Here is a 72,089-nt window from a genome sequence, read left to right as displayed (position 1 = left end):
GTGGAGGGCCACCGGGAGGACTTCCTGCCAGCGGGAGACTGGGAGATTCCTGGACCGTAGGGCCAGTCTTCCAGACCGTTCCATTCTCCCTCTCCTCCTGTCCGTTTCCCCGGGGGTTGTAACTGGTCGTCCTGCTCGAGGCGATGCCCTTGCTGAGCAGGAATTGATGCAGTTTGTCGCTCATAAAGGAGGACCCCCTATCACTGTGTACGTACGCGGGGAAACCGAACAGTGTAAAGATACCCTGGAGGGCCTTGGTGACAGTGGTTGCGGTCATGTCTGTGCAGGGGATGGCGAATGGGAACCGGGAGTACTCGTCAATCACGTTCAGGAAATACGTGTTGTCGTCGGTGGAGGGGAGGGGGCCTTTGAAATCCATGCTGAGGCGTTCAAAGGGACGGGAAGCCTTTATCTGGCCGGTAGAAGTGCGGTTTGCACTCCGCGCAGATTTGGCAGTCCCTGGTGACTGTCCTGACCTCCTCGATAGAGTAGGGCAGGTTGCGGGTCTTGATGAAGTGGAAGAAGCGAGTGACCCCCGGGTGGCAGAGGTCCTCGTGGAGGGCTCGGAGGCGGTCCACTTGTGCAGTGGCACAAGTGCCGCGGGACAGGGCATCAGGAGGCTCATTTAGCTTCCCAGGACGGTACAAGATATCGTAGTTGTAGGTGGAGAGTTCTATCCTCCACCGCAAGACCTTGTCGTTTTTAATCTTGCCCCGCTGTGCATTATCGAACATGAAAGCAACCGACCGTTGGTCCGTGAGGAGAGTGAATCTCCTGCCGGCCAGGTAATGCCTCCAATGTCTCACAGCTTCCACTATGGCTTGTGGCTCTTTTTAAACCGAGGAATGGCGAATTTCGGAAGCATGGAGGGTACAGGAGAAGAAGGCAACGGGCCTGCCCGCTTGGTTGAGGGTGGCCGCCAGAGCTACGTTGGACGCATCGCTCTCGACCTGGAAGGGGAGGGACTCGTCGATGGTGCGCATCGTGGCCTTTGCGATGTCTGCTTTGATGCGACTGAAGGCCTGGCGGGCCTCCGTCGGCAGGGGGAAGGTTGTGGTTGTCGACTGGATTAGGGCTTTGTCTGCGTAGTTGGGGACCCACTGTGCGTAATAACTGAAAAACCCGAGGCAGCGCTTCAGGGCCTTGGGGCAGTGAGGGAGGGGGAACCCCATAAGGGGGCGCATGCGCTCAGGGTCGGGGCCTATAACTCCATTTCGCACTACGTAGCCTAGTATGGCTAGATGGTCGGTGCTAAACACGCATTTATCCTTATTGTACGTTAAGTTAAGGATTTTCATGGTCTGGAGGCATTTGCGGAGGTTGGTGTCGTGATCCTGCTGGTCATGGCCGCAGATGGTGACGTTATCCAGATACGGGAACGTTGCGCGTAAGCCGTACTGGTCAGCCTTTCGGTCCATCTCTCGCTGGAAGACCGAGACCCCATTAGTGACACCAAAGGGAACTCTTTAAAACTGATAGAGTCGCCCATCTGCTTCGAAGGCAGTGTACTTGCGGTCACTATTACGGAGGGGTAGCTGGTGGTAGGCGGACTTGAGATCCACCGTGGAGAAGACCTTGTATTGTGCAATCCTGTTTACCAGGTCGGCTATAGGGGGGAGAGGGTACGCGTCCAGTTGCGTAAACCTGTTGATAGTCTGACTGTAGTCAATGACCATCCTATGTTTCTCCCCGGTCTTTACCACCACTACTTGAGTTCTCCAGGGACTGTTGCTAGCTTCAATGACCTCTTCCCTCAGCAGCCTTTGGACCTCTGACCTGATGAAGGTCTGGTCCTGGGCACTCTACCGGCTGCTCCTGGTGGCGACGGGTTTGCAATCCGGGGTGAGGTTCGCAAACAGGGAAGGCGGGTCGACCTTAAGGGTCGCGAGGCCGCAGTCAGTAAGGGGGGGTATAGGGCCGCCAAATTTAAAGGTCAGGCTTTGCAAGTTACATTGGAAGTCCAACCCCAGGAGGGTAGCCGTGCAGAGGTGCGGCAGGACATACAGGCGGAAATTGTCGAATTTCCTGCCTTGGACAGCGAGGTTCGCGAGGCAAAACCCCTTTATCTCCACCGAGTGTGACCCGGAGGCCAGGAAGACCCTTTGGTTTACAGGGTGAGTAACAAGTGAACAGCACCTTACCGTGTCAGGGGAAACAAAGCTTTCCGTGCTCCCAGAGTCAATCAGGCAAGACGTCTCGTGGCCGTTGATGAAGACCGTCGTTGTTGCTGTTGCGAGTGTCCGAGGTTGACTTTGGTCCAGTGTCACTGAGGCCAGATGAAGCAGTTGCGAGTTCTGATCGGGCAGCGTGTAGTCGGCCGTGCTGGGGGCCTGGGGCCCCATCCAAGATGGCGTCTCCCATGGGTTGCACATGGTGGCCGGGGATGGACAAGATGGCGGCGGGGATGGACAAAATGGCGGCGCCCACCCGTCCAGCGTGGTGTCCGGGGGGCAAGATGGCCACGCCCGTGGGTCGCACGTGGCCCTAGAATAGGAGGGTGGCGATGAGCGTTGGCCGGTCGGGGCCTAAAAAGGGGGGGTTGCCGCGGCGGTCCGGAGTCGCTGGAATCCACGGCCACGGCGCGGACCTGGCAGACCCCCACAAAGTGGCCCTTCATGCCGCACCCTTTGCAGGTGGCGGTGCGGGCCGGGCAGCGCGGGCGTGGTTGATTCGCCTGCCCGCAGAAGAAACAGCGGGGCCCGGCGGCGTTAGCGGGCTGTCTCGCAGCGCAGGCCTGTGGGGTCAGGGGGAAGGTCTGTGGGGCTGCCGCTGCGGAGTGCCACGCAGCCCAGGGGGCCGCCGCACGGTCGGGCGCATAGGACTGCGCATTTTGGTAGGCTACGTCCATGGACCCTGCCAGGGCCCGTGCCTCTCTAAGTCCCAGGGTGTCCTTTTCTAAGAGTCTTCAGCGGATATCTGAGGAGCTCATACCTGCTACAAAGACATCCCTGATTAAAAGTTCCATGTGCTCGCTCCCCGAAACTTGCGGGCAGCCACAGTTTCGGCCCAGCACCAGTAGTGCCCGGTAGAAATCCTCCAACAATTCCTCGGGGCTTTGCCATCTAGTTGTAAGCAGGTGATGTGCGTAGACCTAATTAACAGGGCGGATATAATGTCCTTTTAACAGTTCAATCGCGGCATCATAGTTCTCCGCCTCCTCGATAAGGGTGTAGATCCCAGGGCTGACCCTTGAGCTCAGGAGATGCATTTTCTGTCCTTCTGAGGGGGTGCCTCTGGCCGTCTCGAGGTAGCCTTTAAAGCACGCCAGCCAGTGTTTAAATATCGCAGCCAAGTTCTCTGCGTGGGGGCTGAGTTGTAGGCACTCCGGTTTGATTCGGAGATCCATCCTTCCAGCTTAAATCTAGTCGATTACACTCAAGATGTAGTGATTTCATAACTGAAGGCTTTAATCGACTAGAACTTGTTCCCCAGCAGCTTCGGTACAGAAAGTGAAGGCTGCTGGGACGGCACCATTTCTTATACTCCGCCTGTCAGGGCGGAGCTACGTAACAACAGCCAATGGTAAACTCCTAGGTTTAACCAATGGTCATCAGCCTCTTAGGTACCGCAATACCTGATACTACCACAGTGTGTGAGGGTTAGTTTTGGTGTGTGTGAGGTTAGTGTAGGTGTGTGTGTGAGGGTTAGTGTAGGTGTGTGAGAGGGTTAGTGTAGGTGTGTGTGAGAGGGTTAGTGTAGGTGTGTGAGAGGGTTAGTGTAGGTGTGTGAGAGGGTTAGTGTAGGTGTGTGTGAGAGCGTTAGTGTAGGTGTGTGAGAGGGTTAGTGTAGGTGTGTGAGAGGGTAAGTGTAGGTGTTTTTGAGAGGGTTAGTGTAGGTGTGTGAGAGGGTTAGTGTAGGTGTGTGAGAGGGTAAGTGTAGGTGTTTTTGAGAGGGTTAGTGTAGGTGTGTGAGAGGGTAAATGTAGGTGTGTGAGAGGGTAAGTGTAGGTGTGTGTGAGGGTTAGTGTAAGTGTGTGTGAGAGTTAGTGTAGGTGTGTGTGAGAGGGTTAGTGTAGGTGTGTGAGAGGGTTAGTGTAGGTGTGTGAGAGGGTAAGTGTAAGTGTGTGTGAGAGGGTTAGTGCAGGTGTGTGAGAGTGTTAGTGTGGGTGTGTGTGAGAGGGTTAGTGTAGGTGTGTGAGAGGGTAAGTGTAGGTGTTTTTGAGAGGGTTAGTGTAGGTGTGTGAGAGGGTAAGTGTAGGTGTGTGTGAGGGTTAGTGGTGTGTGAGAGGGTTAGTGCTGGTGTGTGAGAGGGTTTGTGTAGGTGTGTGTGAGGGTTAGTGTAAGTGTGTGTGAGAGTTAGTGTAGGTGTGTGAGGGGGTTAGTGTAGGTGTGTGTGAGGGTTAGTGTAAGTGTGTGTGAGAGTTAGTGTAGGTGTGTGTGAGGGCTAGTGTAAGTGTGTGTGAGAGTTAGTGTAGGTGTGTGTGAGGGTTAGTGTAAGTGTGTGAGAGGGTTAGTGTAGGTGTGTGCGTGAATGTTACATAGATACGTAGAAGATAGGAGCCGGAAGAGGCCTTTTGGCCCTTCGAGCCTGCTCTGCCATTCATCACGATCATGGCTGATCATCCAACTCAATAGCCTAATCCTGGTTTCTCCCCATAGCCTTTGATCCCATTCTCCCCAAGTGCTATATCCAGCCACCTCTTGGATATATTCAAAGTTTTCACATCAACTACTTCCTGTGGTAACGAAATCCACAGGCTCACCACTCTTTGTGTGACAAAGTGTCTCCTTATCTCTGTCCGAAATGGTTTACCCTGAATCCTCAGGGTGTGACCCCTGGTTCTGGATGTCATAATATGCACTCATGCACATCCTGAGGTAAAGATAGGCAGTGACAGACACCCAGGTTAGCCAATCAACATACAGGACAGAACACAACCAATCACCAGACAGAACACTAGAGGGGGGCTTCCCACTATAAAACACACGAGGCATCAGCACTCCGCCTCTTTCCACTGATGACAACTGTAGTGACAGTCAGGGTGTATATATCAGTTAGCACCTTCTACACGTGACTCAGAGCTAGTCTGGTCTAGTTAGCTGGAGTTATCACACTTAGAGTAGTAGAATGTCAACCCACAGCAAGCTGTATGCATTGTTACAGAAGTTCAATAAATCGTATTGAACCAACGTCTAAGTTTGGTGTCTGCTTTCCAGTACAACTGCATCCAGTTGCAGTCCGTGCTACCCCAGGGTGAATAACACGACATGATACCAGGAGTCTACTTCATCTAAGTAATTTACCTTGAATCATTCAGTGACGACCAACAAGTGCCTTCCAGCGGCATGGAGAAGATCCAGGCCCCTCCACAGCTACGGATCTCCGGCAATCTCGGCGCCAACTAGCGGGTCTTCAAGCAGAAGTTCAGTCTCTACATTGAGGCCTCGGGCCTCGAGGATGTGTCCGATGCCAAAAAAATTGCGCTGCTCCTATCGACTGCGGGGACCAAGCCATCCAAATCTTCAATTCACTCACTTTTGCCGACGACGAGGACAAGATCAAATTCAAGACCGTTTTAGCCAAATTCGACAGTCACTGTGAAGTCCAAACGAACGAGAGCTTTGAGCGCTATGTCTTCCAGCAACGCCTTCAGGGTAAGGATGAACTTTCCAATCCTTTCTAACTCATCTCCGTATATTAGCGCAGTCCTGCAACTATGGTGACACCGCTGATTCCCTCATCGGGGATCAGATCGTGTTTGGGGTCCACTCCGACGCCCTGTGGGAGCAGCTCCTAAAAATAAAAAACATGACCCTGCCAGTCGCCATCGAGACGTGTAAAGTGCATGAACAGATGAAAAGTCGCTACTCCCGCCTTAAATCGACAGAACAGGACCAACTTGCCTCCCACGAGGCAGAGAGTGTACAGGCCATCGCCTGGATACGGCGCCTTAGTATCGATGAAGGCGGCCATTTTGCACGCTTTTCCCAGGGTCCCACGCATGCGTACCACGGACGGGAGAACCAAGAGGCAGAGGACCACACTGCGCAGGTGCGAACGACGGCAGACCGCACTGCGCATGTGCGATGATGTCAATGTCATGACGTGCCAAACTGCGGCACCTCCCACTTAAAGCGGCAATGCCCTGCAAGAGGCAGGCGATGTTTAAATTGTGGGAAGGCTGGACACTATGCAGCCTTGTGCAGGTCTGCACCACCGGTCGTGGGCCAGCGATCCCATTTCCAATGAAAACGCATTCAATCTGTGCAGCAAGAGCTGCTGGATTCTGATCCTGGTAGCACCAAGGATCCAGAGGATGACTGCCTGGAGTCCCCATAATGATGTGGGCATCATTACTACGTGTGACAAGGCCTCCTCAAATTCAGCAACATGCCTATCTATCCTCAATGTGGGTTATGCGGGCGAATGGCGTGCTGTCGTACACGTTAACCAATGCAGCATCAGGTTCAAGCTGGACTCTGGTGCTTCAGCCAATCTCATATCTCAAGCAGATCTTGATCGCACCAAAAGGCGACCAAAAATTCTTCCGCCGGCCTGCCAGCTTCTTGATTATAATGGCAATGCCATTACTGCGTTAGGGTCTTGTCATCTGCATGTCTAAAACAAGACCATCAATGCCACACTGCGATTCGAAATCGTCAAGCCTGACAAGGTTTCCCTGCTTGGTGCCCATGCATGCAAGCTACTCAACCTCATGCCAATGTGAATCTTCAGGCTGACATTGACGAACTCCTGTCACAATACCCGGATATGTTCAGTGGGATGGGTGCGTTGCCGTATTGCTACAAAATCCTACGCAGGCCTGATGCCATGCCTGTGATCCATGCTCCACGCCGGGTGCTGGCTCCTCTGAAGGAACGTTTAAAGGCGCAGCTGCAGGAGCTCCAAGACCAGGGTCTAATCTCTAAAGTGATGGAACCGACTGACTGGGCCAGCTCGATGGTCTGAACATAGAACATAGAACATAGAAAATACAGCACAGAACAGGCCCTTCGGCCCACGATGTTGTGCCGAAACTTTGTCCTAGATTAATCATAGATTATCATTGGATCTACAGTGCAGAAGGAGGCCACTCGGCCCCCCGAGTCTGCACCGGCCCTCGGAAAGAGCACCCCACCCAAACTCAACACCTCCACCCTCTGTGTGAAGAAGCGCTCAGGAGAGTTGCGCATATGTATAGATCCAAAAAATCTTAACCAGAACATAATGTGGGAATACTACCCGATCCCGAAGCGGGATGAGCTAACCAGTGAGATGCCACATGCCAAATTCTTCACGAAGCTCGATGCGTCGCGTGGTTTCTGGCAGATACAACTGGACGAGTCCAGCAGGAAGTTCTGCACGTTTAATACACCTTTCGGAAGGTACTGTTACAACGGCATGCCGTTCAGTACTGTTTCAGCCTCTGAAATCTTCCACAGGATCATGGAACAGATGCTGGAGGGCATTGCGTGTCTCCGTGGATGATTTAATCATATGGTCCACGACCCCAGAGGAACACATATCCCATCACAAACAAGTCTTTCAACGCATCCATGCAAACGGCCTCAAGTTGAACAAGGCCATGTGTTCCTTTGGCATGTCATCAATCAAGTTTTTGGGTGATCAGATATCCCAGCAGGGTGTGCAGCCAGACTCGGACAAAGTCAAGGCCATCAACACCATGAAGACCCCAGAAAACAAAAAGGTGGTACTCCGCTTCCTCGGTATGGTTAACTTCTTGGGAAAGTTCATTCCCAGCCTCGCATCACACACCACGGCTCTCAGGCATCTGGTGAAGAGGTCCACTGCATTCCAGTGGCTACCCACACATCAAGCAGAGTGGCTCAAGTTAAAGGCAAAGCTCACCACTGCTCCGGTACTAGCGTTTTTTGACCCGGACAGGGAGACAAAAATCTCCACGGATGCCAGACACGGACGGCATTGGTGCAGTGCTCCTCCAGAAGGATGACTTCTCGCCATGGGCTCCAGTGGCCTATGGGTCAAGGGCCACTGAGCAGAGGTATGCTCAGATAGAAAAAGAGTGCCTGGGCCTCCTAACCGGCATTGTAAAGTTCCAAGACTACGTCTATGATCTACCAACCTTCACAGTTTAGAGACTGGCCCTTAGTCCATATCATTCATAAGGACTTGAATGACATGACGACCAGGCTTCAGCGCATTCTCCTTCGACTCCGCAGGTATGATTTCGAATTGTTTACACACCGGGCAAGGAGCTAATCATTGCGGATGCCCTGTCTCGCGCCATCACCTTACCCTGTGAACAAATCGACTTCATTCGCCAAATTGAGGCACAGGTGCAACTGTGTGCCAGCAACCTCCCGGCCTCAGATGAAAGAGTGGTCAACATTCGAGAAGAGACTGCCAAGGACCCTCTTTTGCAACGGGTCATGCATCACCGTGCAAATGGTTGGCAGAAAGGGCAATGCCCTCAGTTCTTTAATGTTAAGGACGACCTGACAGTCGTCGAGGGGATCCTCCTCAAGGTCGATTGTATTGTTGTTCCTCGCAGCCTCCAGAGCTTAGTGCTCAAACAAATCCATGAGGGACACCTCGGTGTCGAGAAATGCAGGCGCAGGGGCCTGGCAGGCTGTCTAATGGCCTGGAATCAACCAGGACATATCCAACATGGCCCTCAATTGTGCAACCTGCCAGCGTTTCCTGCTCTCACCCACTCAACCCACTCACTCAACCCACTGCTCTCACCCACTCAACACTACCCTCTCACACACACCTACACTTACCCTCTCACACACTTACACTAACCCTCACACACACCTACACTTACCCTCTCACACACTACACTAACCCTCACACACACCTACACTAACACACTCACACACCTACATTAACCCTCTCACACACATCTACATTAACCCTCTCACACACAACTACATTAACCCTCTCACACACACCTACATTAACCCTCTCACACACACCTACACTGCCCCTCTCACACACAGCTACACTAACCCTCTTGTCATGATATGCAAACTTGCAACCAATGAACACTCAGAATAAGACACAACCAATGGGCAGTCAGGACACTCAGAGGTGGCATCACCACAAGGGGGCATGACATAAACACTATTAAAGGGATGAGGCACTCACACCCTGCCTCTTTCCACAGACAGACATCTAGAGAGTTAGACAGGGTTGGTCAGCAGCATCACACCCCAGCACGTGGCTTAGAGCAAGCTGGTACAGTTAGACTGAGTTACTACAGTTAGATTAGCAGCGAGTCGAACTCATCTAAGAACTGTTAATAGTTCAATAAACACGTTGAACTCATTTCAGAGTCTGGAGGGTTAGTGTCGGTGTGTGAGAAGGTTAGTGTAGGTGTGTGTGAGAGGGTTAGTGTAGGTGTGTGTGAGGGTTAGTGTAAGTATGTGTGAGAGTTAGTGTAGGTGTGTGTGTGGGTTAGTGTAGGTGTGTGAGAGGGTTAGTGTAGATGTGTGTGTGGGTTAGTGTAGGTGTGTGAGAGGGTTAGTGTCGGTGTGTGAGTGGGTTAGTGTCGGTGTGTGAGTGGGTTAGTGTAGGTGTGTGAGTGGGTTCATGTAGGTGTGTGAGGGGGTTAGTGCAGGTGTGTCCTTGCATTCATTCACTCACTCATTCTCAGCCACACTCACTCACTCACACACTCACTCACACACACTCACTCACACACACTCACTCATGCACTCACTCACACTCACTCACATCCACCCACCCACACACGTACATTCACTCTCACCCACTCATTCCCAGCCACGCACACTCACTCACCCACACACTCACAGCCACACACTCACTCACTCACACTGCCACACACTCACCCCCTCAGCCACACATTCACTCACAGCCACACACTCACTCACTCACTCACACAGCCACACACTCACTCACTCACAGCCACTAACTCACTCACTCACTCACTCACTCATAGCCACACACTCACTCACTCACACAGCCACACATTCACTCACAGCCACACACTCACTCACTCACTCACTCACTCACAGCCACACAATCACTCACTGCCACACGCTCACTCACTCACAGCCACACACTCACTCACAGCCACACGCTCACTCACTCACACACACTCACTCCCACCCCCACACACACACTCACTGCCTCACACACACTCACTCACTCACTCAGCCACACGCTCACTCACTCACACACACTCACTCACTCCCACCCCCACACACACTCACTGCCTCACACACACTCACTCACTCCCACCCCCCCCCCACACATTCACTGCCTCACACACACTCACTCATTCACTCACTCACACATCCACACACTCACTCACAGCCACACACTCACTCACTCACAGCCACTCACTCACACACTCACTCACAGCCACTCACTCACTCACTCATAGCCACACACTCACTCACTCACACAGCCACACACTCACTCACAGCCACACACTCACTCACTCACAGCCACTCACTCACACACTCACTCACAGCCACTCATTCACTCACTCATAGCCACACACTCACTCACTCACACAGCCCCACACTCACTCACTCACTCACAGCCACACACTCACTCACTCACAGCCACACTCTCACTCCCAGGCACACACTCACTCATTCACTCCCACGCCCACACACACACTCACTGCCTCACACACACTCACTCACTCACTCACAGCCACACACTCACTCTCACCCACACACACACTCACTCACTCCCACCCCCACACACACACTCACAGCCACACACTCACTCACAGCCACACACTCACTCACTCACTCATTGCCACACACTCACTCTCACCCACACACACACTCACTCACTCCCATCCCCAAACACACATTCACTGCCACACACACACTCAGTCACTCACACACTCACTGCCACACACACACTCAGTCACTCACACACTCACTGCCTCACACACACTCACTCACACACTCACTGCCACACACTCACTCACACACTCACTGCCACACACTCACTCACACACTCACTGCCACACACACTCACTGCCACACACTCACTCACACACTCACTGCCACACACACTCACTGCCACACACTCACTCACTCACTCACAGCCACACACTCACTCACACACTCACTGCCACACACGCTCACTTCCACACACATTCACTGCCACACACTCACTCACTCACTCCCACCCACACACCCACTCACTCACTGCCTCACACACTCACAGCCACACACTCACTCACAGCCACACACTCACTCACTCACAGCCACTCACACACACTCACTCATGCACTCACTCACACTCACTCACATCCACCCACCCACACACGTACACTCACTCTCACCCACTCATTCCCAGTCACGCCCACTCACTCACCCACACACTCACAGCCACACACTCACTCACTCACACTGCCACACACTCACTCCCTCAGCCACACATTCACTCACAGCCACACACTCACTCACACAGCCACACACTTACTCACAGCCACTCACTCACTCATTCATAGCCACACACTCACTCACTCACACAGCCACACACTCACTCACAGCCACACACTCACTCACTCACAGCCACTCACTCACACACTCACTCACAGCCACTCACTCACTCACTCATAGCCACACACTCACTCACTCACACAGCCACACACTCACTCACAGCCACACACTCACTCACTCACAGCCACACACTCACTCACAGCCACACACTCACTCACTCCCAGCCACACACTCACTCTCACCCACACACTCAGTCACTCCCACGCCCACACACACACTCACTGCCTGACACACACTCACTCACTCACTCACAGCCACACACTCACTCTCACCCACACACACACTCACTCACTCCCACCCACACACACACTTACACCCACACACTCACTCACTCCCTCACCCACACACACACTCACTGCCTCACACACACTCACTCACTCACTCATAGCCACACACTCACTCTCACCCACACACACACTCACTCACTCCCATCCCCACACACACATTCACTGCCACACACACACTCAGTCACTCACACACTCACTGCCACACACACACTCAGTCACTCACACACTCACTGCCTCACACACACTCACTCACACACTCACTGCCTCACACACTCACTGCCACACACTCACTCACACACTCACACTCACTGCCACACACTCACTCACACACTCACTGCCACACACACTCACTGCCACACACTCACTCACTCACAGCCACACACTCACTCACACACTCACTGCCACACACGATCACTTCCACACATTCACTGCCACACACTCACTCACTCACTCCCACCCACACACTCACACACTCACTGCCTCACACACTCACAGCCACACACACTCACAGCCACACACTCACTCCCACCCACACACTCACTCACTCACTGCCTCACACACTCACAGCCACACACTCACTCACAGCCACACACTCACTCACTCACAGCCACTCACACACACTCACTCATGCACTCACTCACACTCACTCACATCCACCCACCCACACACGTACACTCACTCTCACCCACTCATTCCCAGTCACGCCCACTCACTCACCCACACACTCACAGCCACACACTCACTCACTCACACTGCCACACACTCACTCCCTCAGCCACACATTCACTCACAGCCACACACTCACTCACTCACACAGCCACACACTCACTCACTCACTCACACAGCCACATACTTACTCACAGCCACTCACACATTCACTCACAGCCACACACTCACTCACTCACTCACACAGCCACACATTTACTCACAGCCACTCACTCACACACTCACTCACAGCCACTCACTCACTCACTCATAGCCACACACTCACTCACTCACACAGCCACACACTCACTCACAGCCACACACTCACTCACTCACAGCCACACACTCACTCACAGCCACACACTCACTCACTCCCAGCCACACACTCACTCTCACCCACACACTCACTCACTCACTCCCACGCCCACACACACTCACTGCCTCACACACACTCACTCACTCATTCCCAGCCACACTCACTCACTCACACACTCACTCACACACACTCACTCACACACACTCACTCACACTCACTCACTCACTCACAGCCACTCACACACACTCACTCATGCACTCACTCACACTCACTCACATCCACCCACCCACACACGTACACTCACTCTCACCCACTCATTCCCAGCCACGCACACTCACTCACCCACACACTCACAGCCACACACTGACTCACTCACACTGCCACACACTCACTCCCTCAGCCACACATTCACTCACAGCCACACACTCACTCACTCACTCACACAGCCACACACTCACTCACTCACAGCAACTAACTCACTCACTCACTCACTCACTCATAGCCACACACTCACTCACTCACTCACTCACAGCCACACAATCACTCACAGCCACACACTCACTCATTCACAGCCACACACTCACTCACAGCCACACGCTAACACACTCACACACACTCACTCTCACCCCCACACACACACTCACTGCCTCACACACACTCACTCACTCACTCAGCCACACGCTCACACACTCACTCACACACACTCACTCACTCCCACCCCCACACACACTCACTGCCACACACACACTCACTCACTCACTCCCACCCCCCCACACACACTCACTGCCACACACACACTCACTCACTCACTCCCACCCTCCACACACACTCACTGCCTCACACACACTCACTCATTCACTCACTCACACAGCCACACACTCACTCACTCACAGCCACTCACTCACACACTCACTCACAGCCACTCACTCACTCACTCATAGCCACACACTCACTCACTCACACAGCCACACACTCACTCACAGCCACACACTCACTCACTCACAGCCACACACTCACTCACAGCCACCCACTCACTCACTCCCAGCCACACACTCACTCTCACCCACACACTCACTCACTCACTCCCACGCCCACACACACACTCACTGCCTCACACACACTTACTCACTCACAGCCACACACTCACTCTCACCCACACATACACTCACTCACTCCCACCCCCACACACACACTCATAGCCACACACACACTCATAGCCACACACTCACTCACTCACACAGCCATACACTCACTCACAGCCACACACTCACTCACTCACAGCCACACACTCACACACTCACTCACAGCCACACACTCACTCACTCACACAGCCACACACTCACTCACAGCCACTCACACACTCACTCACAGCCACTCACTCACTCACTCATAGCCAGACATTCACTCATTCACACAGCCACACACTCACTCACAACCACACACTCACTCTCACCCACACACTCACTCACTCCCTCGCCCACACACACACTCACTGCCTCACACACATTCACTCACTCACTCACAGCCACACACTCACTCTCACCCACACACACACTCACTCACTCCCACCCCCACACACACACTCACACCCACACACTCACTCAATCACTCCCTCGCCCACACACACGCTCACTGCCACACACACTCACTCACTCACTCACGGCCACACACTCACTCACGGCCACACACTCACTCACAGCAACACACTCACTCACTCACTCACAGCCACACACTCACTCACAGCCACACACTCACTCACTCTTAGCCACACACACATTCTCACCCACACACACACACTCACTCCCATCCCCACACACACATTGACTGCCACACACACACTCAGTCACTCACACACTCACTGCCACACACACACTCAGTCACTCACACACTCACTGCCACACACACACTCAGTCACTCACACTCACTGCCTCACACACACTCACTCACACACTCACTGCCACACACTCACTCACACACTCACTGCCACACACACTCACTGCCACACACTCACTCACACACTCACTGCCACACACACTCACTGCCAAACACTCACTCACACAATCACAGCCACACACTCACTCACACACTCACTGCCTCACACACACTCACTCACACACTCACTGCCACACACTCACTCACACACTCACTGCCACACACACTCACTGCCACACACTCGCTCACACACTCACTGCCACACACACTCACTGCCACACACTCACTCACTCACTCACAGCCACACACTCACTCACACACTCACTGCCACACACACTCACTTCCACACACATTCACTGCCACACACTCACTCCCACCCACACACTCACTCACTCACTGCCTCACACACTCACAGCCACACACTCACTCAGAGCCACACACACTCACTCACAGCCACACACTCACTCACTCACAGCCACACACTCACTCACATCCACCCACCCACACACGTACACTCACTCTCACCCACTCATTCCCAGTCACGCCCACTCACTCACCCACACACTCACAGCCACACACTCACTCACTCACACTGCCACACACTCACTCCCTCAGCCACACATTCACTCACAGCCACACACTCACTCACTCACAGCCACTCACTCACACACTCACTCACAGCCACTCACTCACTCACTCACAGCCACACACTCACTCACTCACAGCCACACACTCACTCACAGCCACACACTCACTCACAGCCACACACTCACTCACTCACAGCCACTCACTCACACACTCACTCACAGCCACTCACTCACTCACTCACAGCCACACACTCACACACTCACAGCCACACACTCACTCACAGCCACACACTCACTCACTCACAGCCACACACTCACTCACAGCCACACACTCACTCACTCCCAACCACACACTCACTCACTCACTCCCACGCCCACACACACACTCACTGCCTCACACACACTCACTCACTCACTCACAGCCACACACTCACTCTCACCCACACACACACTCACTCACTCCCACCCCCACACACACACTCACAGCCACACACTCACTCACTCACAGCCACACACTCACTCACAGCCACACACTCACTCACTCACAGCCACACACTCACTCACAGCCACACACTCACTCACAGCCACACACTCTCACTCACTCCCACCCCCACACACACACTCTCACCCACACACACACTCACTCACATCCCCACACACACATTCACTGCCACACACACACTCAGTCACTCACACACTCACTGCCACACACACACTCAGTCACTCACACACTCACTGCCTCACACACACTCACTCACACACTCACTGCCACCCACTCACTCACACACTCACTGCCACACACACTCACTGCCACACACTCATTCACACACTCACTGCCACACACACTCACTGCCACACACTCACTCACACACTCACTGCCACACACACTCACTGCCACACACTCACTCACTCACTCACAGCCACACACTCACTCACACACTCACTGCCACACACGCTCACTTCCACACACATTCACTGCCACACACTCACTCACAGCCACACACTCACTCATTCACTCATAGCCACACACTCACTCTCACCCACACACACACTCACTCACTCCCACCCCCACACACACACTCTCACCCACATACACACTCACTCACTCCCACCCCCACACACACACACTCTCACCCACACACTCACTCACTCACTCCCTCGCCCACACACACACTCACTGCCTCACACACACTCACTCACTCACTCATAGCCACACACTCACTCTCACCCACACACACACTCACTCACTACCATCCCCACACACACATTCACTGCCACACACACACTCAGTCACTCACACACTCACTGCCACACACACACTCAGTCACTCACACACTCACTGCCTCACACACACTCACTCACACACTCACTGCCACACACTCACTCACACACTCACTGCCACACACACTCACTGCCACACACTCACTCACACACTCACTGCCACACACACTCACTGCCACACACTCACTCACACACTCACTGCCACACACACTCACTGCCACACACTCACTCACTCACTCACAGCCACACACTCACTCACACACTCACTGCCACACACGCTCACTTCCACACACTCACTCACAGCCACACACTCACTCACTCACAGCCACTCACACACACTCACTCATGCACTCACTCACACTCACTCACATCCACCCACCCACACACATACACTCACTCTCACCCACTCATTCCCAGTCACGCCCGCTCACTCACCCACACACTCACAGCCACACACTCACTCACTCACACTGCCACACACTCACTCCCTCAGCCACACATTCACTCACAGCCACACACTCACTCACACAGCCACACACTCACTCACTCACACAGCCACACACTTACTCACAGCCACTCACACATTCACTCACAGCCACACACTCACTCACTCACTCACACAGCCACACACTCACTCACTCACAGCCACTCACTCACTCACTCATAGCCACACACTCACTCACTCACACAGCCACACACTCACTCACAGCCACACACTCACTCACTCACAGCCACACACTCACTCACAGCCACACACTCACTCACTCCCAGCCACACACTCACTCTCACCCACACACTCACTCCCACGCCCACACACACTCACTGCCTCACACATACTCACTCACTCATTCCCAGCCACACTCACTCACTCACACACACTCACTCACACACACTCACTCATGCACTCACTCACACTCACTCACATCCACCCACCCACACACGTACACTGACTCTCACCCACTCATTCCCAGCCACGCACACTCACTCACCCACATACTCACAGCCACACACTCACTCACTCACACTGCCACACACTCACTCCCTCAGCCACACATTCACTCACAGCCACACACTCACTCACTCATTCACTCACACAGCCACACACTCACTCACTCACAGCCATTAACGCACTCACTCACTCACTCACTCATAGCCACACACTCACTCACTCACTCACTCACTCACAGCCACACAATCACTCACAGCCACACACTCACTCATTCACAGCCACACACTCACTCACAGCCACACGCTCACTCACTCACACACACTCACTCTCACCCCCACACACACACTCACTGCCTCACACACACTCACTCACTCACTCAGCCACACGCTCACTCACTCACACACACACACTCACTCACTCCCACCCCCACACACACTCACTGCCACACACACACTCACTCACTCACTCCCACCCCCACACACACTCACTGCCACACACACACTCATTCACTCACTCCCACCCCCCCACACTCACTCACAGCCACACACTCACTCACTCACAGCCACGCACTCACTCTCACCCACACACACTCACTCACTCGCACCCCCCCACACACACTCACTGCCTCACACACACTCACTCACTCACACAGCCACACACTCACTCACTCACACAGCCACACACTTACTGCCTCACACACACTCACTCACTCACAGCCACTCACTCACTCACTCATAGCCACACACTCACTCACTCACACAGCCACACACTCACTCACAGCCACTAACTCACTCACTCACTCACAGCCACTCACTCACTCACTCATAGCCACACACTCACTCACTCACAGCCACTCACTCACTCACTCATAGCCACACACTCACTCACTCACACAGCCACACACTCACTCACAGCCACACACTCACTCACTCACAGCCACACACTCACTCACTCACTCACAGCCGCACGCTCACTCACTCACTCACACACACTCACTCACTCCCACGCCCACACACACACTCATTGCCACACATACACTCACTCACACACTCACTGCCACACACACGCTCAGTCACTCACACACTCACTGCCTCACACACACTCACTCACTCACAGCCACACACTCACTCACACACTCACTGCCACACACACTCACAAACACACACACGCTCAGTCACTCACACACTCACTGCCTCACACACATTCACTCACTCACTGCCACACACACACTCACTCACACACTCACTGCCACACACTCACTCAGAGCCACACACTCACTCTCACCCACACACACTCATTCACTCACCCCCCCCCACACACACTCACTGCCTCACACACACTCACTCACTCACTCAGAGCCACACACTCACTCTCACCCACACACACTCACTCACTCACAACCCCCCACACACACTCACTGCCTCACACACACTCACTCACTCACACAGCCACACACTCACTCTCACCCACACACACTCACTCACTCACAACCCCCCACACACACTCACTCACTCACACAGCCACACACTCACTCACAGCCACTAACTCACTCACTCACAGCCACTCACTCACTCACAGCCACACACTCACTCACTCACACAGCCACACACTCACTCACAGCCACTAACTCACTCACTCACAGCCACTCACTCACTCACAGCCACACACTCACTCACTCACACAGCCACACACTCAATCACAGCCACTAACTCACTCACTCACAGCCACTCACTCACTCACAGCCACACACTCACTCACTCCCAGCCACACACTCACTCTCACCCACACACTCACTCACAGCCACTCACTCACTCACTCACTCACAGCCACTCACTCACTCACTCACAGCCACACACTCACTCACTCACACAGCCACACACTCAGTCACAGCCACACACTCACTCACTCACTCACTGACACAGCCACACACTCACTCACAGCCACTAACTCACTCACTCACAGCCACTCACTCATAGCCACCTACTCACTCACAGCCACTCACACACTCACTCATAGCCACACACTCATTCACTCATAGCCACACACTCACTCTCACCCACACACACACTCACTCACTCACTGCCACACACACACATTCACTGCCACACACACACTCAGTCTCTCACACACTCACTGCCACACACACACTCAGTCACTCACACTCACTGCCTCACACACACTCACTCACACACTCACTGCCACACACTCACTCACACACTCACTGCCACACACACTCACTGCCACACACTCACTCACACACTCACTGCCACACACACTCACTGCCACACACTCACTCACACACTCACTGCCACACACACACTCAGTCACTCACACACTCACTGCCTCACACACACTCACTCACACACTCACTGCCACACACTCACTCACACACTCACTGCCTCACACACACTCACTAACACACTCACTGCCACACACTCACTCACACACTCTCTGCCACACACACTCACTGCCACACACTCACTCACACACTCACTGCCACACACACTCACTGCCACACACTCACTCACACACTCACTGCCTCACACACTCACAGCCACACACTCACTCACAGCCACACACTCACTCACTCACAGCCACTCACACACACTCACTCACACTCACTCACATCCACCCACCCACACACGTACAATCACTCTCACCCACTCATTCCCAGTCACGCCCACTCACTCACCCACACACTCACAGCCACACACTCACTCACTCACACTGCCACACACTCACTCCCTCAGCCACACATTCACTCACAGCCACACACTCACTCACTCACTCACACAGCCACACACTCATTCACTCACAGCCACTCACTCATAGCCACACACTCACTCACTCACACAGCCACACATTCACTCACAGCCACACACTCACTCACTCACAGCCACTCACTCACACACTCACTCACAGCCACTCACTCACACACTCATAGCCACACACTCACTCACTCACACAGCCACACACTCACTCACTCACAGCCACTCACACACACTCACTCACACTCACTCACATCCACCCACCCACACACGTACACTCACTCTCACCCACTCATTCCCAGTCACGCCCACTCACTCACACTCACAGCCACACACTCACTCACTCACACTGCCACACACTCACTCCCTCAGCCACACATTCACTCACAGCCACACACTCACTCACTCACTCACACAGCCACACACTCACTCACTCACAGCCACTCACTCACTCACTCATAGCCACACACTCACTCACTCACACAGCCACACATTCACTCACAGCCACACACTCACTCACTCACAGCCACTCACTCACTCACTCACAGCCACACGCTCACTCACTCACAGCCACACACTCACTCACAGCCACACACTCACTCACTCACAGCCACACACTCACTCACAGCCACACACTCACTCACTCACAGCCACACACTCACTCACAGCCACACACTCACTCACTCCCAGCCACACACTCACTCTCACCCACACACTCACTCACTCCCACACCCACACACACACTCACTGCCTCACACACACTCACTCACTCACTCACAGCCACACACTCACTCTCACCCACACACACACTCACTCACTCCCACCCCCACACACACACTCACAGCCACACACTCACACACTCACAGCCACACACTCACTCACAGCCACACACTCACTCACTCACAGCCACACACTCACTCACAGCCACACACTCACTCACAGCCACACACTCTCACTCACTCCCACCCCCACACACGCATTCACTGCCACACACACACTCAGTCACTCACACACTCACTGCCACACACACACTCTCTCACACACTCACTGCCACACACTCACTCACACACTCACTGCCACACACACTCACTGCCACACACTCACTCACACACTCACTGCCACACACACTCACTGCCACACACTCACTCACACACTCACTGCCACACACACTCACTGCCACACACTCACTCACTCACTCACAGCCACACACTCACTCACATACTCACTGCCACACACGCTCACTTCCACACACATTCACTGCCACACACTCACTCACAGCCACACACTCACTCACTCACTCATAGCCACACACTCACTCTCACCCACACACACACTCACTCACTCCCACCCCCACACACACACTCTCACCCACACACTCACTCACTCACTCCCTCGCCCACACACACACTCACTGCCTCACACACACACACTCACTCACAGCCACACACTCACTCTCACCCACACACACACTCACTCACTCCCACCCCCACACACACACTCTCACCCACACACTCACTCACTCACTCCCTCGCCCACACACACACTCACTGCCTCACACACACTCACTCACTCACTCATAGCCACACACTCACTCTCACCCACACACACACTCACTCACTACCATCCCCACACACACTTTCACTGCCACACACACACTCAGTCACTCACACACTCACTGCCACACACACACTCAGTCACTCACACACTCACTGCCTCACACACACTCACTCACACACTCACTGCCACACACTCACTCACACACTCACTGCCACACACACTCACTGCCACACACTCACTCACACACTCACTGCCACACACACTCACTGCCACACACTCACACACACACTCACTGCCACACACACTCACTGCCACACACTCACTCACACACTCACTGCCACACACACTCACTGCCACACACGCTCACTTCCACACACATTCACTACCACACACTCACTCACTCACTCCCACCCACACACTCACTCACTCACTGCCTCACACACTCACAGCCACACACTCACTCACAGCCACACACTCACTCACTCACAGCCACTCACACACACTCACTCATGCACTCACTCACACTCACTCACATCCACCCACCCACACACATACACTCACTCTCACCCACTCATTCCCAGTCACGCCCACTCACTCACCCACACACTCACAGCCACACACTCACTCACTCACACTGCCACACACTCACTCCCTCAGCCACACATTCACTCACAGCCACACACTCACTCACTCACACAGCCACACACTCACTCACTCACAGCCACTCACTCACTCACTCATAGCCACACACTCACTCACTCACACAGCCACACATTCACTCACAGCCACACACTCACTCACTCACTCACAGCCACACACTCACTCACTCACAGCCACTCACTCACACACTCACTCACAGCCACTCACTCACTCACTCATAGCCACACACTCACTCACTCACACAGCCACACACTCACTCACTCACAGCCACTCACACACACTCACTCACACTCACTCACATCCACCCACCCACACACGTGCACTCACTCTCACCCACTCATTCCCAGTCACGCCCACTCACTCACCCACACACTCACAGCCACACACTCACTCACTCACACTGCCACACACTCACTCCCTCAGCCATACATTCACTCACAGCCACACACTCACTCACTCCCTCACACAGCCACACACTCACTCACTCACAGCCACTCACTTACTCACTCATAGCCACACACTCACTCACTCACACAGCCACACATTCACTCACAGCCACACACTCACTCACTCACAGCCACTCACTCACACACTCACTCACAGCCACTCACTCACTCACTCACAGCCACACACTCACTCACTCACAGCCACACACTCACTCACAGCCACACACTCACTCACAGCCACACACTCACTCACTCACAGCCACTCACTCACACACTCACTCACAGCCACTCACTCACTCACTCACAGCCACACACTCACACACTCACAGCCACACACTCACTCACAGCCACACACTCACTCACTCACAGCCACACACTCACTCACAGCCACACACTCACTCACTCCCAACCACACACTCACTCACTCACTCCCACGCCCACACACACACTCACTGCCTCACACACACTCACTCACTCACTCACAGCCACACACTCACTCTCACCCACACACACACTCACTCACTCCCACCCCCACACACACACTCACAGCCACACACTCACTCACTCACAGCCACACACTCACTCACAGCCACACACTCACTCACTCACAGCCACACACTCACTCACAGCCACACACTCACTCACAGCCACACACTCTCACTCACTCCCACCCCCACACACACACTCTCACCCACACACACACTCACTCACATCCCCACACACACATTCACTGCCACACACACACTCAGTCACTCACACACTCACTGCCACACACACACTCAGTCACTCACACAGCCACACACTCACTCACTCACAGCCACTCACTTACTCACTCATAGCCACACACTCACTCAATCACACAGCCACACATTCACTCACAGCCACACACTCACTCACTCACAGCCACTCACTCACACACTCACTCACAGCCACTCACTCACTCACTCACAGCCACACACTCACTCACTCACAGCCACACACTCACTCACAGCCACACACTCACTCACAGCCACACACTCACTCACTCACAGCCACTCACTCACACACTCACTCACAGCCACTCACTCACTCACTCACAGCCACACACTCACACACTCACAGCCACACACTCACTCACAGCCACACACTCACTCACTCACAGCCACACACTCACTCACAGCCACACACTCACTCACTCCCAACCACACACTCACTCACTCACTCCCACGCCCACACACACACTCACTGCCTCACACACACTCACTCACTCACTCACAGCCACACACTCACTCTCACCCACACACACACTCACTCACTCCCACCCCCACACACACACTCACAGCCACACACTCACTCACTCACAGCCACACACTCACTCACAGCCACACACTCACTCACTCACAGCCACACACTCACTCACAGCCACACACTCACTCACAGCCACACACTCTCACTCACTCTCACCCCCACACACACACTCTCACCCACACACACACTCACTCACATCCCCACACACACATTCACTGCCACACACACACTCAGTCACTCACACACTCACTGCCACACACACACTCACTCACACACTCACTGCCTCACACACACTCACTCACACACTCACTGCCACACACTCACTCACACACTCACTGCCACACACACTCACTGCCACACACTCACTCACACACTCACTGCCACACACACTCACTGCCACACACTCACTCACACACTCACTGCCACACACACTCACTGCCACACACTCACTCACTCACTCACAGCCACACACTCACTCACACACTCACTGCCACACACGCTCACTTCCACACACATTCACTGCCACACACTCACTCACAGCCACACACTCACTCATTCACTCATAGCCACACACTCACTCTCACCCACACACACACTCACTCACTCCCACCCCCACACACACACTCTCACCCACACACTCACTCACTCCCTCGCCCACACACACACTCACTGGCCCACACACACACACTCACTCACTCACAGCCACACACTCACTCTCACCCACATACACACTCACTCACTCCCACCCCCACACACACACACTCTCACCCACACACTCACTCACTCACTCCCTCGCCCACACACACACTCACTGCCTCACACACACTCACTCACTCACTCATAGCCACACACTCACTCTCACCCACACACACACTCACTCACTACCATCCCCACACACACATTCACTGCCACACACACACTCAGTCACTCACACACTCACTGCCACACACACACTCAGTCACTCACACACTCACTGCCTCACACACACTCACTCACACACTCACTGCCACACACTCACTCACACACTCACTGCCACACACACTCACTGCCACACACTCACTCACACACTCACTGCCACACACACTCACTGCCACACACTCACTCACACACTCACTGCCACACACACTCACTGCCACACACTCACTCACTCACTCACAGCCACACACTCACTCACACACTCACTGCCACACACGCTCACTTCCACACACATTCACTGCCACACACTCACTCACTCACTCCCACCCACACACTCACTCACTCACTGCCTCACACACTCACAGCCACACACTCACTCACAGCCACACACTCACTCACTCACAGCCACTCACACACACTCACTCATGCACTCACTCACACTCACTCACATCCACCCACCCACACACATACACTCACTCTCACCCACTCATTCCCAGTCACGCCCGCTCACTCACCCACACACTCACAGCCACACACTCACTCACTCACACTGCCACACACTCACTCCCTCAGCCACACATTCACTCACACAGCCACACACTCACTCACTCACTCACTCACAGCCACTAACTCACTCACTCACTCACTCACTCATAGCCACACACTCACTCACTCACACAGCCACACATTCACTCACAGCCACACACTCACTCACTCACAGCCACACACTCACTCACAGCCACACGCTCACTCACTCACACACACTCACTCCCACCCCCACACACACACTCACTGCCTCACACACACTCACTCACTCACTCCCACCCCCCCCACACACACTCACTGCCTCACACACACTCACTCATTCACTCACTCACACACACTCACTCACTCACTCCCACCCCCCCACACACACTCACTGCCTCACACACACTCACTCATTCACTCACTCACACAGCCACACACTCACTCACAGCCACTCACTCACTCACTCATAGCCACACACTCACTCACTCACAGCCACACACTCACTCACTCACACAGCCACACACTCACTCACAGCCACTCACACACTCACTCACAGCCACTCACTCTCTCATAGCCACACACTCACTCACTCACACAGCCACACACTCACTCACAGCCACACACTCACTCTCACCCACACACTCACTCACTCCCTCGCCCACACACACACTCACTGCCTCACACATACTCACTCACTCACTCACACAGCCACACACTCACTCACAGCCACACACTCACTCTCACACGCACACTCACTCACTCCCTCGCCCACACACACACTCACTGCCTCACACATACTCACTCACTCACTCACAGCCACTCACTCACTCCCACCCCCACACACTCACTCTCACCCACACACACACTCACTCACTCCCACCCCACACACACACTCACTGCCTCACACACATTCACTCACTCACTCATAGCCACACACTCACTCTCACCCACACACACACTCACTCACTACCATCCCCACACACACATTCACTGCCACACACATACTCAGTCACTCACACACTCACTGCCACACACACACTCAGTCACTCACACACTCACTGCCTCACACACACTCACTCACACACTCACTCACACACTCACTGCCACACACACTCACTGCCACACACTCACTCACACACTCACTGCCACACACACGCACAGCCACACACTCACTCACACACTCACTGCCACACACACTCACTGCCACACACTCACTCACACACTCACTGCCACACACACTCACAGCCACACACTCACTCACACACTCACTGCCACACACATAACTTCCACACACATTCACTGCCACACACTCACTCCCACCCACACACTCACTCACTCACTGCCTCACACACTCACAGCCACACACTCACTCACTCACAGCCACACACTCACTCTCACCCACACACACTACTCACTGCCTCACACACACTCACTCACTCACACCGCCACACACTCACTCACTCACACAGCCACACACTCACTCACAGCCACTAACTCACTCACTCACTCATAGCCACACACACACACTCACTCCCATCCCCACACACACATTCACTGCCACACACACACTCAGTCACTCACACACTCACTGCCACACACACACTCAGTCACTCACACACTCACTGCCTCACACACACTCACTCACACACTCACTGCCACACACTCACTCACACACACTCACTGCCACTCACTCACTCACACACTCACTGCCACACACACTCACAGCCACACACTCACTCACACACTCACTGCCACACACACTCACAGCCACACACTCACTCACACACTCACTGCCACACACATAACTTCCACACACATTCACTGCCACACACTCACTCACTCCCACCCACACACTCACTCACTCACTGCCTCACACACTCACAGCCACACACTCACTCACTCACAGCCACACACTCACTCTCACCCACACACACTCACTCACTCGCACCCCCCCACACACACACTCACTGCCTCACACACACTCACTCACTCACACAGCCACACACTCACTCACTCACACAGCCACACACTCACTCACAGCCACTAACTCACTCACGCACTCACAGCCACTCACTCACTCACTCACAGCCACTCACTCACTCACTCATAGCCACACACTCACTCACTCACACAGCCACACACTCACTCACAGCCACACACTCACTCACAGACACACATTCACTCACTCACTCACAGCCGCACGCTCACTCACTCACTCACACACAGTCACTCACTCCCACCCCCACACACACAATCACTGCCTCACACACACTCACTCACTCACAGCCACACACTCACTCACAGCCACACACTCACTCACAGCCACACACTCACTCACTCCCAGCCACACACTCACTCTCACCCACACAGTCACTCACTCACTCCCACACCCACACACACTCACTGCCTCACACAAACTCACTCACACACACACGCTCAGTCACTCACACACTCACTGCCTCACACACACTCACTCACTCACAGCCACACACTCACTCACACACTCACTGCCACACACACTCACTTCCACACACACGCTTAGTCACTCACACACTCACTGCCTCACACACACTCACTCACTCACTGCCACACACACACTCACTCACACACTCACTGCCACACACACGCTCAGTCACTCACACACTCACTGCCTCACACACACTCACTCACTCACAGCCACACACACACTCACTCACTCACTGCCTCACACACTCACAGCCACACACTCACTCACTCACAGCCACACATTCACTCACAGCCACGCACTCACTCACTCAGAGCCACACACTCACTCTCACCCACACACACTCACTCACTCACACCCCCCCACACACACTCACTGCCTCACACACACTCACTCACTCACACAGCCACACATTCACTCACAGCCACACACTCACTCACTCAGAGCCACACACTCACTCTCACCCACACACACTCACTCACTCACACCCCCCCCACACTCACTCACAGCCACACACTCGCTCACAGCCACTAACTCACTCACTCACAGCCACTCACTCACTCACAGCCACACACTCACTCACTCATAGCCACACACTCACTCACTCACACAGCCACACACTCACTCACAGCCACACACTCACACACTCACTCACTCGCACCCCTCAACACACACTCACTGCCTCACACACACTCACCCACTCACAGCCACTCACTCACTCACTCACAGCCACACACTCACTCACTCACTCACAGCCACACACTCACTCACAGCCACACACTCACTCACTCACTCATAGCCACACACACACACTCACTGCCACACACACACTCAGTCATTCACACACTCACTGCCACACACACACTCAGTCACTCACACACTCACTGCCTCACACACACTCACTCACACACTCACTGCCACACACTCACTCACACACTCACTGCCACACACACTCACTGCCACACACTCACTCACATACTCACTGCCGCACACACACTGCCACACACTCACTCACACACTCACTGCCACACACACTCACTGCCACACACTCACTCACTCACTCACAGCCACACACTCACTCACTGCCACACACACTCACTGCCACACACATTCACTGCCACACACTCAATCACTCCCACCCACACACTCACTCACACTCACTGCCTCACACACTCACTGCCGCACACTCACCCACCCACACACTCACTCACTCACTCCCACCCACACACTCACTCCTCACTCACTCACTCACACCAGCACACACTCACTCACTCAAGCCACATGCAAACTCACCCACACGCTCACACCCCCCCCATACACACATGCGCACTCAGTCATACCCACACACTTACCCTCACCCACACGCACTCATTCACTCACTCCCACCTACATACACTCATTCATCCCCACACTCATTCTCACTCCTACCCACATATACACATTCACACCCACACACATTCACTCCCACCCACCACACTCACTCATTCTCTCCCACGCACATATACACAATCACACCCACACACACTCACACCCACCCACCACACTCATTCACTCATTCCCACACACACACACATGAACAGCCTCCCACACACACTCATGCACTCACACCCACCCACGCATACACAGTCACACCCACTCACACACACATCACCCACACACACACTCACACACAAACTCACCACCCACCAACATACACCCATCCACTCTCTCCCATCCATACACTCACTCACTCACTTAATCACTCTCTCACCCCTCACATACTTTTAACTCTCCCACCCCATACATTCACTCCCACCCTCTCACACACTCACTCACTCCCACACAATTATCATGGCAGTGCCTCATCCCAGGCCCATCAGAATTATGGCCATCCCAGCCCTGACTCAATCTGGGCCCCAACTCAAACTCCACCTCCTGCGCCTCCATCCAAAACTGCTCCCCTGGGCCCTGACTCGGACATGCTCTCCCAAACCCGGATCCGAACCTGCAATACCGAGCTCGGATTCAAACTCCCTCGCCCGGGCCCCGACACAAACCTGCTCACCGGGGCCTCGACCTGAACTCCCACGACCGAGTCCCGACTTGAACTCCCTCTCCTGGGTCCAGACTTGAACCCGCTCCCCATGGGCCTGACCTAAACCTGCTTACTCGAGTTTCGATTCAAACTTGCTCTCCTGTCCCCTACTTGAACCAGATCTCCCAGGCCCCAACCCAAACCTGCTCTCCCAAGCTCCGACACAAATCCTGCTCTCCCGGGCTCCAAAACAAGACTGCTGTCCTAGGTCAGAACCTCAACCTGCTCCCCAGGACTCCGACAAAAACCTGCTCTCCTGGGTCCTAACCTTAAACTTCTCTCCCAGGCCACGCCATGAACCTACTCTCTTGGGGCAGCACGGCAGCAGAGTGGTTAGCAGAATTTGGTCACAGCTCCAGTGTCCCAGGTTCGATTCCCGGCTTGGGTCACTGTCTGTGCGGAGTCTGCATGTTCTCCCCGTGTCTGCGTGGGTTTCCACCGGATGCTCCGGTTTCCTCCCACACTCCAAAGATGTGCCTGTTCTCCCACACCCTGACCTGAACCTGTTCTCAGATGCCCCAATCTGATCCTGCTCTCCCAGGCCCTAACCGAAAACTGTTCTCAGAGGCCCCAATCTGATCCTGCTCTCTCGGGCCCCGACCTGAACCTTTTCTCCCAGGCCCTGACCTGAACCTGCGCTCCCATGCTCCAATCCAAACCTGCTCTCCCAGGCCCTGATCCGAATCTGAACTCCAGAGCCCTGACTTGAACTCTCTCTCTCGGGCCCCAACCCAAATCTGCTCTCCTGATCCCCAAATCTAACTCCCTCTCTTGGGTCCTGATTTGAACTCCCTCCTCTGGACCCCTACCTGAACCTGCTCTCCCGGGCATTCACTTGAATTCCCTCTCCTGGGATCCGACCCCAACCTGCACTCCTGGGCCCCGACCCGATTAGCCAAATCTTAGGCCAAAGGAGCTGAACGGTCTACTTCTGTTCCTCCAGTCAAACGCCATTTCACTCCCTCATTTTCTGCCAATAGGCTGATAGGCCTATCAGAAGCTAGAGCGGGAGATAACTGGCCCATGATTCGAGGAGCATCTCCAAGAATAATAATTCCACTGAAACTCATCTATTTGACTGGGATTTCGAAGCTGGTTCCGGGGTACGCCTAGAGGGGGCTTCGCAGGCCACATCCGGTCCCCAGGCCGTACTTTGGACAAGTCTGATTTCACAAGATTGAGTTCTGTGGTTGGGTAAGGAATTGGCTGCATTTCTGTAGGCAGAAGGTTTCTTTTAATATTAGTGATTCTGTGATGGGACAGGTTACTGGTGCTGATCCAGGGGGGGTCAGTGGTAAAGCTGCTCCTCTTCATCATGCTCATCAACAATCTGGAGTAAGACATTTGGGGAACTGACCCCAAGTTTGCGAATGATGTGAAAATCCATTTAACGATCTGAAGATGGAAAAAAATAGATTGCATTTGGATCAGATGTGACAGCCATAAATGAGTCGGTATCTGTCAGATGTCTTTTATTGTAGATAATTGTAAAGTAAGACCGGCATCAAATGTATACCTTACGAGGATATGTGCGCAAGATTGTTGAGCAGCAGAAAGTTCCATCTTTTATAGTACCTGGATGTCTGAAGGTTTTGTTGAAAGGTTGTTAAAAAAAATACAAAGTATTGGGACTTATTGCCAGGATGATTAATTACAAAACTAAACCTAGTGCACTGTCTTTGTATAAAGTCTTGGGTCAGAATTTAGAATTGCATATAAATTACACATGAACTTTGATACAACAGAAAGATCAGGAGTACAACATTTATCTAGAAAAGGCCATCAAGAACATTGCAAATGATGCCAAAAAAAGTATTGCTCAGATATTGCAGCTGAGGTTCAATAACTTGCTGCCTATGATTCTGTTGTGTTCTAACCAAACCTATTGGCCAGATTCTCCTGACGCCGCCGCAGAATTCGTGGACTTTCACTACAGCAAAGCCGGCGCCGCACCTGGACCGATTCTGCTACTGTTGAAGGGGTCAGCACCGGCACCATGTGGAACACAATCGATTCTAATGAGAAACGGTGCCAGATTTGCTGTTGACACTCAGGGGGCTAACAAGCTGCAGCCGCACATACACACTTCACTCCCCACACACACCATCCCAGCCAACAAGATGGCAGCAAGGAGAGCGGCACCAATGTTCGCGGGTGCTGAGCTGGAGATCCTCTTGACGGCGTGGAGGAGAGGAGGATGACCCTATACCCGGGCCGGGAAGGAGGCAAAGGTGGTCAATGCCGTGGTCCGGACCGGCCAGCAGTGCCGCACTAAACTGCATGGCCTACTCAGGGTGGCCAGGGTGATTAGGAAGCACTGTGCCTCAGGCACCAACCCCTGCCCCACACATCCGTAACCCGACACCCATCCCCCCCACCCAGAGGGTGGCCTACGGCGGAATGATTAAATAAATCATTAATTCGTTAATCCATTGGTGGTTGCCCGGCTGTCAGGATATTACAAAGAGTCTGCTACAGGGGCTGCCAGAGATTATAGTATACCTTGATGATGTCCTTATAACTGAATTGAGAGAGGCTGAGCATGTAGCAAACTTAGAAGAGGTGTTAAACAGATTTTAGGAAGTGGGGTTCACTTCAAGAAAGAGACGTGCACCTAAAACACACTGAGGTGACCTACCTGGGGCACTGTGTAGATGTAATACATTGAAGAACCAATTAGAGAATAGGCCATCCAGACAGGAAACAAAGAGGAGGATAAACGGGTCTTTTTCCAAATGGCAAGCAGTAGCTAGTGGGGTACTGCAGGGATCAATGCTAGGACCCCAGCTATTCACAATGTATGTTAATGATTTAGATGAGGGAATTAAACATAATGGGCACGATTCCCTTGCCGCATTGCGCTCGGGTGAGAGCACAATGAGGCCGGAGAATCCCGGGAGAGGCCTCTAGCAGACCTCCCAAAAGCCTCAGTGCCTCGCGGCATTCACCAAAGTCCCGCAAAACATCAGAGTCGGAACTCTTCCAAAAATGGGCGGGACCAATTGACGCTCGCGGAAGCAGGTTGTTAACCTAATTACAACCTCCCTACTTGGGATCCACCAGCCTCTGTCGAATCTCCAGCCTCCCCAGGGAGGCTGCAGCCGGGCGCTGATCAGTGCTGGTCCACACAAACGTGGACCAGGCAGAGCAGCACCCGGGGGTCTCCCAGGTCATCGGAGTACCCTGGAAGCCAGAGTCAGTGCAGGGGCTCCCTAGCCCTCCCTCTAGAACGTGGGCATCATGGCACTGGCAAGATGGTTCCTTGGCATTGCCACCATGGCACTGCCAATGAGTCTGGGTGGCACTGCCAAGCCGGCAGAAGCACTGCCTGGGTGCCAGGATGGCAGTGCAAGGGTGGCACTGCCAAGGGCCAGGGTCGAGGGGGGCCATGCCCATGAAATAAGGGTGACGGAGGTTGAAGGGAGGGGGAGTGCAGGGCGGGTAAGTCTCTGGGAGGTTGAAGGGGTGATGGGTCCGGGTCCTGGAAGGGAGGGGCTTCTGTAAGAGGCCTGAAGAAGGGGGACCCCATAGTTGGGTGTCTTCACTTGGGGTGTGTGGGGTAGTGCTCGTCTGTGTAGGGGGTGACATTTCCCATGGGTGGGGGGTATGGGGGACTCACAAGCTCATTTAGAGATCGGGGGGAAATGGCGGCCCCATCTCTGGGTTCGGCTCCCGAGTGCTGAGAAAAATTCTAAGAGCCGGATTCTCTGCATCCCGATGCCGAAGTTGCGGCCGGCACCAGGGCGGAGAATCCAGTTTGAAGCCGTAATCGGGCCCGGCGCTGGTTCAGCGATTCTCCAGGCACCGAAAATCGCCGGACATAGGGCGGGATTCTCCGCCGGCGGGATGCTCCGTTTTGCCGGCAGCCCGGGGATTGTCAAAGAGATCTAGGAGTACAGGTCCACAGATCACTGAAAGGGGCTACACAGGTGGAGAAGGTAGTCAAGAAGGCATACGGCATGCTTGCCTTCATTGGCCGGGGCATTGAGTATAAGAATTGGCAAGTCATGTTGCAGCTGTATAGAACCTTAGTTAGGCCACACTTGGAGTATAGTGTTCAATTCTGGTCGCCACACTACCAGAAGGATGTGGAGGCTTTAGAGAGGGTGCAGAAGAGATTTACCAGAATGTTGCCTGGTATGGAGGGCATAAGCTATGAGGAGCGATTGAATAAACTCGGTTTGTTCTCACTGGAACGAAGGAGGTTGAGGGGCGACCTGATAGAGGTATACAAAATTATGAGGGGCATAGACAGAGTGGATAGTCAGAGGCTTTTCCCCAGGGTAGAGGGGTCAATTACTAGGGGGCATAGGTTTAAGGTGAGAGGGGCAAAGTTTAGAGTAGATGTACGAGGCAAGTTTTTTACGCAGAGGGTAGTGGGTGCCTGGAACTCACTACCGGAGGAGGTAGTGGAGGCAGGGACGATAGGGACATTTAAGGGGCATCTTGACAAATATATGAATAGGATGGGAATAGAGGGATACGGACTCAGGAAGTGTAGAAGATTGTAGTTTAGTCGGGCAGTATGGTCGGCACGGGCTTGGAGGGCCGAAGGGCCTGTTCCTGTGCTGTACATTTCTTTGTTCTTTGTTTGTTTCCCGACACCGTGGGGCTGCCCCACAATGGGAAACCCCATTCACCGGCCTGCGTAACGGAGCACTGGCAGAAATGTAGCGCGCCGGGACGGAGCATCCCACCCATAGTCTCAATACTGGAGAATCCAGCCCTAAGTGTGGGTTAAACCGGTGAGAAACTCCCAGGGCCCAAAAAAGTGACTAAAGTGTTAATGAATAGCGGTGGGGAACTCAGAAATGCCTGAAAAACCTGCCACTTAAGTTAGAAATTTTGGGGGAGAATCGCGCCCAATATCTCCACATTTGCAGATGACACAAGGCTGGGTGGGAGGGTAAACTGTGAGGAGAATGCAGTGATGCTTCAGTGTGATTTTGACAAGTTGAGTGAGTGGGCAAATGCATGGCTGATGTAGTATAATGTGGATAAATGTGAGGTTATCCACTTTGGTAGCAAAAACAGGAAGACAGATTATTACCTGAATGGCTATGGACTGAGAGAGAGGACTGTGCAATGAGACCTGTCACTGAAAGTAAGCAGGCAAGTACAGCAGGCGGTAAAGACGTCAAATGGTGTGTTGGCCTTCATAGCGAAAGGATTTGAGTACATGAGCGGGGACGTCATGCTGCAGTTACACAGGGCCTAGTTTTGACCACACCTGGAATATTGTGTGGAGTTTTGGTCTCCTTATCTGAGTAAGGTTGCTATAGAGAGTGTGCCGCAAACGTTTACCAGACGGGACTGACATGTGAGAAGAGAGCTGAGTCAATTAGGATTACATTCACTGGAGTTTAGAAGAATGAGGGAGGATCTCATAGAAACCTATAAAATTCTAATAGGACTAGAAAGGGTAGCCATAGAGGATGCTCACAATGGTGGGGTGTCCAGAACCAGGGCTCTGAGGATACGGGGTAGGCCACTTAGGACTGAGATGAGGAGAAATCTCTTCACCCAGAGAGTGGTGAGCCTGTGGAATTCTCTATCACAGAAATCAGTTGAGGCCAAAACATTTAACCACCGCCTTGAACCCGGTGCAGATCTGGGCGCACCAGGTAAATAGCGGGAAAGGTCAAAATCAAGATTCGCGCCGGGCATGAACCAAATCACCCGCCCGTTGCCAATGGCAACTTCCCAATCTCGCCCCAAAATGGCGAGAACAGCATTAACTCTCATTTGCATTTAGGGCAGCACGGTGGCACAGTGGTTAGCACTGTTGCTTGCGGCGCTGAGGACCCGGGTTCGATCCCAGCCCCGGGTCACTGTCCGTGTGGAATTTGCATATTCTCCCCGTGCCTGAGTTCGTTTCATCCCCACCACCCAAAGATGTGCAGGTTAGGTGGATTTGCCACGCTGAATTGCATGGATGCTATCGCCATGGGCGGGGGCCGCCAGGCTAGCTGGGCGGGCTATTTCACGCAAGCGCAATGGGGGGTGAGTGGAAGGTCAGTGTGGGGATGGGGGCAGGGGTTGTTGCTGGGGGCTCTAGGGGTGGGGGGGGAAGTACTGCTGACAGGGGTAGGGCTGACAGGGTAGTGTAAGGGGAGCAGGATCCATGACGGTGGCTGCCCGAGGGCGGGCCTGGGGAAGTGTGGGACGCGGGCTGGAGGCTGGCCCAAGAGCGGTTATGGTTGGTCGGCAGTGGGCAGTGGGAAGGGTGCCCCCCGACCAGGCTGGACACGTGGGACGTGCGAGGATTGAATGGGCCAGTCAAGAGGGCCTGTGTGCTCGCAAACTTAAAGCGATTGAAGCGTATGTGGCCATGCTGCAAGAGACATACCTGAAGGTGGGGGACCAGATTAGGCTGAGGAAGGGATGGGTTGGGCAAGTGTTTCATTCAGGTTTGGATTCTGAAACGAGCGAGGGTGGTGATTTTGGTCAATAAGCGGGTGGTGTTCGAGGTGGGAAATATAGTGGCAGACTCTGGGGAGAGGTACGTTATGGTAAGCAGGGATTCCGTTGGTATTAGTCAGCATCTATGCCCCAAACGTTGACGATGTGGAATTTATGAGGCAAGGTGCTGGGGAAGATTCCGGATCTGAACTCTCATCAACTGATTATGGGGGGAGACTTTAATATGGTCCTGGATTCAAGACTGGACCGGTCGAGCTCGAGATCGGGGAGGGTGTCGGCTACAGCTAAGGAGCTTCGGGGATTCACACTTACAGCTTAGTTCATTTATTTATGTGTATGATTTTCCCAACCATTTTTTAAAATAACCTTTTTTTTTGTTGTACAAACCTCCTCCTGGGACTGGCTTGCAAATATTGCTTGAAAAACAAAAAACAAACCAAACAGATAAATCCTTTCTAATGCTTTTCTTCACCCTTTATATTTGTCCAAAAAAATGATCTTGCGAGTAAAGCTCAAAGTATAGGGAGTCCTCACTTAATTGGTTGTTGGAAAAGCTGACGTTACGCAAAACAATCTTGTCTGAGGTTCGTAACGCGTTCCCAAGGTTGTCAGCTCCCCATCTTACCTGAGATCCGGCTATCGCAAGCTCAACACTGGAGTTATGCAGAAATGTCCAGCCATGTGATGACGTACAGAACAGCAGCAATGCAATGTAAATGCAGGGCTCTATGCAACGTTCACATGAAAATTATTGTCTGGGACAACAAAGCGAGGACTTCCTGCGGAGAGATCTGGGGTCAAGTGGGAAACTGAGGGGAAAATTCAGAGCAAATCCAAAATCAATCAATCAATTCAGTTTTCTTTTTCTACCCTTTGAGTTTTTCTTTAAATATTTTGGCTACAAATGTGTCTGTGTTTACAGATGATTTTGTTTTTGGTTGTTGTGTGTGTTTTCTTTTTTTAAACAAAGTTTTGACATGTAGAAATAATTGGGAGTCCAGCTAATCCAGAAGAGCCTGATTTTGCAGGCCTTGGGCTTGCTTCAATATCAGCTACTGGAGGAGGATTGTGGGGGCGGGGGCAGGGTGCATATGAAGGAAAACTTTAATTGTTGCTGAGCACTAAGACTCTCATTTCTTTGATATTCTTTATTAGAGAATGAGTTTACAAACTCCTGCTTTGCCAACAGTTTGATTTCCAACTTTAGATTCGCTTTACTTTCAAGAAGTCCCAGAAAACCAAAAATTGTCTTTGGGAAAAAAAAGAAAGAAGAAAAAAAATCACTTTTATTCTTGAGCAGCCAGCAGCTCTTAAAGTCAGTCTGTCCCTCTTAAAGGGAATCTGCACTGAATCACAGAAGGCCACAGTGGATACGCAATTCTAAAGAAGGCAAATGGAACACCAGAGGAGAAAGAGAGCACGGCACAGTGTGTCCAAGTTGGAGGGCCTCCAGCGTCCGTATCGCCATCCCGTATAGCGACATGACGGATTCAGATTTCGCACCCAACCAGTCCAGATTTTGGAAACAATCAAAGGTCAGTATCCGTATGTGTGTGAATGTGTGCCTGGCAGTATGTCTGTGTGGGCATGCGCATGTCTGAAAACAGGGCTGTGCTTGGCTGCAGTGGCCCATGTTGTTATGTTGACATTCAGTTCAGTCCTCTCACATGATCAATGGTTGCTCCAAGGTACTGAAGGGCAAACAGTCCCATGGGCCTGCACCCACGTAATGTGGTCAATGTCATCAGGAGATGAGGGCACCGTACAAGATTGAGCAGAGAAAAACTGCAAGGTATTTTATTCATTAAAGGAAATCAAAGCAGGGAAAATGTCGTAGATGACCTGTCAGTAGACTGTTTCATGTGACTCTTCCAATGCACTGCACGTTATTCTTTATAATACATAGAAATGAGAATTCGTTCTGTTTTTGTGAATGGGAGCAGGAGAGAAAAGCAACATTAGCATATTTGTACAATTAAACCCATTAACAAGAGCTAATATTGGAATTTGTACAACTGGATGATGTAGGGAATTTTAGCCAAATAGATCGCAACACGTGGAGACTTAAAATGAGGCCAACCGGGAAATACATTGGGCAGGATCCTCCAACAGCGGGAATCTCCGTTCCGCGGGCCGCCCGCGCATGCGCATGGGTTTCCCGGTGGCGTGGCCACAATGGGAAGTCCCACTGGCAGACGAGGGGGACGGAAAGTCCAGCTGCCGGCGAGGGCGTGCCGCCCAGGAAAACGCGGCTGGCGGGCTGGAGAATCTTGCCCATTGTTCGAACTGTGTCCAACGAAAGACACCAATAAGTATATCATTCATTAAAAATAATTTCTTCTCCAAACACTTGTTGCATTGAGAACTGATCAAAGACAAATCCGTGTGGGAATGAACCATTGCATATTAGTAATCCTGACGATGGTTTTTTTTTCTTTCTCTGATAGTCCAAAGTCTACTCCGTTTGTTCCATGCACTCAGTCACCCTACAAAGATTAACACGGAGGTGGATTGATTTCAGCACTCACCTCAAATCTCAGCAAGTACCCGGGCATGATGCCAAACTCTGCACATTTTTCTAGCTGTTTTCAGATTGTTCCAATAGAGCATGCCCACCTGACATTCTTAACAGTCTGTCCTCCCCAGCCTTTTTAGATACCCTATGTGTGATACTGCCCACATACATAAAGGAATATAAAGGCAGATATTTCACAGCCTGATTATCTATTCAAATAAACCTGCCACGTCAAAGCAAAGAATGCACGGGGAGCCTTTCAGAACTCAGCACAGGCGTGCTTTATCTCTTCGCTCGGCTGTTGTGGTGATCCACATGATTGAGGCTTTTTGATTTTAAGATAGGGAACCTTCACTTAGGTAACTTGCAAATGTTAATCAGAAAGATCCTCGGTGCCCCCAGCACAGGCTGCTGGCTCCAATCCACAGCAGCTCGTTCAAGCTTCCACAGGTGAGTCTGACCTGGAGGCTCCTCCGGCATTCTTCACACCCACTTGCTGGGAGGTCTCGCGGTTCGGCGTGTTCTTGCACCACAACCCCGAAAATAAAACTTCCACTTTACATAGCCCAAGATTAGCATCCGTTTATTCTTGTGAATGTGTATATTTCTCAGATATCGTTTTACAATGCTCTTGATTAAACAGCAGAGAATTCCTTTTTGCATGGTTGTATTTGATCATTTGAATTCTCATTACTCAAAGGATTAGTGCAGGACAATGGAGGTTTTGTTCGATGTGATGAAACAGCATTTTCTAGAACAGAAATGTCATGTGCACTGCATATCATAATAAGCAGTTAATCATGTCATAACGGAATATCTATTCATCATCCTGTACAAAAATGCCCTTTATCAGCCCAAATATAATTTCACATCTTATATTTATTGTCTGCCTACACTACCTCCCTTTATTCAGCTTGCACTCTGACAGGTTTTAGTACTCAATTGAATTGCAATGGATATAAGCATTTGAAAATTTGGGCCCTATGTTCCAGAATTTATACATTTAATTAGGTGCTATAAATACTGTCCTCGGAAAGGCCGTTATGTATATGATGATCCAAGGATTGTTACCTTTCCACGGTGGAGAGGCTTGCGTGTTCCAATGAACTCGAGAAGGATGCCGTCCAGAGCCCATGGCGCCCCATGGCAGTAAGGGGGGGGGGGGGGGGGGGTCCAGAGTAAGAACAATCCAAGAAGTCCTCAACAGCAGTGCAGGCAGAAGAGGATATAGAAAGATAGAAAATAGGTGCAGGAGAAGGCCATGCGGCCCTTCAAGCCTGCTCCGCCATTCTTTATGATCATAGCTGATCATCCAACTCACTAACCTGTTCCCACTTCCCCCCCACCCCCATATCTTTTGATCTTTTTAGCCACAAGAGATACATCTAACTCCTTCTTGAAAACATAAAATGATTTGGCCTCAACTACGATCTGTGGTAGTGAATACCACAGGCACACCACTCTCAAGGTGAAGATATTTCTCCACCACTCTCTCATAAATCGTTTGTCCCATATCCCCAGACTGTGAGGCATAAGGAGACAGAGGAAGGTTGCAATGAGGAAGTGGCCCCAGTCATCGTGGTCTGACATGCCACTGGATCCGGCCACCAATCGCCAAGTGCGTGTAGGATAAAAGCAAATTACTGCACATAGAACATAGAACATACAGTGCAGAAGGAGGCCATTCGGCTCATCAAGTCTGCATCGACCCACTTAAGCCCTCACTTCCACCCTATCCCCGTAACTCAGTAACCCCTCCTAACCTTTTTGGACACTTAAGGGCAATTTTAGCTTGGCCAATCCACCTAACCTGCACGTCTTTGGACTGTGGGAGGAAACCGGAGCACCCGGAGCAAACCCACGCAACATGCTGGAATCGGAAACAAAACAAAAAACTGGACGATCTCAGCAGGTCTGCCAGCATCTGTGGAGAGAGAAGGGAGTTAATGTTTCGAGTCTGGGTGACTCTTTGTCAACTTCACAGATGCTGTCAGACTTGCTAAGAGCATGTGGGATCCGACCATGCACCGGAGACCCCACACTAAACAACGCCACGTGCAGGCCTCTGTCAGGCAAAAGTAAAAGCCCTGTGGCTACGGAGTATTGGCGACAGGAACAGGGCTGTCATACCTGGAGGCGCCCAGTCAAGATTCTGCACCCAGGCGGTGGATGCGTGGTGGTCGTCGGGAACCTGTTTCGAGAGAGGAGTGCCTTTAGGCAGCTGCATCACTGACTGAGCAGCCCTCTGCATGGCAGCACGGTGGCACAGTGGTAAGCACTGCTGCCTCACAGCACCAGGGTCCCGGGTTCGATTCCGGCCTTGGGTGACTGTGTGGAGTTTGCACTTTCTCCCCGTGTCTGCGTGGGTTTCCTCCGGGTGCTCCGGTTTCCTCCCACAGTCCAAAGATTTGCAGGTTAGGTGGATTGGCCATGCTAAAATTGGCCATTAGTGTCTAAAGATGTGTAGGTTAGGTTACGGGGATAGGATGGAGGAATGGGCCTGATAGAGTACTCTTACAGAGAGTTGGTGCGGACTCGATGTGTCGTATGGTCTCCTTCTGCACTGTATGGATTCACCCCAAATGGGGAGGGGGCTAGAAAAGATGCCCCAAAAATAGGCTGCCTCATTTCTCCTGGCTGGGAAATCACACCCAGCGGGATCACGATCCCTGCAGTTGAAACAGGCAGAAAGGTGGGGGCAAAGGAAGGAGAAGGAAGCCAACCTGGGCCTGTGAATTCCACTCATTCGCGCAACAACATGCCCCCGCTGCGGAATAACGTACAGACCTAGAATCAGGCCCCTCACCAAGCCTAACGAACATTTTGAGGGAATGCCACCAATGACAACATACTTAAAATGGCGATTCATATCTGACAATCTTAAAGGTGTCACATGCTATGATTTCAGTCTATGCAGGACACTTATTTATTACTGTTTTCCTCAATTTGTTGCCAATCCCAACTAAACTAGGAACATGCGAACTAGAAAGGATAGTCTCAAGACTGCACTAAATCTTGTGCCCGGTTGGTGCCGGACTCCTTCATGCTCCTTGACTTTAACCACAGGCTTTCTAGCAGGTCTGCCAATGCAGCGAGCATTTCGCCAGGCGTACTCACCAGCCTTTTTCATGTCGGCCACCTCATTGAAGTTCTGATCTGAGTCCTCAGCAGCAGAGATCACGTATGATCTCACGCACCAGAGATCTGTGGCTGCTGCCCTAGCTGCATACCCCTCATGCCCGCTGTCGCTCCATGTGCAGATCTGGGGCGTCATTCTCCAACCCCCCGCCGGGTCGGAGAATGGCCGTTTGCCGCCGTGAATCCCGCCCCCGCCCCCGCCGAAGTCTCCGGTACCGGAGATTGGGCGGGGACGGGAATCGGGCTGCGCCGGTTGGCGGGACTCCCCGTTCAATTCTCCGGCCCGGATGGGCCGAAGTCCCGCCCAGAAATTGCCTGTCCCGCCGGCGTAAATCAAACCTGGTATTTACCGGCGGGACCAGGCGGCGTGGGCGGGCTCCGGGGTCCTGGGGGGGGGGGCGCGGGGCGATCTGACCCCGGGGGGTGCCCCCATGGTGGCCTGGCCCGCGATCGGGGCCCACCAATCCGCGGGCGGGCCTGTGCCGTGGGGGCACTCTTTCCCTTCCGCCTCCGCTACGGCCTCCACCATGGCGGAAGCGGAAGAGACTCTCCCCACTGCGCATGCGCGGGAAACTTTCAGCAGCCGCTGACACTCCCACGCATGCGCCGGGAAACTGTCAGCGGCCGCTGACGCTCCCGCGCATGCGCCGCATTTCCACGCCAGCTGGCGGGGAAACAAACGCCATTTCCGCCAGCTGGCGGGGCGGAAATCCCTCCGGCGTCGGCCTAGCCCCTCAATGTTGGGGTTAGGCCGCCAAAGATGCGGAGCATTCCGCACCTTTGGGCCGGCGCGATGCCCGTCTGATTGGCGCCATCTTTGGCGCCAGTCGGCGGACATCGCGCCGTTGGGGGAGAATTTCGCCCCTGATCTCTAACCTCACCTTAAAGCGCATGCTGTGTGAGCACCCCAGCTGGCCACTACTCAGGTAAGAGTGAGTGACAGCGTTTCTTACTCACCTTTGTGCCGTTTCATATCTTTTTCCCTTCTACTGCCCGGTTAAGTGGCAGTCCTCAGGCATTCGAAAGGAACAAAGAGGGAAGCAGGTGTGGTGAGTGGGCGAAGGGAAAGCAGGAAATTACTGTTTACATCACGTGCAGCTTGTACGTTAGAAGAATCAAAAGATCAGAAGAAATAGGAGGAGGTGGGGCAGCACTGATGCCTCACGGTGCCGAGGACCCAGGTTCGATCCCGGCTCTGGGTCACTGTCCGTGTGGCATTTGCACATTCTCACCATGTCTGCGTGGGTTTCGCCCCCAAAACCCAAAGATATGCTGGGTAGGTGGATTTGCCACGCTAAATTGTCCCTTAATTGGAAAAATTAATTGGGTACTCTAAATTTTTTTTTTAAAGAAATAGGAGGAGGAGCAGGTATCCATCCCGGATCTGCTCCAGCATTCAATAAAATCATGGCTGGCCAAATTGTGGCCACAACTCCTCGTTCCTGCCCTCTTGCTTCTTACATTCTCAAAGAACTCAAATAAATTTGTCAAGCATGATTTTCCCTTTCACAAAATCATGTTGACTCTGCCCTGATTGTGTTTTCTCAATATCTTGCTACTACCTCCTTAATCATAGATTCCAGTGGAGTGAGGGGGAAGTGAAAAGAAATGAGTTCTGATTGATCGGGATTGTTGGTAGGTGAGTGAAGGGGGATGGGTGCGGGTGATGAACAGTTTCTGAGGCTAGTAGCTCAGTTGTAAGGATGTAGCACTTGAAGATGAATTTGTTGATCTTGCACTCTCTGGTAAGACAATTAAACTTCTTCTTGCGCTAAGGCCTCCAGTGCTGCATTTAAGAACCTTGGAGCGCGTTCTGTACCTGGTTACGCCATTTAGCCACGGTTCTTCGGCTCTGAATGTTCTCCACAGCCCCTTCCAGCCCTGTTCCAGCTATAAGGCACCCCCTCCCACTCCCTTTAGAGGGGCACTCTAGTTTTAAGTAGCGCAGGCTGACTTTAAGTGGTGTTAGCATTGCATGAACTTGATGAAGTACGCAGCCACTCAACATTGCATTTAGCGCTGGCCTGCACGCTACAATTATTTAAATTAGCAGGTAGCACAAACTTTGTGTGCTGCCTGCATCAGTCAGAACAGGCACAGATTAATCATACTTTGCAATCCCACCCCACCCTAGCCCAATTTGGGATCATTAAATTTAGAGCCTCCTCCATATTTCTAAATACTCTTACCGGACAAGAATCTAGCAAGTTCAGTTTTAACATGTTCGACAAAGTTAACCCCAACAGACTTTTTGTGGAAGGAAAGAAAGTTCCAGGTTTATTCCACTCTTTATGCTTCCTGACGTTGCCCACGTCTTGGTGCCTAAATCATAACTCTGTCCATGGAGCCTATCTCAGCTTGGAGTATGGAGTCAGAAATGCCCTAATGATTAGCTCCTTTACAGCACTCTCAGTTAAGATGACACCAGAGGGGTGTGCTGCCTCTGAAGGTGCCATGACCCAGCTAAGAATGTGTTTTGCTGACGGCTCCAGGGGCCACTATTGTAAAATAAAAATGCTGATGTTGGGAGGCGAAGCCACTGTCTGAACAGATCTTTCCCCATCTAAGGGCAAAATACCTGGTCCAGGAACTTGGTTTTTCAACAACTGCTCAGGCAGCATTGATATTTACCTGCTGTTTTGGTGCTGTGGCATTCACTCTGAAATACAAAATGGGTAGATACCACCTTCTTCACATCTTCAGGCAGTTCTGTAATACAAGAAAAATAGCGTCATAAGTCAGTAGAAAGTTATTCAATGGAGCGTTGTCATTATTTAACATCTCAAATAAAGGAAAGTCATGGGCACAATCTACCTGAATGGGAACAGGGCCCCATAGCAGGCGCGATTAGCCAGGTGTTTCCCAAAGCTTGGAGTGTTGAGAAACACCCACTATCGAATGGCCATTCGGGTAGATCAGGGGCCTCAGCCAAGGCCTCACGTAATCCCATTACCTACACTATGGAGCTCTGCTCGCCAGAACTCATCAGTGCAGGGAGAGATCTGGATGCTATTTTTAAATAGCTTCCCGATCTCGCGACCCTCCCGAAGTGACCCCCAAATCCCCCCAAAGACCCAAATCACCTATAAGGGCTCCTCGGCCCTCCCCGTATCCCACAGTACCCCCGGGCCCAATCCCTGTCGCGTGAAAAATGCCAGTTCGGCATCTTGGCAGTGTCAGGTGGCACACAGGTGGCACTGCCAGGGTGCCATACTGGTCATGCCAAGGTGCCCAAGGGGCACTAGCAGTTCCACCCTATCCTGCACCTGTGGGCCTCCCATTCCCTGGGAGACCCCCATGGGTGCCATTCCATCTGGTTCTCATTTATGGAGACCAGCACTGAACGGCACTCACCCGAGGTCTCTAAGGCAATGAAGGGGTTAGATCCCATACCTTGGTTAGACCTCAGGGATGCATTTCAGAGTGAGACTAACCCTAATGTGCAGATTTTCCAGAAGGTGAACCCACCCACAATGGGCAGGATTCACATTACAGTGCCTCGCAAGATTGCGTTAGATCTCGCGAGGTGTGACGAGCCAGGTCGATCCCGGAAGAGGGATCTCTCGGAATCTACTGGCCGGGCCTCGCTGCTTTTTGGTCGCAATGCGGCTGTTAGATCTCGCCCCATGTTTCTGTCCACTAATTATTACTGTTAATATTGGCATAGTGCTAAACAAATAGTAAGAAGTCTTACAACACCAGGTTAAAGTCCAACAGGTTTGTTTCAAATCACTAGCTTTCGGAGCACAGCTCCTTCCTCAGGTGAATCTGGCGCATTCACCTGATGAAGGAGCTGCGCTCTGAAAGCTAGTGATTCAAAACAAACCTGTTGGACTTTAACCTGGTGTTGTAAGACTTCTTACTGTGCTCATCCCAGTCCAACGCCGGCATCTCCACATCATAAACTAATAGTGATTAACATATAAACTTGCATTTGCTATTGAGAAGCTATGTCAGCAATTAATATAAATGGAGACAATGCTGGAATTTGTACCTAATGTAGATGGATAAGAATTATGTTTACAAGGCCCAGACTGTTGTGTTATGTAATTTGGAATAACACAAGCTGCCACTTGATGCAGTTTTGAGTAAACGATGCTCTACACTTTGAAGTGAGTTCAATGTGTTTAATTGAACTATTAGCACAGTTCTCAATGAGTTCGACTCTCTGCTAATCTAAATGTAGTAACTCAGTCTAACTGAACCAGCCTTGCTCTAAGCCACGTGCTGGGGTGTGATGCTGAGGATACACCCTGTCTCACTCTGTAGATGTTGGTCTGTGGAAAGAGGCGGGTTGTGAGTGCTCATCCCTTTTATAGTGAGATATCACCCCTGAGTGTCCTGACTGCTCATTGGTCGTTTCTTATTCTATGTGTTCATTAGCTGCATGTTTGCATATCATGACATCGCCCCTTTTTTTAATGTTTTATTGGTGTATGTGAATGTATTTACATGTGAATGAGTCTGTCTAATGTGACTGCTAGAGGACAACAGAACTGAGCAAACAAAACAAATGTTCACAAGTCCAGTCTCTGAGGCTTGCGTCTGATCCTGGTCGACCAGATCTCACAGCGTGGTGTGCGCCTGGACACAGACAAAATCAAGGCCACCAAGGTGATGAAGGTCCCTGAGGACAAAAAGGCAGTGCTGCGCTTCTTGGGTATGGTCAATTTTCTGGGCAAGTTCATTCCAAACATGGTCACACACACCACGGCCCTACGCAACCTGGTGAAAAAGTCAACTGCCTTTGAGTGGAAGGCGGCACACCAGACAGAGTGGCTGGAACTGAAATCCAAGCTCACCACTGCATCAAATCTGCCATTCTTCAACTCGGACCGAGGGACAAAGATATCCATAGATGCGAGTCAGGGTGGCATCAGTGCTGCGTTGCTTCAATGAGATGACACATCACCCTGGGCACCAGTAGACTACACATCAAGGGCGGTGACGCCCACTGAAACCAAATATGCACAGATTGAGAAGGAATGCTTGGGTCTTCTCACCGGCAACCTCAAATTTCATGAATATGTCTACGGCCTGCCGACATTCGCTGTCGAGACGGATCATAGGCCTCTGGTCCACATCATCCACAAGGCCCTGAACGACATGACGCCTCGGTTGAAGAGAATCCTGCTTAAACTTAGGAGGTATGACATCAACTTGGTGTACACACATGGCAAGGAGCTCATCATCGCTGATGCATTGTCCCGCTCCGTCACCTCGCCCCGTGAGCCGCTGGAGATCATCCAGCACATCAAATCACAGGTGCAGCTGTGTGCTAGCACTCTCCTGGCGACAGATGAGAAGGTAGTTCTCATTCGTGATGAGACAGCCAAGGACCCCCACTCCTGGTACCATGTCGTGTTATGTAATTTGGAATAACACAAGTTGCCACTTGATGCAGTTTTGAGTAAAAGATGCTCCAGACTTTGAAGTGAGTTCAATGTGTTTTATTGAACTATTAGCACAGTTCTCAATGAGTTCAACTCTCTGCTAATCTAAATGGAGAAACTTAGTCTAACTGAACCAGCCTTGCTCTAAGCCACGTGCTGGGGTGTGATGCTGAGGATACACCCTGTCTCACTCTGTAGATGTTGGTCTGTGGAAAGAGGCGGTGTGTGAGTGCCTCATCCCTTTTATAGTGAGATACCACCCCTGAGTGTCCTGACTGCTCATTGGTTGTGTCCTGTTCTATGTGTTCATTAACTGCATGTTTGCATATCATGACACAGACCATACACATACATTGCTTTGCAATATGCTACAGCTGCCTAGGTAAATGACTAATTCACCATTTTCCACTATATAATGACAAGCTAACTTATTCTCTCAATGTATGCTTATTCCTCCAAAGTGTAATGTTATAGTTTGGATATTAGGTAAATAGCAGATTATGACATTGTTTAATTTATATTACAACGTGCCGTAAATTGAATTCAAGAGCACTAAAGAGACTTTTTAAATACAGGTAATAAAAATTCAAAGACTCTTTGATAGTAATTAAAACTGAAAAAAGCAGCAGCTTTGCATTGGTTCAGACTGAAGAATTTTCCTGTATATCCTTTCATTCCCTCCACTGAATGTTGACTGATGACACCCATCCCCACTGATCGGAAGATGTTGTCCATGCCAGCTCTAATCAAAGATTTTTGACATCTTTACAAATAATATTAAGGGCAATTTTTTTTCATTATTTCATGGGATGCGAACACCATTGGCAAGGTCAGCATTTGTCACTCATCTCTAATTGCCCTTGAGAAGGTGGTGGTGAGCGGCCTTCGTGAACTGCTGCAGAGTATCTGGTGCAGACGCTATTAGAAAGGAAGTTCCAGAATTTTGACCCAGTAACAGTGGAGGAATGGCGATACAACTCGACGTCAGGGTGGTGTATGACTTGGAGGAGAACTTGCAGGTGGTGGTGTTCCCATAATCTTCTGCCCTTGTCCTTCTAGGTGGTGGAGGACGCAGGCTTGGAAGGTGCTGTTAATGAATTGCTGCAGCGCATCCTGTATGTGCTACACACTATTGTGACTGTGCATCAGTGGTGGACTGAGTGAATGGTTAAGGTGGTGGATGGATTGCCAATCAAGCGGGCTGTTTTGTCCTGGATGTTGTCGGGCCTCTTGAGTGTTGTTGGGGCTACTCTCATCCAGTCAAGTGGAGAATATTCCACCCCATTCCCCTGACCTGGGGACCATGGACGGACTTTGGGGAGACAGGAGGTGTGTTTTCTTGCCACAGAATTCCCAGCCAACTTCTTCCATCGGGCAGGAGATACAAAAGTCTGAGAACACGCACCAACAGATTCAGAAACAGCTTCTTCCCACTGTTACCAGACTCCTAAATGACCCTGTTATGGACTGAACTGATTAACACTACACTCCTGCATGCTTCACCTAATGCCGGTGTCTATGTATTTACATTGTGGCCCTATTATGTATTTTCTTTTTATTTTATTTTATTTTCATGTGCTAAATGATCTGTTTGAGCTGCTCGCAGAAAAATACTTTTCACTGTACCTCGGTACACGTGACACTAAACAAATCCAATCCAATTCAATAATAATGATAAATGATAATAATTGCTTCTTGTCACAAGTAGGCTTCAATGAAGTTACTGTGAAAAGCCCCTAATCGCCACATTCCAGCGCCTGTTCAGGGAGGCCGGTACGGGAATTGAACCCGCGCTGCTGCCTTGTTCTGCATTACAAACCAGCTATTTAGCCCAGTGAGCTAAACCAGCCCCTAATATATGGCTAGTCCGGTTCATTTACAGCCAGAGTTATTGAGGAGGAGAATACATTTCTGCCAGCACCTCCACAGTCGGGGGTGGGGGGGGGGGGGCTGTTCTGCTGGCAGGGGGAGCTATGGTGGGGGTTGGGGGGGACTGGTGGGGGGTGGTCTGGCGGTGGCGAGGCTGGTTACGGGGGGCGGTTTTGGCAGGCAGGGTTCACAAGCGGCCGCACCATGTTGAACGCGCACCCGCCACCATGCGCATGCACGCCCACGGACCCAGCCATTCTGCGGCCGTATCAGCAGGTAAAGCCGAGGCGGGCGGAGGATCGGTGCCAGGGCGCAGCCGACTTTCTGGTTGTAAGACCAGACGGATCCTGCGGAAATAGCCGCAGAATCGGAGAATCCAGCCCCATATTTCTCAATAAACCTTGACAAATGGTGTGAAGCCAGAACCAAAGGGAAAAATATATTAGTTTGTAATAACAAGGAACAATATGAAACAAACAATGTCGTCTTTGTGCAAGATTAGATTGAATTTAGAATACTATATCTTGTTTTGGGCCATGTTGGCCTCTTTACACCACTTTCATTGAGTTGTGCACTTGTTACATACAGTGCAGGAAAAGGTGCAGAGGAGGACCACCACAAGAATGACTCACAGCTTAAAGCATTCTAGTTACTCAGGTGCCTTAATGAACTGGGTCAATTTGCTTCAGAGATGTGTAGACTTTGAGGTGATTTGATAGAGGCAGATAAGGTAGTTAAAGTATTAAACCATGAAAGTTAGCTTATGGAAGATGGTGTGTAATAGTATTGTCGCTGGACTAATAACCCAGGGTAATCCTCCGGGGACCCGGGTTCGATCCCACTACAGCAGATTGTGGAATTTGAATTTAATAAAAGAAATCCTGGAGTTGAAAACCTAATGATGACCATAAAGCCATTGACAATTGTCGTACAAACCCATCAGGTTCACTAATGTCCTTGAGGGAAAGAAATCTGGCATCCTTACCTGGTCTGGCCTACATGTGACTCCAGATCCACAGCAATGTGGTTGACTCTGCAATAGCCTAGCAAGCCACTCAGGCAATTAGGGATGGGCAACAAATGCTGACCTTGCAAGGCTCGCTCATGTTCCATGAATTTTAAAAAACTGTTCCTATTGACAGATTGTTTTGAATTGATAAATTGTAGAAAAACAGGTGCCGTAGCTTTATAAATTTTATTTATGGGATGTGGGCATTGCTGTTTAGGCCAGCATTTATTACCCATCCCTAGTTGCCCTTCAGAAGCTGGTGGTGGGCTGCCTTCTTGAACTGTTGCAGTCCCTGAAGTGTAGGTACACCCATAGTGCTGTTAGGGAGAGAGTTCCAGGATTTTGCTCCAGCGATAGAGGAAGAACGGCGATATTTTTCCAAGTGATTTGCAGGGGGGCCTCTAGGCGGTGGGGTTCCCAGGTATTTGCTGCTCTCGTCCTTCTAGGTGGTAGCGATATTGAGTTTGGAAGGTGCTGTCTAACTTGTGCCTTGTAGATGGTGGACAGGTTTTTTTTGGGGGTCAAAGGTGAGTTACTCGCCGTGGGATTCCTCGCCCTTGACCTGCCCTGGTAGCCACAGTATTAATATGGCTAGTCCAGTTCAGTTTGTGATCAATGGTAACCCCAGGATGTTGATTGTGGGGGTTCCAGCGATGGTGATGCCATTGAATGTCAATTTGAATTTGTTTTATTGTCATGTGTGCCGGGTACAGTGAAAGTATTGTTCTGCGAACAATCCAGACAGACCTTTCCACACATGAAAAACATAGGACAGGGCATTTCACAGTAACTTCATTGAAGCCTACTTGTGACAATAAGCGAGTATTATTATTCATAAATACACAGTGTAAATACATAGGCACAGGCATCGGGTGAGCATTGGGAGTGTAGTACTACTCAGTAGAGAAGATGTGTGAAGAGATCAGTTCAGTCCATAAGAGGGTCATTCAGGAGTCTGGTAACAGCAGGAAAGAAGCTGTTTTGAATCTGTTAGTTCTCAGACTTTTTATCTCCTGCCCGATGGAAAAAGTTGGAAGAGAGAGTAACGCGGATGGGAGGGATCTTTGATTACGTTGCCCCTTTCCCAAGGCAGCAGGAGGTGTAGGCAGAGTCAATGGGTGGGAGGCAGGTTCGCATAATGGACTGGGCAGTGTTCACGATTCTCTGTAGTTTTTTTACAGTCTTGGGCCAATCAGTTGTCAAAGCAGGCTGTGATGCAGCCAGATAGGGTGCTTTCTATGCCGAATTTCCTTAGTTTCATGAGGAAGTATAGGTGCTGTTGTGCTTTCTTGGTCATAGAGTCGACTGGGCGATGGTTAGATCCTCTCTTGTAAGAGACGGTCATTGCCTGGCACTAGTGTGGTGCGAATGTAACTTGCCACTTGTCAGCCCAAGCCTGGATATTGTCCAGGTCTTGCTGCATTTGGACATGGACTGCTTCATTATCTGAGGAGTCGTGAATGGTGCTGAAAATTGTGCAGTCATCGGCAAACATCCCCACTTCTGACCTTATGATAGAAGGGAGATCATTGATGAAGCAGCTGAAGATGGTTGGGCCTAGCTCTTAAGTGATGGAAGGGTGTTCCTTTTTTTCAGAGGATAGGACCTATGGAACAAATTGCCAGATTATGTGTTGAATGCTGACTCTGCAAACTTTCAAAAGAGAGCAGGACCAGGCACAGCGATTAGCACTGCTACCGCACAGCGCCAGGGACCTGGGTTCAATTCCGGCCTTGGGTGACTGTCTGTGCGGAGTTTGCACTTTCTCCCCGTGTCTGCGTGGGTTTCCTCCGCGTACTCCTGTTTCCTCTCACAATTTAAAGATGTGCAGGTTAGGTGGATTGGCCATGCTAAATTGCCCCTTCGTGTCCAAAGGTTATGTGGGGTTACGAGAATATGGCGTGGGAAAGTAGGCCCAGGCAGGGTGCTGTTCCGAATAGCCAAATAGCCTCCTTCTGCATGGTAAGGACTCTTAAGATTCCCCCTACCACCACCACCACCAAACCTCCCGGCCAAGAAATTGGCTGCTAATTGTACGGGGTGTCCTGCCCAATCATGATCCTTCAGGCATCAAGATGGTCTGCAGCAGGCCTGATGGACCAGTCAGTCTTTACCTATTTGGGGTGTTTCCATGTTTGTACTACAAGAAACGCACGTCATATTTTCTTTCCCCTCGCTTGTTACTTCAATGCAAATGTTCTGTCACACACAATTTTTGCTAAGAAGCGATTTCCTTGTCTTATACAAAATCGAACTTTCACCGTTGTTCTAGTCCCCTCTTTCCATAAGGTAACTTTCATGGTGCATAACATTTTTAGTGGAGGAGGGGGCAGCACAGTGGTTAGCACTGCTGCCTCACGGCGCTGGGGACCCAGGTTCGATTCCGGCACCGGGTCACTGCGGAGTTTGCACATTCTCCCTGTGTCTGTGTGGGTCTTACTCCCACAACCCAAAAAGAGATGTGCAGGGTAGGTGGATTGGTCCTTAATTGGAAAAAAAAAGAATTGGATACTCTAAATTTATTTTTAAAAACATTTTCCGTGGAGCCAATAATTGCACTATATTAGGGCATGAGACAGAGAAATGCATGGAAGAGCTGAAATTTCCGGAATATTTGGGATCCCTGTGCATACATGAAATGGAAGGTCTTTTGTTCTTTTAAATTGGGTCTAAGTACAAATTACATCCATTATAGAAGGGGATTTAAAATTAAAAAAACAGATTTTCATTATTTGCTTTAAGATTACTTTAATGTTAAGTCTCTGTGTAAACTGGCTCACCACCAGCGTGCAGAGCGCAACCAAGGAACGTTGGTTGTGTTTCAGTCACAGACCTGGTCCACTCTGGGTACATCTGGAACATATTATTAAGAGAGAGGCTCAGACATCAAGCAATTTCTAGCTCAAGCTGGTGAAGAAGCACAGCTTTCAATAGGGACATTGTGTAGCGGCAGTTTAAATACAGAATGAGCCGTGTTTAAGGAGGGGGGGGGGGGCGGGGAAGAGTGTGCTTTGGTTCAGGAAAAAAAACCTGCCGCAAGCTCAGAATTCCCATTTTCATTCCTAAAGTAGGAGCATTGGATCCAGCCTCCTGGAAAATACAATGCTTTTATGAAGAGAAATTTGGCACACTACCCAAAGCAAAGAAGTACTTGGACTGCGGCCTATTCATTCTGTGACTGTGCAGTGAAAATTATTCTGTGGAACAGGACAAGTCAACGCTAATTGTGCGTGGCGAACCCATGTTTATTCTGCAAAGAAATCTGAAAATGCTGTTCGTCTCTGAGTCGCACGAGAATGGAGGACGATTGCCATTTTTCTTTGTAAAGATATACATGCTGCATTTGTAAAGCACACTGCACCATCATGGAATCTGGGCTGCTACGTTTACCACAGCTGCAAGGTGGTGCTGGGGGAGGTGCTGATGTGGCATTGAGGCAGAAAAATCATTGGCATTTACAGAAAGTTCCCAGCAAAATATCTATTGAAGTAAGGGAGACTTGCAATCCAAAAGCCACTAATGAATGGCGTGCTTGACAAAGAAAATCTTTTATTTACAGAAGTCGAGTAAGAACTCAATGGCAAATTGTGTTTAACATTTCAGTTAGCAATTACACTTGCGTGCGACTATTGCATTTTTCTCTTCACAGCAGGCAGTTTTTTTTAAAAGGGGTTTGTCAATTTTTCCGGGAATATTCCTGATAGGATGAAAATGAAATTATATATGTTGAAAGCAAACATTCCTGGAACTGAAACTTCAGAATCAAAACCAACATACATCTGTTTTGTACAAATCCCGGAGACAAATTAATGCCGGATTAAAACGAGAAAATCCTGTCTGCTGCTTTAAAATGTCTGCGCAAATAAAAAACCCTTTCAGAAATCTGCTGTGTGACCTATTTTTCAACTATAGTTTGCTAATAATTTCATGAGTGAAGATCTGTAACGGAATGTCAAACATAATAGTGACTCATAAAGCCTCAGATACAAAATTTTACAAAAAAATATATATTTTTAAAAACAATGACTATGGTTCATTCTTACATTTTGTGCAATGGTCACAATGATAGATGAATGCATCGGTGGGGGTCAAGACCGAGTGCTGTTTACTACTGGTTTCCACAAATGTGGATCAGGTGCGATGGCACCTCGGGAGGTCTCACAGGACATTAGAGACTGTGTAGGGTTCCACCTGGCACACAGGCACTCCCCCTCTAAAGAGTGAGACCCGCCCAGACCCGACCCCTGGCAGTGACATCCTGACACCGCCAGGGTGCCCAGGCAGCACTTCCAGGGTGCCATGGGCACTGCTATGCTGGCAGTACTAAGTTGCTCGTGTGCCTGGTTAGCACTGCCAGGGGTCGGGCCTGGGAGCGTGGTCTCAACCTTTAGAGGGGGGCTGTTTCCAGGGGCCTCAAGAAGGTTGGGGGGGGTGAAGGAAAGGGTCAATAAAGCGGGGGGAGCCTGAAGGGTGGGGTGCAGAGATCAGGGCTGCCGTTCAAAATGGCGGTCCGATCTATGGGAAGCCATCCAGAAAGTCGACTAAAGTGTGGCCCAAACGGGGAGAAACCCCCCAATACCCCAAAGGAGTGAATCTCGGCGCTGCAGCCACCGAGAAACACCTTGCCAAACACGCTCAAAAGATGACTTTGAATTATTTCCGCTGAATCGGCCCGACGTATTTGTCCTGCTTTTTAAAACACCGCACTTTGTCGGTGGGATCTCCTTTTGTCACATGAGGCCTGTTGATGAATCCTAAACGGAATAGGCCCGGTTCCAGGTCCTCTGATCCCAAAATGATTTCTGTCAAGACTTCTGTTGGGTCCTCTAATTACATGTAACAGGTTGAAATCCTGCTTTAGGCACCTGCCGGGGTGCCTGAAAATTAGCCCAATCAAATATCGTGTTGGTTGTCTTTCAGAGGTACATTGGGCATGGGATGTATGTCCCCGAAATTGGTGCTCATTTCATCCGTTTTACAACACGCAGAATGAAGTCTAACCTCTACCCCGAAATCTCACCTCCACACTGAAAACAGAAAATCTTACAACCCATGATATTATGTCACCAGATAATTGCTTGAGCAATGAGCAATATTTCTCAAATACAGTCCACCACTATGTTGGCCCTTTATAGGGTAAGTGTAAATTTCCGCAAAGGTTTCTAGAATGATTCCAAAAATTCAGACAAATGTGGGAAGGACTTTCAATACCTGTTTATATGATTGGATATTTAAGGGCCAATAAATGTTGTGTTTTGTGAAATAATTATTTTTAAATGTCTTTTTCTTTTTCTAAGTACTTGAACTAATGTAGGCAGCCTACTTATTAATTTTAAGAAACAAAAAAAAATATATTGGACAATCTCAGCAGGTATGAACACATCTGTGGAGAGAGAATGGAGCTAACGTTTTGAGGCTGGATCACTCTTTGTCAAAGCTGGAGAGAACTGGAAATAAGGTCAGGTTTATACTTTTGTGGGGAGGCATGGAGCAGTGGGGCTGGATAGGGGGCCAGTGATAGGTGAAGATTGTCGAAGGTGTCGTGGCCAGAAAAGGAATGTAAATCGGGGCGATTAAGGCTAAGGAGGGTGCTGATAGTGGCACATAAAGAGATTAGAATGTGTGAAAGGCAGAACAAAGGTGAGCAGTGTGTCAAAAGGCAACTGGGATCAGGGATGGTCCAAGTCGGGTGGGGGAGGGGGGACAGTGGTGAGGAATAAACAGATCAATGGAAGAAATGAAAATAAATTGATAGAAATAAAAATGGGGTGAAGATGGAGGCGAGGCCAGACTAAGTCCGGAAGGCTGTAACCGGTGCCTAATTGGAAGATTAGTTATTGTTCCTCCAGTTTGCGCTAGGTTTCACTGGAACATTACAGCAGGCCAAGGACAGACGTGTGGCTGTGAGAGCAGGGCGGTGAGTTGAAAAGGCAAGCGACAGGAAGGTCTGGGTGCTTGCGGACAGACCGAAGGTGTTCTGCAAAGTGGTCACCCAGTCTGCGTTTAGTCTCTCCAATATAGAGTAGACGGCATTGGGAGCAGCAAATGTAATAGACCAGATTGAAGGAGGTGCACATGAAGCACAGCCTCATCTGAAAAGGCCCCGGGATGGTGAGCAGGGAGGAGATAAAGGTGCAGGTATTACACCTTCTGCGATTGCATGGGAAAGTGATGTAGGAAGAGGGTGAGGTGTTGGGGGTGATGGAGGAGTAGACCAGGGTATCCCGGAGGGAATGGTCCCTGTGAAATGCTGACAGGGGGAGTGAGGGGAAGATGTGTTTGGTGGTGGCATCATGCTGGAGTTGGCGGAACTGCCGGATGATGATTCTTTGAATGCGGAGGCTGGTGGGGTGAAACATGAGGGACCCTATCCTGGTTCTGGGAGGGAGGGGAAGGGGTGAGAGCAGAGGTGCGGGAGATGGTCAGACACGGTTGAGAACTCTATCAACCACAGCGGGTGGGAAACCATGATTAACAAAGAATGAAGACATGTCAGCAGCACCATTTTGGAAAGTGGCAGCGTTGAAACAGAGGCTACAGAGGCGAACGATCTAGGAGAATATGATGGAGTCCTTACAGGATATGGAATGCAAAGAGCTGTGGTTGAGGTAGCTGTGGGAGTCAGTGGGTTTGTAATGGATACTAGTGGACAATTTATCCCCAGAAATTGAAATAGGAAGGCAAAGGAAGGGAAATGTCGGAGATATTCATTATGAGTGCTATTGTCATGTGTATGCTGCAATATTTAGACAACAGTGTTTATACATCAACCCTGAGTCAGCACTATCTGACACATCTTTGGATATTTAGAATTATGGAGGCCAGCAGGATATACTGCAGCCTGACAACCTGGATATTTTTCAATGCTGTGATAATTAACACAGGGACTTCAAATTGGCTGACAGCATTCATACTCATCAAGTCTGTTTCTGCTTTGTTTTGGAGCATTTGGGTAGATTAAAGACTTAGAGCATTGACAGATAATCCTAGTTAAGGCACTGATCAGTATTTTAAATGATAGGATCTGATATCCGTGTCTGCCCTGTCCTATGCAAAGCAACATCTGTTAGGTCTTCTACAACCACCACAATATGTTGATCGTAATTTTGGTGCCGACTATGCCGTTATACCTGATGCTCTACTTTTATTTTTAGTATTTCATAGCATCCTTGTCAGTTCAGCTTTTTTGGCCATTTTGAAAGAAACTTGTATTTCATAAATCATTAAAGGAGTTTGTTTGACGGGTAAACTTCCTCTAACAAGAAAAACAATGATGCACAGTATGATGCAATCAGTGGTACAATGTCTGAATTGTCATGGATGATGTGGGGCCACTCATAACAATGGGAAGGTTTTCTTCCATCCCGAGACCTTTATCTTGCTTCGACACAGCCTTCCTAAGGAAAGCGTGTCCACCACCTTCTTCCTCCGGCCCTTTCTCTGCACTTGGGAACTAATTCATGCAACTCACTCATCTCTGCTCTTTATCTTGTGGCCCAATGATATTCAATGTATCTCGGAGTCCACTTTTCTAATCAATGTCGATCAGAGTTCTCAGCCTGGTCATTCAATTGGACCTAGGTTATGTGCTAATGTTTCTTCCTGAAGAGATGCAACAGTAAGATAGCCATAATGCAACTCGTTTTTGCAGTACATATGAGGTGAATAGATTTAGTTTGTGTAGCAGATGGAGCTGGGATAGACCCATCTCTTTGTAGCATTCATGAGCCCCGTTGAAAGGGAGGAATTCCTAATGGTTAATGCATAGCTGCAAGATTGGCTCAGAGGATCACTTTGGATGGGAAGGAAGATTCAAGTCAGAGATCTCTCAATTGACCCTGAATTGGAATCAACAACCAAACTAGTTATGGATACAGCCAGGCCAAAGATTCCCAAAGTATTCCAATTGGAATTAATGTATTTGTCTCTGTACAGCAAGGTGGACCAGCAGAATCCATACTATTTTCACACGGCTGCTCCCACTTACTACTCATTATCCCTACAATGTTACCTGGTGCTGTTTGGAGCAAGGGCATGACTACAGTGGAAGTTGCAGGAACACAAATTGGCCCATGACTCCTTATTTTAATATCTGTATTTGGAAACGGCCCTATTTGTAGAGCTCAGCAACCAGATGCTCCTCCCCGGGGAACTAGACCTCTACCCTTCTCCCCCACCCCACTCTCCTGCATCGAGAGCTTAAACCCTCTTCTGTGTCCTCAACCACTCTTGAGTTGAGACATGCCTGTTTGCACCATATACATGGCTGAAAGTAAATGCAAGGTAGAGCAGCTACTCTCCTTCTGCTCAAATACGTTCCTGACATTTAGGATCAGATTTGCGTGCCTCCATCTGGAATGGAGGTGGAAAGGCTTTAAAAATGGAGGTGGAAAGGATTTTAAAATGCCCGATTCCAGGATCCTCACTCCATTCCATTTTCTGACAATTTTTCCCGGTTTAGGATTAGGTACGGGTAACGGGCCACCAAGCTGCAATCCCAACCTTGCCAGCAACATTGCGAGTTAAGCATGTCAACTTTGATAGAGTCAGGCTGGCCTTTGCAGGAGACACGGTTCATGGCTCCTCATAGCTGGAAACTATGGGGGAACCATGGAGTCAAGAAAAATCGGGCTTTCAACATTCCCTTTGGAAAATATTAACCCTCTTAACATCTCATAAGACTGTCAATCAAACAGACAGTGAAATTCCCATTGGCGGAATCTTTAATCTTATTCAAATAAACACACATACAATTTTAAAAAACACTTCAAACAATGATCACATTATTGCAAAGGTTACAAACCTGTCAGTCAAACAAAGTTAGCAATACCTTTTGTAACAGTGTAAACAAACACCTGCTGGTCTGAATCCATAGTCTTCTTTGGAGCTCAGGCAAGCATTCATAAAGAAGACATCAGGAAAATGTGTCAATAGGCGCCCATTCAGGTGCAACCACTACTTCCAGATTTGAGCATAAGTCAGCTGTCTGGAAGTTATAGTTCTGTTACCGCCCTCAATAGTGATGAACTCCACATTCACAACATCTGGGGTAATGTTTTTAATACCCCTATGGTTTTCCTCCTGGATTTCTTACAGTAATGTTCAGGAGAGTAATCCTTCATTTCTAGAGACTCAAACCTAACTCTGGAGTGTTGGTACATCTAGCCGACAGGCAGAAGTCTTGTTTCAGTCCTCCTGCTTTATTATCTTACAGGATATTATAGACGAGCTGTTCAAAGAACAAAGAAAAGTGCAGCACAGGAACAGAACCTTCGGCCCTCCAAACCTGCGCCGACCATGCTGCCCGTCTAAACTAAAATAAAGAACAAAGAAAAGTACAACACAGGAACAGACCCTTCTGCCGTCCAAGCCTGCGCTGACCATGCTGCCTGTCTAAACTAAAATAAAGAACAAAGAAAAGTACAGCACAGGAACAGGAAAATGGGCAGAACAGTGACAAATGGAATTTAAACCTGAAAAGTGTGATGTGATGCATTTTGGGAGGACTAACAAAGCAAGGGAATACACAATGAATGATAGGACATTAGGATATAGAGAGGACCAGAAGGACCTTGGGGTGCATGTCCAAAGATCTCTGAAGGCAGCAGGACTGGTAGATAAAGTGGTTAAGAAGGATTATGGGATACTTGTGTTACTGATGTCTCGTCAGCTCTCAACAGTGACGAGGAGGCTGAACCAGAGCTGTAACGTTTTTAGTTTTAAGGCGGTGTGGAAAGATCGATTCATTCCAGGAGTGATAATATAAGAAATATGGTCTGGTTATTTTATAAACAAACTTTATTAAAAGAAAACAAAATTTAAACTTTTAAACCACAACCCTAACAGTAACAGATTACATGCAGTTTCTTAACCTTAACACATTACTCCCCATTAAACAACACTGTAACAGATATGCAGCTTTCATACCTCTTTCACAGGCAGACAAAGACAATACTTGCATTTACGAAACAATTTTTCTTCTGGTAGGGACATTCATTCTGAATCCTTTTTCTAAATCCTGCCTCGGTGGCAATTTTCAGGACCTTCTCAGTCGATTTCCAAAGCCTTCCCCTGTAACTGTTCAAAACAGCATTCATTCTCTCTCTAAACTTCGTCCAGACCCTCAAACAAAGGTTCTCTGCTGCGGTTTCCTGGTTTGAACCCATCAGTGTTATTTTGGCTGTTTGATTTCCCACTCTTGTTTATACAAAACAGAGCCATGCTATTGATAAGCAAATAATCTCCCATTGACGGACAAAGAGGCCATTGGACTCTGGAATGGGCTAATAGCTGGTCAGACAGGAGTGCCCTGAAGACCAATGGATCTGGGGCATCCAGTGCATTCCCACTCACGGGCTTAAGACTGACTGGGACAATGTAATTCGGCCAGGTGTGGGCGTATCCCTCTGACTCTGTGCTAGCAGATTTTGCTTCCTCCGTCTGTTTAACCCGTAAATTGCCTGCTACATTGTGGTCTCATTTCTGGACCTAATTTCCTAATGTCTCCCTTGCGTGACACTTGTCTTTATTAGCCGAGGCATAGAATACAAGAGCAGGGAGGTTATGATGGAGCTGTCTAAAATGCTAGTTAGGCCACAGCTAGAGTACTGTGTGCAGGTCTGGTCACCACACAATAGGAAGGAAGTAATTGCACGAGAGAGGTTGCAGGCGAGTTTCACCAGGATGTTGCCTGGGCTGGAGTGTTTCAGCCATTAAGAGAGACACAGTAGGCTGGGCTTGTTCTGCTTGGAGCAGAGAAAGCTGAGGGGGAACTTGATTTAGGTGAACAAAATTATGAGGGACATAGGGTGGACAGGAAGGTAACTTTCCCCCTTAGCGGAAGGAACAATAACCAGGGGGCACTGATTTAAGGTAAAGGACAGGCAGTTTAATGGGGATATGAGGAAAAACCTTTTCACCCAGAGAGTGCTGGGAATCTGGAACTCGCTGCCTGAAAGGATGGTAGAGGCAGGAACCCTCACAACTTTTAAGAAGCATTTCGATGAGCATTTGTAACGCCACTGCATACAAGTTATGGACCAAGTGCTGGAAAATGGGATTAGGATAGATAGGTATTGATGGCTGGTGTGGACAGGATGGGCCGAAGGGCCTCCTTCACATGCTGTAAGTCTCGATAACTCAACCCCTGCAAATATTCCCCATTCGGGTATTTGTCCAATTCCTTTTTGGAAAGTTATTATTGAATCTGCTTCCACCAGCCTTTCAGTTAGTTCATAACAACTTGCTGTGTTTTCTATCCTTCTTTGCTTTTCTTTTGCCAGTTACCTCAAATCAAATCTTGATCCTTTAGTTGCCAACCCAGCAACTGCTGAAAATGAAATGAAAAGCGCTTATTGTCACAAGTAGGCTTCAAATGAAGTTACTGTGAAAAGCCCCTGAAAAGCCCCTGGTCGCCACATTCCGGCGCCTGGTCGGGGAGGCTGGTACGGGAATTGAACTCACGCTGCTGGCCTTGTTCTGCTTTACAAGGCAGCTGTTTAGCCCACTGTGCTAATCCTGCCCCAACTTTCGTGAACCTTGGATAACGAGAGATATTGTCAAAAAGAAAAAGGAGGCATTCGTCAGGGCTAAAAGGCTAGGAACAGACGAAGCCTGTGTGGAATATAAGAAAAGTAGGAAGGAACTTAAGCAAGGAGTCAGGAGGGCTAGAAGGGGTCACGAAAAGTCAATGGCAAATAGGGTTAAGGAAAATCTCAAGGCGTTTTACACGTACATAAAAAGCAAGAGGGTAGCCAGGGAAAGGGTTGGACCACTGAAGGATAGGCAAGGGAATCTATGTGTGGAGACAGAGGAAATGGGCGAGGTACTAAATGAAAACTTTGCATCAGTATTCACCAAAGGGAAGGAATTGGTAGATGTTGAGTCTGGAGAAGGGTGTTGTAGCCATGTAAAATGGCTGCGTTCCGATTAATCTGGCCAAAACCCAGTTTAAAATGGTTAAACCGAAAGACTGCTGGGAAAAGCAGCCAAGAAGACACAAGCAGGCAGCTGCAGACAGGTTTGCAGCTTCAGCTCTGGGAACGTAGCCCAGATCGATACTCAGGGCTATCAACAGCCCATCAACCCAGGTATCCGCAGTTTCATTCAGGACTGTTTACACCTAATCTACTCAGACATCCACAGTTAAATCGGCTATCCCCGGGAACAATTGCAACATATTAGCAATTGAATACCGGGCCAGACCTGTCGGCGCCTGCAGTGGCCGAAACAAAGACAGGTGAGCGACTACCCCCCGATCGAGGAATCGCCTCACCATTGGACACATCGACCCCAGAGATTGGGGACAGAATCCAATCAGTTGGGATTCAGGGTCAAGGGCTGCCCCGGGAGACGGGAAGCCCCTGGGCCCTATAAAAGTGAAGGTCCAAGTTCAGATCGCTCTCTCTCTCATCTTCGCCTGCTCGAGACCTTCGCAAGACCAGCCACCATGTATCGTAAGTTTGAATCCAACGATCGCTATCCGGTAGAGACACCTAGCCACCGACCTGTAGCAGCTTTTTGAATCCCGCGGGCCAGATTTGATTGGACAAGCCATTCGTTTCCCTGACCTGGTGGGCTCTTCCTAAGTTAAGTATTGGCCAGTAGTGATAGGTTTGTTATATAGAAAGTAGTATTAGGGTATTAATATTGCTTGTTGTATATAATAAATGACCATTGTTTTAATCCTTACTAAGCGGTGTGCTGTGTTATTAATCATAACCTGAACTTGAACCACGTGGCGGTATCATAAAGATACCTAGCGACTCATGAGCAAAGGTGACCGAAACAGAGCAAATAGACTAACGCTAGAAAGAGCAACATAGTTGGCGACTCTGGTGGGACCCGGCTTAGAAGTGGAAAACCACTCCGGGAGAACCCCAACATTTTGAATTAGAATCCAATCGGAAACAAAACAAAAACAACCACAAGTGTTCAAGAGGTTCTGGTTAATAATTCACAATTCGGAAGTGTGTATATGCATGCGTAACTAACAGGGTTATAATGCAAAACTGATAGATTTTTTGTTGCGTCAAAACTATCGGCAGTAGGCATTTCGGAAATTAGCGCAAGCCGTACCCGCAGCTACCACACCACCTTGGCCCCCTGTTCCAAATTCGAATGAACCGAGCAGATAAGAGAGAGCCATGCAGGCAATGCAAGCGATGCAGCGCCTCATGAACTCCGAAGATTTTGCTGTCGCACCAGTCAGCAGCGTAGGAGCGGGACAGTGTCCCGTTTGGGAGGTGGAAATCCGCAAATTTCTGCAGGGCAAAGGATGGCCCGTGTGGAAGGATTTCTGCAATAACGACGACTCAGGTCATGGAAGTATAGGGCATACTTGGTGGGAGAACCTGAGTGAGATTCACAGAAAGAGTTTAGCAAAAGCGCGCAAGCCGGTGGCAATTGTGTCCTGTCTGGCACAATTGCGAGGCACAGAGGAGGTCGTCAGGACGCTCCGCAAGGAAATCGAAGGCATACATCGGATAAGTAAAACCGATATATGCGAAATTGAGAAAGAGAACCAGGAATTGAAAGGGAAATTAGCAGCAAAGGACCAAGAGGTGGCTGACGCCAAATGGGATCACCAATCTTGTCTGGCGCACTTGAGTAGTTTCCAGTCACAATATGAGAAGGCTTATCAGGACCTGCAGCGTGCAGTCCTGGTAAAGAAAGAAACAGAAAACCAGTTAGAGAAGCTCCAGAAACAATGCAGTGATCTCAAGGCAGCCTTGAGAACGCTCCACGCCACAACCACAGAACAAAGGCAGAGTACTTTGGACCATGCAAAGTGCCGAAAGCAGATTGCAGACTTGAAAGCACTGCTTTCTGTCCAAAAGGGATTTCAAGAAACCTTTGGGGAAAGTTTAGAACAGGAAGACGGCCCTGATTGGGAAGAATTGCAAGAGACAGCGCAGAGATATGTTCAGGGAGCATGTGCGCAGGGAAAACCCCAAAGGAGGAAAGCACCCCCACCCCCCACACAACAGATAATACAGGCTCCCATGAACCCTGTAACACCCCACCGCACCGCCACAGCAGACAAAGCGGGGGTCTTATATTCCACCCCCCTCACAGTGACCCAATTACGGGACGCGTGTGCCAAAATCACACCGCTTCAGACCCACACCATTTCTTTGCCACCGTCAAACACCAGGCGACCATGTACGGCCTGGATGAGAAAGAGCAGGTAAAGCTCACGTTCCTCAGCTTAGACCCATCGGTCGCAGCAGCCCTTCCCGACCCACAGAATGTAGGAGGAGGCACCCTTGCAGAAATGCATACCGCGATCCTGGATGCGATCGGGTACAACCGGGGCGACCCCGTAGACGGTCTGAATAAATGCAGACAAAAAAAGTCTGAACACCCCACAGCGTTCGCAGGACGCTTGTGGATTCATTTTGAAGCCGTTTTCGGCAACGTAGATCGCGCCCATTTGTCCGCAGACAATATGGCCAAGTGGACCCGCACCCTTATCTCCCATGCCACGGAAGCAGGACAGAATGCCTGTAGCAATTATGACCCCTCGGAGGAGGCTCATAATGAGAAGTGGGTGGTCAAGAGATTGTCCCGCGTTTGGGAACAAGCGGCTCACAGTAAACCCGCAGCTAGAACCCCCGAGGAAAACCAAGCCGCCGCAGACGTGCAGGCAGTAAGAACCACTCTCCACAACCCCGCCTGGGTAAACGAGGGAAAGAACAGCCCCCCAGCCAAACCGCAAGAGTGCTACAATTGCGGAAAATTGGGACATTTTGCTAGAGAATGCAATGGCCCTAAGAAACCACAGAGTGCCCAACCGACAGGCACTCTCGATAAGAAAAAGGCAGAGCCCGTAGCAGCCGAGAACTGAGGTGTCCACATGATGATTTAAAGGAGACACTTGGTGAAAAGTGTTGTCCTTCCTGATGGAACCTGCAGAATGGTTTACGTTATATGTCTGTTTGTTAAATGTTTTACGTTGTCTGTCCGTTTGTTAAATGTTGTTCGTCCTACAGGAGAATTTTCTCACCGCCACACACCCATTCGCCTGAACTTTTTAACTTTTCCCACTGACACCCACCGCAGCCACACGCCGATTTTGCCGAAACCTCTGAGGACTTGCCTCAGACACACACCACCGCCACACGCCCATTCGGCCGATACCTCTGAGGACTTGCCTCAGACACACACCACCGCCACACGCCCATTCGGCCGATACCTCTGAGGACTTGCCTCAGAGGCCCACCAGACCAGACGCCCGATCGTAGCTACTCTTCTGATTGGATGGTATAATCAGAACAGTAACCCCACCATGATGACTACATTCTTGTCCGTTCTTTGGTCGCTCAGGCAGTGGAGAAACGGCGTGAGACCCGCCCTGCCTGGGGATCCCCCGTTGGTCAAAAATGCTCGGATAGGGAAGATACGGTATTAGTAGCCGTCCTACCCGGGGACTCCACCCAAATCTTACCCGTCGCAGCCCACACGCACCTCATTCGAACTTTACTTTCAAAAAATGTTTTATTTTATTTATGCAACCTTTGGGTTGCTGCCACATGCTATTTACATCCTAGAGCATTTGGATGATAAAGTTAACACTGGTCCACCATTGGGAAGTGTGCCATGTCCAAACATTTGTTTTGAAAAAAAAAATGGGGGGAGAGTCACATACTGTGACCAATTATAAGGGTTTAATTGGCCCCAAGAAGGACAGACACACCAACACACCAGATATTAAACCGAAGTATTTACACACACTACGCTTGTCTTACAGAACTCCAGAAGCTCCAAGTCCGGAGAAAGCCAGCAAAAACAGGAAAAGGAAAGAAAGAGAGACAGCCATGAGGTCTCCTTTTTTCGTGCTCAACATATTTATGATGGACTTTTTGTTGCGCGGGAACGCGAACCCCATTACTCCAAACCCCCCTGCCGTTAACGCTTCACTGCCGCGTAGTACCGAGGGCCCAGTCACCAGCCACGCTGCATTATCCTGGTGTGCCAAGTTCATAACTTGGTACTCCCTGTCGTACGTTATTGAGGCACTGTTGGCATTGGCTATACTCAGTTGTGCAGTACAGACCATGCGCCTCCGCAAGTGGAAAAGGAGGGCGTACCGCGCTCGAACCCCGGTATATCGGATCCGATCCCCGATATTCAGCTATGACCAGACCCCAGACCCCCGCGACCTATAAAGAATAAAGAGTATTCACGTGCATTATTCCTGTAAATAAAGAGATATACGGAACGTTTCATTAAAAATGTATGATCCTGAGCTTGACTGCCAAGCCAGGAAAGAGTATATTAAATGTTGTGATTGTTGTTGATTGTTTTAGGAAGATAGGATAATGCAATGTTTAGGAGCATAGAGTGTTTAGGTAAAATTAGAGGTTCCCAGTTTATTTTTTTATAGATACATGCCCCTGTCTGACATAGCGCCCTCAAGAATTGTTTAGGTAAATTTTTGTGCATAGCTAGGGTCAGAGTAGTGGCCATGGGGGAGGTGCCCCCCCCCTCAGTCGGGAAACAAAGAGGACAAAATTTATGTGATCCTTCACGCTTCGCGTTACGATCACAAGGCGGGAATGTAGCCATGTAAAATGGCTGCGTTCCGATTAATCTGGCCAAAACCCAGTTTAAAATGGCTAAACCGAAAGACTGCTGGGAAAAGCAGCCAAGAAGACACAAGCAGGCAGCTGCAGACAGGTTTGCAGCTTCAGCTCTGGGAAGGTAGCCCAGATCGATACTCAGGGCTATCAACAGCCCATCAACCCAGGTATCCGCAGTTTCATTCAGGACTGTTTACACCTAATCTACTCAGACATCCACAGTTAAATCGGCTATCCCCGGGAACAATTGCAACATATTAGCAATTGAATACCGGGCCAGACCTGTCGGCGCCTGCAGTGGCCGAAACAAAGACAGGTGAGCAACCAACCCCCGATCGAGGAATCGCCTCACCATTGGACACATCGACCCCAGAGACTGGGGACAGAATCCAATCAGTTGGGATTCAGGGTCAAGGGCCGCCCCGGGAGGCGTGAAACCCCTGGGCCCTATAAAAGTGAAGGTCCAAGTTCAGATCGCTCTCTCTCTCATCTTCGCCTGCTCGAGACCTTCGCAAGACCAGCCACCATGTATCGTAAGTTTAAATCCAATGATTGCTATCCGGTAGAGACACCTAGCCACCGACCTGTAGCAGCCTTTTGAATCCCGCGGGCCAGATTTGATTGGACAAGCCATTCGTTTCCCTGACCTGGTGGGCTCTTCCTAAGTTAAGTATTGATAGGTTTGTTATATAGAAAGTAGTATTAGGGTATTAATATTGCTTGTTGTATATAATAAATGACCGTTGTTTTAATCCTTACTAAGCGGTGTGCTGTGTTATTAATCATAACCTGAACTTGAACCACGTGGCAGTATCATAAAGATACCTGGCGACTCATGAGCAAAGGTGACCTAAACAGAGCAAATAGACTAAAGCTAGAAAGAGCAACAGTGTGCAGATAGCCTGGGTCACATTGAGATCCAAAAAGACGAGGTGTTGGGCGTCTTAAAAAATATTAAGGTAGATAAGTCCCCAGGGCCTGATGGGATCTACTCCAGAATACTGAAGGAGGCTGGAGAGGAAATTGCTGAGGCCTTGACAGAAATCTTTGGAACCTCACTGTCTTCAGGTGATGTCCCGGTGGACTGGAGAATAGCCAATGTTGTTCCTCTGTTTAAGAAGGGTAACAAGGATAATCCAGGGAACTACAGGCCGGTGAGCCTTACTTCAGTGGTAGGGAAATTACTGGAGAGAATTCTTCGAAACAGGATCTACTCCCATTTGGAAGCAAATGGACGTATTAGTGAGAGGCAGCATGGTTTTGTGAAGGGGAGGTCGTGTCTCACTAACTTGATAGAGTTTTTCGAGGCGGTCACAAAGATGATTGATGCAGGTAGGGCAGTGGATGTTGTCTATATGGACTTCAGTAAGGCCTTTGACAAGGTCCCTCATGATAGACTAGTACAAAAGGTGAAGTCACACGGGATCAGGGGTGAGCTGGCAAGGTGGATACAGAACTGGCTAGGTCATAGAAGGCAGAGAGTTGCAATGGAAGGATGCTTTTCTAATTGGAGGGCTGTGACCAGTGGTGTTCCACCGGGATCAGTGCTGGGACCTTTGCTGTTTGTAGTATATAAATGATTTGGAGGAAAATGTAACTGGTCTGATTAGTAAGTTTGCAGACGACACAAAGGTTGGTGGAATTGCGGATAGCGATGAGGACTGTCAGAGGATACAGCAGGATTTAGATTGTTTGGAGACTTGGGCGGAGAGATGGCAGATGGAGTTTAATCCGGACAAATGTGAGGTAATGCATTTTGGAAGGTCTAATGCAGGTAGGGAATATACAGTGAATGGTAGAACCCTCAAGAGTATTGAAAGTCAGAGAGATCTAGGAGTACAGGTCCACAGGTCACTGAAAGGGGCAACACAGGTGGAGAAGGTAGTCAAGAAGGCATACGGCATGCTTGTCTTCATTGGCCGGGCATTGAGTATAAGAATTGGCAAGTCATGTTGCAGTTGTATAGAACCTTAGTTAGGCCACACTTGGAGTATAATGTTCAATTCTGGTCGCCACACTACCAGAAGGATGTGGAGACTTTAGAGAGGGTGCAGAAGAGATTTACCAGAATGTTGCCTGGTATGGAGGGCATTAGCTATGAGGAGCGGTTGAATAAACTCGGTTTGTTCTCACTGGAACGACGGAGGTTGAGGGGCGACCTGATAGAGGTCTACAAAATTATGAGGGACATAGACAGAGTGGATAGTCAGAGGCTTTTCCCCAGGGTAGAGGGGTCAATTACTAGGGAGCATAGGTTTAAGGTGAGAGGGGCAAGGTTTAGAGCAGATGTACGAGGCAAGTTTTTTTACACAAAGGGTAATGGGTGCCTGGAACTCGCTACCGGAGGAGGTGGTGGAAGCAGGGACGATAATGAAATTTAATGGGCATCTTGACAAATACATGAATAGGATGGGAATAGAGGGATACGGACACAGGAAGTGTAGAAGATTGTAGTTTAGTTGGACAGCATGGTCGGCACGGGCTTGGAGGGCCGAAGGGCCTGTTCCTGTGCTGTACATTTCTTTGTTCTTTGTTCTTTGTACTGGATACCAATTTGCTCTGTTAAAACCTTTCATGATGTGGAACACCTCCATCAAATCTCCCTTTAACCTTCTCTGTTTGGAGAACAACACCAGTTTCCTCCAGTCTCTGCAATGTAAGTCTTTCATCCCCTTAACCATTCTCGAAGCGACCAGAATTGCACACAGTTCCCTAGCAGGGGCCTAACCAGTGATTTATAAATTTTACTGTATCTTCCTGGCACCTGCAGTCTTTATCAGACTACTGGATCCTCTATGCCTTCTTATACTTGCCCATGCAGCCACCTTCAGAAACCTGTGTATGTACACTCGCAGATCTCTCAATGTCTAATCTCGAATCTCCTATTGCTCTCCTAATGTGTCGCTATCAGCACCCTTCTTAGTCATGATCACCCCTGTTTACATTCCCTTTGTATTTTTGTCCACGACATCTTTTGTCAATCACCACCAATCGCCGGCTCCCGTTCCAGCCCCACTGCTCCACACCCAGCAACCCCCCCACCCCCCCGAACAGTATAAATCTCATCCTATTTCCAGTACTCTCTAACTTCGACAGTCATCCAGACTGGGAACGTTAGTTCTCTTCTCTCTTCATAGGTGCTGTCAGACCTGCTGAGATTGTCCAGCAATTTCTGCTTTTGTTTCTCGCAGATCTCTGTTCCTGCGCCCTTTTATGCAAAGTCACTGGATGGCAGCCAGCACGAACTGAAGCCTACAGCGAGTCTGGGGAGATAGGAAAAAAGCTTGGGGGAGAGGGGGAGAGAGAAATGAAGTTTATTTTTCTCTTATCTGACACAGCAATGGAGGAGTTCTAGCAGTAATTTCTTCTCGCCCCTCCCAATAGAAAGGAATGCAAGCATTGAGAAGGCAATAAAAGAAAACTGCGTGGAAACGCACCGACCTCTACCAGGCCCGCCGCTTTGCAATGGAAGAATGCCCACACATGTTATCGAGCACTTCATCCCTGATCTAATTTCCCCAATTATTTCATCTCAGTCAGTCTTTTTTTTTTTCATTCTAAAGTTATATAAATGTTATTACAGTAATGTATTCCCTGACAACCTGGCTTGCAGGCTCAGCATCAAGTACACAGAAAGAACACTGGCAGCTTCAGCTGGAATGTTATGGAACTGACCTGTAATTGACACGCACAGGCCGAGCACTGCGTGTCCCCTGAAACTACAGACTGCACTTGGAATATATTTCAGCATATTTCAGCCAGACTGCATGGGGGACGAAGTGAAATGTCAGGTTGGGTGGGGGAGGTGTTGAAGGAGAGAGAGAGAGAGAGAGAAAAGGCAGCATAAATTCTGCTCCAACTGCACCTCCTGCCAGTCAATAAGGGAATAGCACTAGTTAGAATATGGCCCATCCAATCTTACCCCCCTCCACCCTATACCCCCTGGCAGTCGAAAGATGTGCGCTTGATGGTGGCAAGGGGATGTCTCGACAAGAGCAAAAATAGTTCAGCCGCCCGGCATATAAACGTTAACTGGGCTTTTCACAGTAACTTCATTGCGGTGTTAATGTAAGCCTACTTGTGACACTAATAAAGGTTATTTTTAAAATTGGAAGTTTCATCACAGCTGACTGGCGAACATATCTTAAACGGTACCACGTGGCTCAGGCAGATCATTCAGCTCCCCCCCTTCCAACAATTTAACAGTCCCATTTTACCGACAGAACATTTATTTGTACTTCTAGCTTCCTATCGTGGTGGGCACCACCCCTGGTTTCGTTCAGATGCATTACATTCAGATCCTCGGTTGTGCGAGTTGTTTGAAATATGGGAACGCTTCGGATATTTTCACTTGCTGACCTTTCCAGTTGCCCAGTGCGTGCCTGCCTCTCTCTCTTGCGGCGAGCTGGCAGCTGAACCCTAGCTTATTTAGTAAACAGCACAGAAAATCTGAATTGTTGCAAATGTCAAAAGGGACCTTTTTAAATCGAGGCGGCTAAAAATAGAGGAATTAACCTCATGCCGAGCAGAGAAAGACTCAGAAACCCAGCGGATGAATGCAGCACTCAGGAGATGGTGAGGTCTGAGCCAAAAAATTTGTTTCGGCTCGCTAAAAAAAAGTTTAAAAAAAACACTCTCCAAATGTATTTATTTACCATTTCACCCCAGTGTCTAATTGCTGCAGAGGCCATATGCTAAAATAGCGACCATTACCCTAAAAATGGTCATCAGTTTCAACAGGTCTATAAACTCAGTCTGTCTAGAAAATTCCAAAGAAAGTGTTCAGACACCTCTTTATTGGGGACTGTCACTTGAACTTGTCAATTTGCTCATCTTGCCCACGGCGAAATAAACTCACAGCCACATAAAGAGCAGGAAGCTAGAACTGATAAATCTGAGGCTTCTAAAAGCTATAGAAGTGCGGCG

General features: G+C 50.2%; 1 long non-coding RNA gene across 2 annotated transcripts; it reads right to left on the bottom strand.

Annotated features, from left to right (window-relative positions):
* Window positions 1–31,470: 31,470 nt before the first annotated feature.
* LOC140429990 (uncharacterized) lies at window positions 31,471–70,944 on the bottom strand. Of its 2 annotated transcripts, none has more exons than XR_011949256.1 (3): window positions 70,839–70,944; window positions 44,941–45,018; window positions 31,471–31,628 (listed from the first exon to the last, which is right to left on the bottom strand). It is a non-coding gene; the product is annotated as an uncharacterized lncRNA (long non-coding RNA). The 2 variants fall into 2 exon arrangements; XR_011949257.1 differs by lacking the exons at window positions 44,941–45,018; window positions 70,839–70,944 and adding exons at window positions 37,282–37,435; window positions 39,185–39,377.
* Between the last annotated feature and the right edge of the window lie 1,145 nt (window positions 70,945–72,089).

This window comes from Scyliorhinus torazame, chromosome 9, assembly GCF_047496885.1.
Source record: "Scyliorhinus torazame isolate Kashiwa2021f chromosome 9, sScyTor2.1, whole genome shotgun sequence".
Classification (NCBI taxonomy): domain Eukaryota; kingdom Metazoa; phylum Chordata; class Chondrichthyes; order Carcharhiniformes; family Scyliorhinidae; genus Scyliorhinus; species Scyliorhinus torazame.
Note: the sequence above shows the minus strand (reverse complement) of the source record. Positions and strands in the feature narration are given on the sequence as shown.